At 39.3% G+C, this 60,948-nt stretch overlaps 3 protein-coding genes across 3 annotated transcripts; 2 read left to right on the forward strand and 1 right to left on the reverse strand.

The window, feature by feature from the left end:
• The first annotated feature begins 1,052 nt into the window (after window positions 1-1,052).
• On the forward strand, window positions 1,053-11,897 carry LOC135479085 (glycoprotein 3-alpha-L-fucosyltransferase A-like). Its single transcript, XM_064758806.1, has 2 exons — window positions 1,053-2,496; window positions 8,906-11,897. The coding sequence occupies exons 1-2, from the start codon at window positions 1,592-1,594 to the stop codon at window positions 9,234-9,236; spliced, it is 1,236 nt and encodes a 411-aa protein (XP_064614876.1). The 5' UTR covers window positions 1,053-1,591; the 3' UTR covers window positions 9,237-11,897.
• A 15,626-nt stretch (window positions 11,898-27,523) lies between these two features.
• Window positions 27,524-56,369, reverse strand: LOC135479343 (tyrosine-protein kinase HTK16-like). The gene is made up of 19 exons (XM_064759167.1): window positions 56,119-56,369; window positions 54,174-54,341; window positions 47,712-47,855; window positions 46,689-46,760; window positions 44,363-44,478; window positions 43,581-43,727; window positions 43,185-43,290; window positions 41,467-41,534; window positions 40,264-40,401; window positions 39,574-39,703; window positions 37,479-37,562; window positions 36,144-36,220; window positions 35,133-35,184; window positions 33,039-33,106; window positions 32,259-32,399; window positions 31,232-31,420; window positions 29,556-29,647; window positions 29,021-29,147; window positions 27,524-28,164 (listed from the first exon to the last, which is right to left on the reverse strand). Exons 1-19 carry the CDS (start codon window positions 56,291-56,293, stop codon window positions 27,970-27,972), a joined length of 2,289 nt encoding a protein of 762 aa, XP_064615237.1. The 5' UTR covers window positions 56,294-56,369; the 3' UTR covers window positions 27,524-27,969.
• Window positions 56,370-56,546: 177 nt separating this feature from the next.
• On the forward strand, window positions 56,547-60,723 carry LOC135479449 (RING-box protein 2-like). The gene is made up of 3 exons (XM_064759277.1): window positions 56,547-56,734; window positions 58,599-58,646; window positions 60,486-60,723. The coding sequence occupies exons 1-3, from the start codon at window positions 56,596-56,598 to the stop codon at window positions 60,602-60,604; spliced, it is 306 nt and encodes a 101-aa protein (XP_064615347.1). The 5' UTR covers window positions 56,547-56,595; the 3' UTR covers window positions 60,605-60,723.
• Window positions 60,724-60,948: the final 225 nt, after the last annotated feature.

Here is a 60,948-nt window from a genome sequence, read left to right on the forward strand (position 1 = left end):
TCGCAGGTTCGAATCCAGCTCTCGCTAACCCTGTGATGGTGGCTTTCGTCAGAGCGTTTAAGCGCATAGTGAGGGTTAGTGGTTTACCACGGGTTTCATCCACATATAAACCTGACCACCTTAATATCAATAATGATGACAGTGGGGATTAGCTTGATGGATATTGACACCATTCTTATTTATTTATTTATTAATTCATTTATTTATTTATATGACTGGTGTTTTACGCTGTACTCAAGAATATTTCACTTACACGACGGCGGCCAGCATTATGGTGGGAGGAAAACGGGCAAAGCCCGGGGGGAAACCCACGACTACCCGTAGGTTGCTGGAAGAGCTTCCCACTTACCACCGGAGAGGAAGCCAACATGCATTCTTATAATGAAATGGAGTAATTTGACATGTAGATCAAAGGGCAGCGCTACACCGAGTTCAGCCCCGGTTCTACCTTAATGGCAAGCCGGCTGTCTACACCGATACTAGTAACTCATATTTAAGGTCTACATCAGATATATATATGCAGTTTAATTCACTTTGCATTTATATCTTGAGATCTTGAATATATAGAAGGGGGAAATTCCCAAGTATGTAAATAAAACCTCAGCCTTGTCTGATGGTAAGGATAGAGTGATGCAGGCCAATGTCTACATTTATTTATATATTTTTTATTTTATTTGATCGGTGTTTTACGGTTGTACTCAAGAATATTTGTCATACACGACGTCGGCCAGCATCATATTGGGGTGGGGGACCGGGGCAGAGCAAGGGGGAAACCCACGACCATCAGCAGGTTAATTGTCAGACCTTCCCTCGTACTGAATGTCTAAACTTCGAACATCAGTCTGTTGGATTTTAAATCTGATCCAGGTCTCCACGCATGAGGGTCTTACCGATAGATCCAACTATATACACAAGTCGTTCTGGGTGTTCAATATATATATGCATTAGGTGTACATGCACTGCTGAAACTCAAGGTGTGTGTGAATGTAGAAGTTAGCTACCTAACTTAAGCTAACTTATGCGCGCTTCCTTAATGAGGCGTCTTCACGCGACTGCAACACACTTCTCTACACACACAAAAAGCCGTACACTGGTACAGACGGGTTGGTATTACTTTTTTATTTATCTGCCCCGACTTCTTCCATTGCCGTGCACAATGCACTGAGTATACAGCGAAGCTTTCTGGCCTCAGTCATGTGACTGACCGTGATATGTTTTGCCGGGTCGTCGGCTATCTGTATGTGTATAGGCTAATGGTAAAAAGCCGCTTGTCCCATTTTCCTTTGATAACAACCTTAATTTGCAGTATAGGGCCTACATGTATAGGGGTGTGTGTGGACATGTGATGAACACACGGACGCGCCCCGGCTGTAGCGCCCGAGTCTAGCTACCACCGCACCTGAGTGTGTAACAGCCAGGTAGAGTAGGGCGGGTATGTAATCCCAGCCGGACCCAGCGCCCAACGTTCCCACGGGGGTCTAATGATGGAACAGGTGGGAATGAAGGCGGTGTCAGGAACGTGATGACATTCGCTCTTCTGTGTACAGTATAGGGAGCGTCACACAACCGGCGTTAAAGTTGTGAGGCCATAATGAGACTTCACCTGAGGAGGGCGTTGTTATTCCTGAGTGTCCTGGCTCTGGTCAGTGTCCTGTCTCTCCACCTCTTACAGTCTGACACATCCTGGCTTTTGGGTTTACCCGGTCAGAGATTTTTGACGAAAGCCAGACATTTCCAGGCTGGTTTCCCAACCACTTTGGAGCCGAAGCCGAACGTCTGGGAAATCAACGAAAAGAGCGATCGCATCATTGAACAGATAAACTTCAAACCAAAAAACTATGAGAAAACCATGCTAAAGAACACGACAAAACCTAAACTGATCTACATCCACGGCGGAATTGGCGACTTTAATGCCAAACTAGGCAAAAAGGAATTCCAGCGACAAGAGTGTCGCGTGCAGAACTGTTATCTTACAATCTCCGAATTAGACGCTGCTAAAGCCGACGCCATTCTCTTTAGACAGACTGTGTCTCTGGCATTGTCAGACCGACTAGCTACTCCACATCAAGTCTGGATATATTTCACCTTGGAAGCTCCGTACTCTCTGCCAAGCTTCGAAGGACTAGAGAACATTTTCAACTGGACAGCCACCTATCGGCGAGATTCCACGATAGTTGCCCCCTATGAAAAATGGACGCCCTTTGACCCCCCTGTGGATAGTCCGTCTGTCGACCGGAATTTTGCCGCGGGAAAAACTAAGCAAGTGGCCTGGTTCGTCTCGAACTGTGGTGCGAATAACAACAGATTGGAATACGCCCATGAGCTTGGCAAGCACATCGATGTGGATATTTTTGGATTTTGCGGCAATAATGACTGTCCCAAGTTCAATCAGGATTGCTGGGAGAGGCTCAATGAAGACTACAAGTTCTACTTAGCATTCGAAAATGCCAACTGCCGTGACTATATCACTGAGAAGTTCTTTCAGAACGGATTAGGGTAAGATTTTAGGCAGGTTTTAGTCGGGGGAGGGGAGAACGGGGGAGGGGGGACGGGGGAGAGGTTTGGAATGAGTGAGTTGGAGGGGGAATTTTGCCGTCTCACGTAAAAGACTGTTCACAGCATGTGGGCGCTTTAGTTTTAGTTTATATAATATTACTTACTTATTTATTATTATTACTATAGTTCCTAAAGACTGCGATGAAATTAAATAGTACATGTACGGTTTCCATCAAACATATTGTCGCGCTGATTAATACATAAGATAAAAAAAATAATAATGATGATAACATGATAAGTACTTTCAATTTCGATTCTATGTTAGAACAATGTAGGCCTAAAACTAGCTCAGAATAAGCTATTATCACTGACTTCTTGTTTATTAGGGCAAGAAAGCAGGAATAAAGTCTGCAAGAAGAGAAAACTACGTAGATGGCTATCTTAACATTTCATAGCCATACTCATAATCATATTGCCGTAACAGTTAAATTAAACCTCTTTTTTCGTACTTTTTTTTTCAAATTTTTTAAGATGCGTACAGTATTTTATTACTTTATTTACTGCGTCTTACTTGAGGTTTTGTCGTCATAATGTTAACTCCCTGCTTCACAGTGGGTGTACACGATACATGTAGATGTTGTGCGTGTTAACAACCCTTGACATAAATAAGCCAAATGCACAGAAAACTACCAACGCTGACATATTTTACATCTAATACACGTTTTCCAATTACCTTGTAATGCTACATGCAATCCAGCATAAGTACACACACACAAATAAATATAGGCCTATTGTTACATTATATAAAGCTAGCACCGTTCTCAACAGGTTTTCTCTAAACCACATCAAGTTGTTTACGTGTTAAGACAAAATAAATACCTGGGCCTATACATGTGTTTAATAACTTGTAATTTATGTTTCGTCCCTGTATACACACTACAGGCAACAAGATGCCATAGACCTATTTCTGCATTTCACTGCGCGTATTTATAACGGGATTTTGTAAGGAATGTTGACACGCACTAAAACGAAGTATAAAAAATATCATGAGAACCAACATTTTAATACACTCAAAAATTAATCGGTTAATTTTAACAGAAAGTGGGTTGTCTGAACGCAGAATGTATTCTGCTATTATAACGCAATAATCTGTCGTATTCAACATAACATAATTTTACTCTAGTAGAATCTTTATGTTGAATTAAAGGAATTCGTGTGTTATATTTAACACAAATTGACAGATTAATTTTTTGAGTGTACGACACTGTAACTGGTATATGTCCACATATGTTCATATTTGTATGACATTCTTTCCTTGTTTACATTAACTGACGTCTCCTGGGCTACAGGGGTCCCGAAGTCCTAGCCTTATACTTCCGCATTTTAGTAAACGTATTTATAGAAGCATTGTGCAACAAAAGTTGTCAGGCAACTCTTTAAAACTAGAACGGAGTATATGATACAGCGTCCCATAGGCGGGCCTCCAAGGTACAAAGGGTCTTTTGTTGGCCCATGTCGGTAATTCCTCAATTCCCCAGTCATTTGTTAGAGGATAGATAACATATATAGTAAAACCCTCCCTCAATATCCAGAGAAATTGTACCAAAGTGAATCCTCAGTCATTTGTCAGAGGATAGATAACATGTATAGTAAAACCCTCCGTCAATATCCAGAGAAAATGTACCACAGTGAATCCTCAGTCATTTGTCAGAGGATAGATAACATATATAGTAAAACCCTCCCTCAATATCCAGAGAAACTGTACCATAAGAATCCTCAGTCATTTATCAGAGGACAGATAACATATACAGTAAAACCCCTCGGCATTATCCGGAAAACCTATACGACGAAGCCTTATTTATTTGTCAGAGCTGCTGAGATATATAGCGAAACAATCATTTTTCCCCCCATAAGTCCCATAAAATTATCCCGCACACCTTATCTTTTCATGTCACAGATATCACCTAGCAGTCGGTCAAAGATCATAGCACAGGACCAAAAATTTATCACACCTGGGATGTCGTAAATGAGAGCTTTCTTGTTGCTTTACAATGGGTGTGTGAGATTGAGGGAAGACGTGTAAGAGTTGCCGAATACAAAAAATACAAAAACACAGACGGCATTGTGATAATTTCGTACAGCGTCACCGGTGTGATAATTGCCGGCAGCATCACCAGTGTGATAATTGCCGGCAGCATCACCAGTGTGATAATTGCCGGCAGCGAATATTAGTACAGTAGAATATAGTTGTCTGCAGTGTGATGATTGATAGCAGCGCCAGTTGCTATCAGCCTACAGCGTGAAAATTGTCAGCACTGGGGTAACTACGTCTACAACGTGAAAATTGTCAGCGGCCTCATAACTGTGTCGACAGCGTGATATTTATCAGCAACATGCTAACTGCTTCTACAACGTGAGAGTTGTCAGCGGGTTCATAACTGTGTCGACAGCGTGATAATTATCAGCAACATGATAACTGCTTCTACAACATGAAAATTGTCAGCGGCCTCATAACTGTGTCGAAAGCGTGATAATTATCAGCAACATGATAACTGCTTCTACAACGTGAAAGTTGTCAGCGGGCTCATAACTATGTCGACAGCGTGATTTTTATCAGCAGCATGATAACTGCTTCTACAACGTGAAAGTTGTGAGTGGGCTCATAACTGTGTCGACAGCGTGATAATTATCAGCAACATGATATCTGCTTCTACAACGTGAAAGTTGTCAGCGGGCTCATAAATGTGTCGACAGCGTGATAGCTATCAGCAGCATGATAACTGCTTCTACAACATAAAAGTTGTCAGCGGGCTCATAACTGTGTCGACAGAGTGATAGCTATCAGCAGCATGATAACTGCTTCTACATTCTGAAAGTTGTCAGCGGGCTCATAACTGTGTCGACAGCGTGATAGCGATCAGCAGCGTGATAACTGCTTCTACAACGTGAAAGTTGTCAGCGGGCTCATAACTGTGTCGACAGCGTGATAGCTATTAGCAGCATGATAACTGCTTCTACAACGTGAAAGTTGTGAGTGGGCTCATAACTGTGTCGACAGCGTGATAATTATCAGCAATATGATATCTGCTTCTACAACGTGAAAGTTGTCAGCGGGCTCATAACTGTGTCGACAGAGTGATAGCTATCAGCAGCATGATAACTGCTTCTACAACGTAAAAGTTGTCAGCGGGCTCATAACTGTGTCGACAGAGTGATAGCTATTAGCAGCATGATAACTGCTTCTGCAACGTAAAAGTTGTCAGCGGGCCCATAACTGTGTCGACAGCGTGATAGCTATTAGCAGCATGATAACTACCTCTACATCGTACTGGTTGTCAGCGGGCTCATAAATGTGTCGACAGCGTGATTTTTATCAGGGGTGACAGCGGCGTCATAGTTGCAAGCAGCGATATAATATACTAACTCTATACTTCCATTCCGTGAATCGAGACATATTCATTACTCTTCTCCATGTTTGCATTTCTAACTATATTACTGAAATGCATGGCAGTTCATGAACACAAAGCTCCTGATGCAAATAGCCATACTTGCGATGAAGCCTTACGAGCTTGTACCATTTCTGCAACACGGACATGGAAATGGCCAGACATGGTCACCTGATATGATTTTAGTACCCATAAGTCAAGGGTTTATCCTAACTGTGCTTAACAACTTTATGATGTAGCATTAACGTAATGTAGCACGGTTGTTCAAAACGGGTTTAAGACTTAACACCTGATTTGACTTTAAGCCAAGTTTTCAAGTTTGTGATTAACCTTAAAACACGATGTACCGGTGTATAGAATATGAACTAAAACTGCTGCTGTTATACTTTGACTTTGGAGAACTGCATTGACTGCTGAGATTGGCTAGGGTTTTAAATGCGAAATATAACATAATACCAGTGTTAATCATAGTTAAGATGCTTCGACAGCCTGTATACAGGGTATATGACCCGGAAAAGACAAACACGACATCCACGCAGCACAGTTTTGTGAACGTGTGACAACCGATATCATCTGTCCATGAAAAAAAAAAAACACGAGTCCAGAAAGTCGCATGCCTTGGAAAGGCTTAAATCAGCCCTTACACTGAAAGGGGCGGCTGATTCTCGAACATGGCAGATTCCTAATCTCGCGCGTGGCGTGATTTAAGCTCGCGGTTATCACTGTAGCAAGCGCCAGTGTTTGCTGGCAAATAGACACTTACATTACCTGTGTTGATTCTGAACTTCGATTAAGGCTCATGCTGGCTTCTCCGGGCAAGTCGGTAACAGGTTGTCCTGACATTTTCTTCCTGTTAGTTGGCGAAGCAAACACGATACCTAACCATGTGTTGAAAACTGTATAGGCCCAGATTCAAACAAACATTGTGAATCTCAATAAATGTCCGCGCAAGCGAAGCGTTATGTAAATGTGTAAACACTATTTTACGTCATATTATCAATAGTAACGATAGTGCGGATAAATCCTGGCCCTGCATCATCAAGACAAATACACAATTGTGAATGTATGAAATAAAAACTTCAGCATGGAGAGTACAAGTGCAGTGATGTTAATTTACTAGACACCATGTACTGATTTAGAATTAGACTCACAATGCACACGTTTGATAAGCATTCATAGGAAAACAATGCAAAGTGACCCGGCCTCGGGGATTTCTAATCCACCAAAACAATATATCGGTTTGGGCTAAGAGCACAATTGTTATAGAGAAACAGGGACGTACTATTTACAGAAAAGAACCTATGAGTACACCGCTTGGGCCGACGAGTCAGTGTTCCACTCCTGCTTATAATGGTGTAAATTTTTTATAATTACTTTTAAATTTTTTTGGTTTTTAACTTTTCATTTTTGCCTGAAACTTTGTAATATATTAGATAGCTGTATCTATAATGTGTTTATATAAACGAGGTCATCCTCATACTTACAATATAAATCAATATGTTTATTTATTTATTTCATTGGTGTTTTACGTCGTACTCAAGAATATCTCGCTTATATGAAGGCGACCAGCAATATGGTGGGAGGAAATCGAGCAAAGCCTGCCCACGACCAATTAATACAGACGATTACACTGTAACAGTTTGAATCACATACTACAGATTGAAAATGCTTTTTTTTAAATTCATGGCGCCATATTACGACAATTCGTAATCTAGTGTGGGAGCTTCTTCGTCCAGCATTGTGAAGCCTACTGAAAATGAATGGTCTACGTGTACGTAAGGCTACAGCAATTGAAATATTTGTTTACGGGCAGAAAGAATCGAGGTTGGAAGCGGCCATGAAAATAAAACTTAAAAAATCATCTATTTTATGGGGAATGTGGACAGTCCCACAAGAAAAACTGGGGAAATCATAGAAACATTAAGATGCGACAAAATTAAATGCTGAATTACCAATTTTATTTTTATTACATTTTGGGGATTTTAAAGCGTCGGCTCTCACGTAAAACAGAAAATAAAGTTGTTGTCGCCATTTGGGACATGTTTGGAAATCATTTTATTTTGCATGTTCTACATGCTCTAGGACTAGAGGTGGAGTCTAAGCATCCAAAGCATTTTTGGCTTTTTAGTCTAAAATGAAAACTACCATTCAATGCTTAGATCATAACTCCAAAAGTTCAAACTATATATGATAGAGTAGTCTTAACAAGCAGACCTATAACATGCCCTATGGGTTCAGAGGTAAGCGATAAATTGTGCAGTCTGGCCTGTGAAGTGTCCACAAAGCCGTCATAAATGCAGCAGGAGAAATCTGATATACAGGGTATGTCAGAAGTCGCGCAACATCCATTGCGGTGTGTTGCCCCATCTCTTCCAAACATAAAAACCAATTCAACTCTTTCTTGCACTGTTAGTTTATTATCCATAAATAACTCTGGAAGAGGAGAAAAATTTAAATTAGTATTAAATTTGGAACGCAGAAAATAAAAATGAAAATCAGGATGGTGCGCGACTTCTGTGACACCGTGTATATGACTGCCGGCAGTTATATGTCTGTATGCAGGGAAATTGTATGTCTGAAACCTCCACTATATGGTCTGCTACTGTCGCGAAGGATGTCTGTGCAGCCAGATATACGTGGGTTGTGTTGTGTCTCAAAACAGGGTTTGGCAAATTGGTAATTAAATCAAAGGTTTAACAGGAATAATCGAACTATATATCCCTATGAGTATTTGTGAAGATGAAACATTTAAAATCACTGTATTTTTGTCACTTAATTCTGCTTAATCCATGTTGTCAGGGGCGTGTAATTTGCTACTTATATTTAAGAATTTACTTGAACCGTTAGAATAAAACTCTACCTGAGGTTAACTGACCGCATTTCACACTGTCGTTTCTGATCTGGCTTTAATTTCTGTGTATATGCTCTAGACATTTATTTTCGTTGGCTCTCTCTGTTTACAGGTATGACGTCATTCCAATTGTCATGGGAGCTCATCCTGACGATTATCGCAAAGTGGCGCCACCACACTCCTACATCAGCGTGGAAGACTTCGAAGATCCGAAAAGCTTGGCGGAATATTTGATCAAACTTGACAACGACGACAAAAAATACAACCAGTACTTCCGGTGGAAGGGAACTGGGAGATTTATCAACACCAAATTTTGGTGCCGAGTTTGTGCTTTACTCAATGACGAAGATAAGCCGACAAGAATTATCGGTAATTTCCAGGAATGGTGGAATGGCGAAGGGATATGTCGCCGAACCCCATGGACGTCTAAGCGAAAGTTTTAATTGATCACATTAGATGATCTGCTACTGAGTATCCAAAACACTTCCATAAATCTTGCTTTTGATGACATTTTTAGAGTTTAATTAGTATAAATGTAGTGGCAATTTTTGAGTTTTATCGGCTCGAACAGTTTTATTATCATTTAATGTGAAGTCAACATTTCCATGCATGACACATCACTATTACTCTGCAGATCAGTGGATGTGTAGTCAACGTTACGTTCCTTTAGTATACCCGTCTGCTGCAATACATGTACAATCATAAAGTTAGATGCCGCTCTTTTGTATCGGAGCATGTGACAACCTCTTCGTAACAAAAATGCATGGTCGTAGTCAAGTCGGCGGACACTATCAACCAAACAGATTTGATTAGATCCCATCCGTATTGCTGGTGCGAACTGCGTCTGAATTTAGCAGAGTGGGTAGTCAAAGGAACGTAGCCTACATATCCATGCTCTGCCGGGTAAATCTTTTTTATATTCGTTTAAATGAGGGATATAGCATGCATAGTTGTGTAAAGATGTGTCCTTCATATAGTGTCTGTATATGTTTGTGACATGTTGAATCACTTACACGTCTTTGGACACCGATTATAACCAGAATCCGGATGTGCCAACATGTATTCTGAAAGAATGCTACTTTCATAATATTTTGATGTGCTCTGTTACGAGATTAGGCCAATATTTGTATATATATGGCTTGAACGCTTTTCAGGACCGCAACTGACCCAGTCCTCTAAAAAGTTGATCTCCTCGCAGCCGATCGGCTCCTTACCAATGAGGTTGCCGGAACGAATCCTGCTCTCGTTGGTTGGGCTGTGGTTTTGATGAGCCAGGAGATTTGTCAGGCACATGGGAAACGGTGTGATTTCCTCCGGCTTCCTCCACCAATAAAACTGACTACCGTCGTATTAAGTGGAACAGACATGAGTACGGCGTTGAACACCAGTCAAATATATAATCGCTCTTCAACGACTCATCACGTGACCTTTTGACAAGAAAATTGCATGAAGATTACGATCCGGCTTATATTAACATAACGTATATTTCGTATCTAAGTCACCGTATCTAAGTACTTATTGGAGGGAAAACCCGATTTCCGTAAGGTGATCATGAGCAAGGCAATGTTCTTAACGGAATAATAAGTATTAACTCGCTTTGAAGCGAGCGGCGTTATCTATCCCTCTTGTCGTCAGAGTCTGTAGCTATGGTTACTAGATTTGCGCTAATGACACGCCCCTATTCTAGATCAGAGTCTCATTCAACTTTATCAACCCATCCAATCTTCTATTTCCCTCCCTCTACAGAATCTGAGGTAGCGATGAAACGAGATAATATAAAACAACAGAGTGGAGCTCTCCTGAATTTTCTGTGTTTTGAAGATCTAATTTAAAAGTTGGTGTCAGCTAGCTTTATTCTGTTGATCAGACGCCAAAAAAAAAAAAACAGGACCATATTCATCAGAATTAATTTAATTTGTTCGCTTATTTCTTTACTATTTTTGTGGGACAGAGACTGTAAGGGGCTAAACAGTTCATCAGTGTGAGACTCTGAGCTAGTTCACGAAGTCTGGTCTGACCCTATGTGTTATACGTATGGTATAGGGTTATTATGTGGTGCATGTTGACATTCTGTTTTGCACTGGTCATCAGAGCTGATTTACCAGGAAGTGCACCGTAGGGCGCTAACTACATCTATTGCCTCATCATCTGGTCTAATCATCATTGTTTTCACGGGGCCTACCATATGCCATGAGGACATTGAGGTCACCTGACTAATTAAGCCACGCCGATTATAGGTTAATTATAACGTTGCTAGTGTAACTCAATCAGACAACAGGCTGGTGTTATTACACTGGGGGTGCATGTTGTTCTGCCAACCTGATGACTCGGTGACAATTGCAGCGTCATGCTCAACTATTCCTACACATGGTAACCCATTCCCGTACATGTGTCATTATTGCTGTGCACGTCTGTTTTACCAGCACTAACGCTTTAAATGCTCTGGCTGAATTGTATGTGTGTGTAAGTATGAATGTATGTAGGTCAGTATCTAGCTTATAATAAATTGTCTAAATACGGGAGCCCTTGATCTATGAGGGGACTAAAATTTACCAAATTTACCTATAGTCCTTTACCAATGAGGCTGTTACGTCTTCGAAGCCAGCTGTATCTTGTACAGCTGAATGCGGCCTTATATTATGTATGTATGTATGCTGGGTATTTAACGTCGTACTTAACAATTTTTCAGACATATGGCGACCAGGAGTCATTAGGTGTGTCTTCTTGTGGCAGAGCGAGCCCATGCCGCCAAAGTGCTGCCGCCACTGAAGTACCACGCCGAAGACACCAGACATGACGCCCCACCCAGTTACATTATATTCACACCGGGCCAACCAGTCATGTTTCCTTGCTATAACCGGTCAGTGTTGAGCGCCAAGCGAGACAGCAGCAAGTTGCATTTTTAAAGTATGACACGACCCGAGTCTGATCTGTCTCCTGTCTTCGAGGTAGACCGCGCTAACCATTAGGTTACCCTAATTATTCTAAAATTTGGGACAGATATTAGTTGTGTTGAAAGTAAAATATTACATTTCTTTAACATACTTTTGGAAAAGTAAAAATATGAGCGTGTTGTTCATTAGATGGTCTGTGTAAGGAAAAAGAAACGCAATATTCCTGCTAGAATTATATATATATATATATATATATATATATATATATATATATGTGTGTGTGTGTGTGTGTGTGTGTGTGTGTGTGTGTGTGTATACATATTGGCTAAAATGAGCAAACCAGATGTCCTAAAATTTATAAGAAAATAGACTGCTGTTATATTATCGATGGGTATCTGGGAATTTCGGTTTCTTCCACTTACAAACCTGACCGGCCTCATATTGGGGGAACATTCTTGAGTACGACATTAGACAATTCCACATATCCATGTATCAACAATACACATTCGCAATCATTAAAACTTAAGAATATTCAAAATGTGGACGTTGCGTGGCTAGTGCTCGTCATACATGTGCTGTACAATTCATATCTCCTGATATATATATATATATATATATATATATATATATATATATATATATATATATAGCATAGTTAGTCATTGCTATATTATCGCTTGAATCAACAAACTGTGATGTACATGTACGTTGGCGTTACATTCCAATTTGAAGATAACAAAAAAATGTACATCTAAACCTGGAACCAAACATTAATAAACGTGAGTTATGAGAAATAAATTTATATACCTAAAACATTATTTTATGTGTTATGTGATTGATCGACTAACAATTCGGTAATTTTGGAACTACTCTGGTGCATCAGGCGATATGCCCAGTAACGATCGGCCAGGTGTCAGTATACTATGACTTGGAGTCTTCAGCACGGCGTTCAGTTAGGCAGCACTTTGCATACGTGTGACTAGCGTGGTAGAAGTAGATATTGCCATGTGATACCTTAAGCGACATCATAAACCTTAAGTAAGCAAATAAAAACACCTTAACCAGAATGATTCTTTTACAGTGTAAAGGTATATACGCCTATGACAAACGGAATGGGGGGGGGGGGGTGTTGCGGGGGGGGGGGGGCATTTGGCGAGGGTGCAACTAGCTCTCGGTAAAGTAACCCACGGTAATGTAGCTCTCAGTGAAATAGCCGTCTAAGTAAAGTATCTCTTTTTGTATATTGATCTACCGTACTAGAAAGACTTCACGCCATTCTATAGTCTAGCACAGTAATACACCAGAGAAAGATAAGACAACACGTCTTCATCGTTGAAGGCCCCAAGCCGCACTGCTTTATTCAGAGAAGACCGCGTGGCATGTACATCAGTATGCAAAGTGATACGTCACTGATACGTCACAAGACGTGATATATTACACTCCTCCCTTTTTAGATACGAAGTAACCTTGAGAACATTAACAAAGTTTCAATTAACTTTTAACTTCTTTAAACCTTGTAACATTTTGTTTCTTACAACAATGTTTCATTTTACTTAGATACATTTTATGACACCAACATTAAAACAATGTCACAAGTTTGCTCTAAAAAAAACAGTCAACAACCAAGACATAAAATCTGAGTACATATGTATCTAGAACTTTAGAACAGCTGCAGCACTGAATACATATTACAAATCAAGTCTTCGTGGAGGTCTACTTACTCTACCAGACCTTCGAGGAATAAACACAGGAGAATCACATGACACAGTGTCATCAGGTTTACAATCTTGATCAAAAACTTTCGGTGTACATTTAGTAGATTCAGGTAAAGCTACTGCTTCCTTTATTGGACTTGGCACATTAGTTTGTACACTCGGATCATTTACATGTGGATTTCTGACAATGCTTGGATTATTTGGTGCAACACATGTATCCTTCCCTAGTAATACGTCATTTGGATTTTGATCAGATTTAACATTTACAGAGTCATCACAAATAAGATGATCAGCATGAACATAGCGTTTGTTATTACCTGGAACTCGCACAATATAAGTGTGAGGACCTTTAATTGCAACAATGGTACCGGGGATCCATTTTACCTTTCCTCCCCTGATATTTCTTACCCGTACATGCTGATACAAATCAAATTTACGTACAGTGGGATTCAAACCATCGTGATGAAATTTGCTAGCTGTCTGTTTTCTTTCTACCTTTCTTTGTAAGTTAGGCTTTAACAAAGACAACCTAGTTCGCGGCGTTCGCTTCGGAAACAACTCAGCTGGCGTAATACCAGTCGTAGTGTGAGGAGTATTTCTGTAACATGACAGAACATGGGCTATTCTACTTTGAATACTCTCAGACTTTTCACACTTTTTGAACATTCTCTTAAAGCTCTGAACATTTTTCTCAGCTAACCCATTACTTGCAGGATGGTAAGGGGGACACAAAGTATGATCAATATCATTACATTTCAAAAAATCAGAAAACAAATCAGCAATGAACTGGGGTCCATTGTCTGAAACAATTTGTTGCGGTAAACCATACCTTGCGAACAAAGACCGAAGAACAGTAATAGTAGCACTTGCTGTGGTACTTGACATTGGAAAACATTCTAACCACTTAGAATAACTGTCGACTACAATAAAAAATTGCTGACCATCGATTTCAGCAAAATCAACATGAATTCTCTGCCATGGCTCTGTAGCCCAAGGCCACAATAACAAAGGTACAGACTTAGGCACTTTTTGTGATTCTACACAACTCGGACATGTTCTGACTAAGTCTTCTATATCTTGATCTAATCCAGGCCACCAGACGAAAGATCTAGCCAAAGCTTTCATCCTACACATGCCGGGATGACCATCATGTAATTCATTTAACAACATTTCTTGAAGTTTAGTTGGTACAACTACTCTCCTACCCCATAATATACAACCATCATCAATTGACAATTCATCTCGTTTTGACCAATAGGGTTGCAAAGTCATATCAGTACAATAATTTGGCCAACCTGAAGATGTAAAATCTAACACTTTACATAATGTAGCATCTTTACATGAAAAATCAGCTATCTGTTTAGCTGTCACAGGTAGATCGCTTAATACTGTACTACAAATATACATTTCATCAGGATCTGCAGTGTGAGAATCATCCACTGGTAATCTACTTAACATATCTGCATTTGCATTATTTTCTGAAGATCTGTATACAATATCATACGAATATCCACTAAGCAACAATGCCCAGCGCTGCATCCTAGCTGCTGCTAATGCAGGAATACCAGATTTGGAACCAAAAATTCTTGTTAGGGGTTGATGATCAGTTACAAGAGTAAATTTCCTACCAAACAAGTACAAATGAAATTTCTTTATTCCATACACAATTGCCAATGCTTCTTTCTCTATTTGTGCATAGTTCTTCTCTGCACAACTTAATGTACGTGATGCATAAGCTACAGGTCTTTCTGAACCATCATTCAACTTATGGCTTAACACAGCTCCTAATCCATAAGGACTTGCATCTACACTTAATACTAAACGCATCTTAGGATTATAGTGCATAAGCACGCTATCACCTGTTAAAACAGTCTTAGCATATTGAAAAGAAGTTTCACACTCTTTAGTCCATTTCCACATTACTGACTTGTTAAGTAACGAATACAAAGCATGTAAATTTGATGACAGATTTGGTACAAATTTACCATAGTAATTCAACATTCCAAGAAATGACTTAAGTTCTGACACATTCTGTGGTCTAGGTGCATTTCTAATTGCATCTGTCTTGCTTTGCAATGGTTTTATACCCTCAGCACACAGCTTATGACCCAAAAATGTCACACTTTCTTTGAAAAATTCACATTTTTCTCCATTTAACTTGACATTGTGTTTCCTCAATCTAGAAAATACTTTCTCTAACACAACAAAATGCTCTTTCTCAGTTTCAGTTGCTACAAATATATCATCCATGTAACATAGCACGTGATCAATATTTGACAATATTTTATCCATAGTAGCCTGAAAAATGGAAGGCGCTGTTTTGACACCAAAACATAACCGTTTAGTTGCTAACAATCCTTTGTGAGTATTTAACACAAGCAACTTAGCAGATTCATCATCTAAATAAAGCTGATTAAATGCACTAGTCAAATCTAGTATTGAAAACACTTTTGGCTGTGAACCATACTGGGATATCTTAGCAAACAGATCTTGAGTATTTGGTAATTTATATCCATCATCTTTAATCAATTCATTAACTGCTTTATAATCACCACACACTCTAATAGACTTATTAGGTTTCACAACATGGACTGTCGGTGAAGCCCATTCACAACTGTCAACTGGATACAAAATCTCTGATTCAATCAATCGGTCATATTCTTTTTCAACATCTCCAAGCAAAGAATATGGTACAGGTCTAGCCTTCTGATATACTGGTTTAACATTATCTTTCAATGCCAATGATGCTTTAAAACCTTTAATACCATTACCTTCATACGTAAACAGTACACTGTTCTGTCGTAACAGCTCATTGAAACAATCAGAAAAATCATCAGACTGCGGTACATGTTTAGGTAACTTCTTTGTTAGACCAACTTCATTTACAGTGAAAATACTTTGCCAATCCAATTTGATATGTTTTAACCAATCTCTACCCAATAAACATGGTTTCTGACCTTTTACAACAATCAAGTCAAGTTCTACAAGTGGGTTTTCCTCGTACTTTACAGGCACTCTAATTTCTCCCAAAATAGGTACAGGTTCATTTGTATAACTACGCAATGTGATGTTTACATTTCTGAGCGGGAACATTGTTAAACAACTTTTATACAATGTTTCAGATACAGTCGAGCGTGAGGCTCCTGTATCAAGCTCCATTTGTATGTTAGAATGTCCTACAGTAATATCTACTTTAATAGGTTTCATGCCTTGAGTTTGATTTACATTATAATTACCGTAGAGTCCAAATTCATCATGATCAAATTCAGAATTACTGTCTCTTGACTCTTCAGCATCATTTGAAATGTCCACGTATTTCGCTGAATTTCTTGATTTGAACTTACTTTGCGAATGTCCACGACCGCCTCTTGTACCTCTGCTGCCGGTATTTCCACCACTGTTAGAATTTGTGTTATCACTTTTCGGACACATGGCCTTGATATGTCCTCGCTGTCTACACCCATAACACTCAGCATCTCTCAGTCGACATTCTCCAGTACTATGGTTTCTCCCACCACAGCATTTGCAGCCATCGCCGGATGTACTACGGTGTGCTTGGTCACGACCGCGTCCTCTGCCTCGACGTCCGCCTCTCCTCCCGGGGAACAGTCGGTTCATCTCCGCCGTGCCGTCGTTCATGCTCTCTCGATTAGCGGCATTCGCTAATTCGTCCGCTAGGCATTTCCTTCTTGCTTCGTCAAATGTAAGATTTCGCACAGATAGTAGATGTGTCTGAGTACGTGACATCTTCTGATTCAGTCCCGAAACTAGCTTGTCTCGTAAGGCATCGCCTAGAAAATTGCCGTAATCACAAGTAGAAGCCAATTTCTTCAGACGGACAATAAAGTCTGCCACTGATTCCTTGTCACCTTGTTTCGACACTCTGTCAAACCGAAATCTTTCTGCCATTACATTTGGAGTGGGCGCATAATGTTCTTTCAAGAGGTCCTTCAGTTCCTGATACGTTTTCGTTCTAGGGGCGTCTGGACTACACAAGTTTTTGAGAAGTTTGTATGCTTCTGGACCGATGAGCGATAGGAATAAATTTGCCTTCCTCTCGTTTTCGATGGCGTTCGCTGCCATAAAAGCGTCGCATCTGTCCGTGTAATCTTCAAAAAGTTCAACACTCTCATCAAAAACTCCTAGATTCCCGAAAACTGCCATTTTCCCTTATACGTAGGTACGTTTCGTCTCGTCGCCAGTTTTGTATATTGATCTACCGTACTAGAAAGACTTCACGCCATTCTATAGTCTAGCACAGTAATACACCAGAGAAAGATAAGACAACACGTCTTCATCGTTGAAGGCCCCAAGCCGCACTGCTTTATTCAGAGAAGACCGCGTGGCATGTACATCAGTATGCAAAGTGATACGTCACTGATACGTCACAAGACGTGATATATTACATCTCTCAGTAAAATGGCTCTCAGTAATGCGAGCATAGATCTCAATAAAATGGCTCTCAGTGAAGTAGCTCTCATTAATGCGTGTATAGATCTCAGTAAACTGGCTCTCAGTAAAGTTTCTCTCAGTAATGAAGTTCTCAGCAAATTATTTATGTATTTAATTGTTTTTGTTTTTTTGTTGTTTTTTTTTTTTTTTGGTTTTTTGTTCTGACGCCGTACTCAAGAATATTTCACTTACACTTTTCACTTACATGCCTTCCCATGTACAGCTGGACACAGACCCCCATTACAACTTCCGTTTTTCGGTAGGACGATTGTAGTTCTGTGAATTTTAGGGTATGAAGTCTTTTTTTGCTCCCAGGCGTCCATTTTTGGTGCACAGGTGCATGCTTGGTATTAAAATGCTGGAAACTGTCTAAACTTTGAGGAGGTATGAGCTTTATTGATGAAAGTTTGAAATTCTGGGCGAGAGGACACAAGGTGTGCGGTAGTGATGAGGCTGCGAGTGACGTCCCCTTGGCGTTGCTAGGCACGCCTCCCAGCTGCCGGCATGGAAAGGTCCAGATTTTGACGGTCAACCTATGTCAAGATTTTTATGGCTTCTTTCTCACAGACTGGGCCAGGTATGCACCAAAGCTTATTGGCCACGGAATGTTTGGGACTGAGCTACAGTGCTAGACGTTAACATTGTCGCTTATGGAAAATTAATGGGGGTCCGAGGCCAGCTCAGCAAAGTAGGTCTCTCCCTCAACATACTAATGCCCGCTATGTATACATGACAGTATACGTATACGAACTGGGGCATATTATCACTTAACTTCTTAAGCTGTCACAATACCTATAAATAGTCGGGTGACGTTAGTTATAACGTGGCATGGTGGCACGGTATTTTAGGGACACGTGGGCTATACGTGATCTATGAGTAACTCTACAGGAAGTGTTTCGAGGTACATGCGTGCATATAACGTCTATAGTTAAGCCAATGTTACGCAGTTCTAAACAAGTTGCTACACAAAGGACGTGTCAGTTACATACGGGTACTAGTTTCCACAAACTGTTCTAGAATAAAACCTCTTATTAATCTGATTTCATAAGGCAAAAACTCAAAGAGGTCACCTGTTTCTCGCGGAGGTTTTCTTGTTCCCCACGGAAGGATTCTCGCTCCTCGCGGCTAGTTTCTTGTTTCCCAGGTAGATTTTATTTTTTCTTACGGACCATCTCTTGCTTTTTTTTTTTTTGGTTTAAAGAGAGTTTCTTACATGAAAATTCACTCCGCAAGTCTCTTCCAAATATTTTTTTCAGGGCAATCTCTTAATGAAGTTTCTCACCGATTTTTTTTTTAACGGAAAATTTTCCCCTACAGAAGTAACATTCCAGCACAAGTTGTGCATATATGCACGGTAAGTCACGGTCAATGCTTAATCAAAGCCATATAGCCGCACGAAAACAATAACATTTCACACTAGTCACGATTTTACTCTTTTAATATCGACTGTATTTCTACTGGGCCATGCCCACCAGCGTTTATTACTTAAACGATATTCTACAGGTATGTGCTGACAGAAAGAATCATACTAACGATGTACTCGATAAAGGTTCATTTATACAACGGTGTCACGCAGTCTTCCGGACGGAGGAAAAACAGAGTGCCTTGGCTGAGTATTCCGCCGTTCCTTATGAATGTCTGCCCAGTCTCCCGTCTTTATTTATTTATTTGATTGGTGTTTTACGTCGTGCTCAAGAACATTTCACTTGTACGACGGCGGCTAGCATTATGGTGGGAGCAAACCCACAACCATCCGCAGCTTCCCACTTACGGCCGTCCTCCCGTCTTATAGTCGTTGCTAAAACAACGGGAGTCTTTCAAAGAACCTGGGTGACCAGTTCAAAGCGTTTTGACTTATTTCATCATTTCTATGGTGTTTTAATGCAGCGCACTCAGGAATATTTCATTTATACAACAGCAGTCATGCAGTTAACTGGGTGGAGAAAGCCGGGTAGCTCGAAATGAACCACCGACCTTTGGCAAATTAGCTGAAAAACATCAACAATGAAGGTAGTTAGATTATACTATAGTTTATTGATGCAAAAATACAATTCAAGATACTTTGTATCTACCTTTGTAGACAATAGATATCAAACACCTGGTTTTTCAGTTTGAACAATACATGCACGTTGCTTTGACAATAGTTTTGGGAACATGTTCTTCCCAAGGTGAAAGGGCAGAGATGCCAGAATGCTGTAGGCCATAGCCTGCTATGGCGGCCTGGCACCTGTCAGACGTCCTATATATATATATATACACATAAACATGTACAGCTGCTTTATAAGGAATCCTGCAGAATAAAACTATATTATGACCTTTTTCATAAGTGTATTTAAAGTTAAGCCTGGATTAAACCTTAACACAAACCTCATTATAACAAACATGGAGTGTTTTACCCAGGCCTATGAGTGGCTATATGACTTAATCCGCCTTTAACGAACTGATCCTTGTGATTTAGGGTCGTACAGTTGATATCATGCGAAATTCCGCTTCTCGACGCGAATTTTCTTCACAATTACCGACACCTAATCAAGGTGCATCGAATATAACATGCATATATATATTCGCCTAAGAAAAACATGATTCCGCCTTAATGAATTTCAAGCCTGTTTAGTTAACGACCCTTTAATGGGATGGATTCAAATTTAAGACGTCGTTTTTGTCGCCAACAGCGACACAACAGAGGTTAATATTTTTACCAGTTTACATTCTGCTATTTTTTTTCATGTCGCTGTTGGTTAACGATGGTTGATAACGCCACCTAGTGGGAGAACAAAACATGTCGGTTTCTTGTGCCATTCGTTTTTGACACGTGTTACACATACATCATGAAAGCTGGAATGTTACAGGTTTCGTTTTTAATCATGCAAACATGAGCATATAAATATGGAAGGCACTGCTTTAGTTTAAACAAATAACCATATACTGTATAAGGCATAAAATGTCACCCAACCCACCAAATCTGTTTTCTTGTTGAATTCAAGTTTATGCAGCATGGGGAGTATAAAACTAGAACAGCGTCTGATAGATTGTAATTGGTCAACCGTTACGGGGAAATCCGGTTTGAAGTCAATTAACCTCAGTTAGGGTTTTACTGTAGCTGCTCAATGAAATGCTTAAAAAGTAACAACTTGCACCATGGCTTATGCAGTATAGGTAAAAATGCTTGATGCTAACTGTAATAAAACCGTGCGTATAGCATTTAAGAGGAAGGGTATTGCACATTGTATGTTTATTGGATTTGATTTAATTTGATTGGTGCTTTACGCCGTACTGAAGAATATTTCATTTATACGACGCATTGTGATTGGTGGAAACCGGACAGAGCCTAGGAGGAAACTCACAGAATTTTCCCCTTTACCCCTCTTCTTACTTTACAGCCCCTGGGTTCCGTCTAGGTCAGCTCTGGGATCCGTTGGCTATGGTCCCAGCTTACCTAAATTCCACATAAAAATTTTTCTGAAAGCTGAGCTGGGAAGAATGAAACAGATCTCATATCAACGTCTAAGGCCGTTTTGTGATCTCAAAGCCGGACATTCTTTTGAAACTCATTTGAATAGAGAGGTATGTTATTTTAGAATATTTACCCACAATGCATGAAGACCATGTAAAGAGAAGATGCAGTGATGTGTGAAAGCTGTACATGCTTTACAGTAAAACTACTGATAAATTTACATCGTCCGTTGTACACAAGCCTGAGATTGGTATTCAGAAAAGCTCTATGGGATCCTGTGCAGTAGTATGCTTAAGGACACATTTCCCTTTCAACTACAAACATTCATAAGCGTTATAATGCTGAGGCCACATTCCCCTAAAATTGTCAGTGTACTTTTTCGTAAGTTTTTCTCGGAAATGACATCTATGATATATTGTAAGAAGGTTCCAGGATTTATGATTAAATAAGCGCAAATTAACCTGTAGCCTCAGTGCAAGACGACACGAAGTTCTATAACAGGGGATGCTGCAGTTATAGTGAATTTATGCTTAATAACAGATTTTTAAAGCTACATACACGCCGAACTTTAAATTATAATGTATTCAACATACAATATATATTTTTTTTTTTTTACAAATCTTTTACATAATGAATTAATGTAAAGAAAATTATTACCTTAGGGTAAATGATATGATTCAAGCCGAATCTATATCATGTCATGCTGAATGGCCATATAACTGTATAAAACTAGAAATACACATCATTGTCGTATGTACATGAACATATATAAAACCATGATTTCATGAATAATAAGTACACAACAATGGCTTTGACATTGGTGACATTGGTGAATTAATTAAATCTCATGTAGGCCTACATGTGAAGGTCACCTAATAGGACAACCGCTACAAAAGCCACAAGATAAGCTAATTTTGCATAAAAAAATAAGTCTGTGGGTGAACTGATTATGTGAAAGAAATAGCCAAATCTTTTCCAATACAAGACAAGAGAAATCTTAGAAATTTCCATTACAGCCAAATGCATGTTAATACTCAGGTAAGCCTTGTACACTTCACACTTTATTGACAGGTCACATAAAGAAAATGCCAGGGTTCACTATGTACTTCAAATAGATTCACAGATAACTGGGCAAACCTCATCTATAGTTTTTTGTAACAGCAGAAATGAATCCTCATTTGAAAGTTCACAAAACTGCAAGCATATATATATATATATATATATATATATATATATATATATGTGAAGAAATAGAGAAAGATTCCCTGGTGAGGAGAATTTACATAGGAAAAAAAAATAATAAAACACAGAAAAATGTCCCAGATGCAGAGCATAATGAACTGTATACCTGTAGACAGTTCCATATTTTCACTAGACATGCTGGTACTGTGCACAGTTTAATTTGAATTCTAAATAAACTGTACACAGTTCTATTTACAGTCTGAGAGTCAACACTACGTATACACTGTTATTTTTGTTCATCAGAACTGCTCATGCTAGTACTTAGTCACAGAACCTGTAAAAGCTTTTTTTTTTCTTTCAGTGTACATAATCTGCTCAGCAGCAGTCCACATAAACTGCAAGCAGTTCCAAATATATTCAATATAAATTGTACACAGTTCCATTCCCAGTCAACTCATATAACATAGATTATTTTATTTAAAGGCGGATACCTTTAATAAATGTAAACTGCATGTTGTTCAGCCATAGTTAAGTTCCATTATCAACTAAGCATCAGGTTTTATGCACAGAACATTCAGTGTTTACATTCCATATACCTCAAAAATTATGGAAATTTTGACCTGTTTAAAAGAAAATATGGTTAACATGTTCAAAAAACATTGCTCTGACTATACACCTGTGAAACACAGCTTTCTTTCATTGTATTCATATTTTCTCAATGTCTTATTTACATGTATATACAATGTACAAGCCTATGGGTTACGTACATATGAGAGTGCGGAAAACACTAGCTCGATGGCTTGTCTGACAGCAAAAGGAATAACACACCTGTACAAACACCTGTTAATACATCACGTCTTAAAACCAGTTCAAGGTGCTGATCACCTTTAAATAACATAGGGATTATCTAAAAGGCCATTTCATGCTAAAAACCAAATAAGGGTTTCATGTTGATATTGTTTTCTTTTTTGGCGCAAACACACATTGAGATTCCATGGTGGACATTTTGGATGATATTAAATAAACTGAAGCACAGTGACAACACTGTGAAAACGGCAAAAAAACACAAAAAAACAATTAAAAAACACATCTATTCAAAACCATATTTGGAATCTTCATGAAATGGCCTTTCAGCAAATGTTCAGGTGATGCACACTCTGTTGTTCTTTTCAGTTACGCTCATGACATCATGCAGCTTTTAACAGATCATTTATCATCGTTACATGGCTAATATAGATATACATGTACAATATATAACTCTTCAGGACCATGACAATTATGACGAGTCACTGTAGTCTACCCACTGAAGACGTCCCCATGGGTAGAGAGAGAATTCCCACAGTGTCCTCTTCTGTTAATCCAGGAATCATTGTACTTTGTTAGAAAAGACTAGCCTTATATAAACTCCAAATCATCTGAAAGGCCATTTATTTATTTATTTTTTATGACAAAACTGAAAAAAAATTTTCTGGGCTTTTCTGACAGTGTTGAACAGACAAAAGATGAAACAGATGAAAAGAGACGTCATGGAATCTTTTCAAGTCTCTGAATGGATCAAAAAATCAGATCATACCTGGGATCTGCATGAAATGGACTTTCAGATAAGGTGCTGTATATATTTTAGGGTGGTCAGTTCTTCAAACATAATATCATAAATTCTACATGTCATTAGCTTCTCCAAACAATGACAGCACATTTGCAAATGACAGCACACTTGCACATGACATCACACTTGCAAACATCACCACCACAGTTTCGCCATTTCTCTCATTTCATAACACATTTTCAATAAAATGTACTCTTTGAAATTCTCCATTCTGAAAACTTAAAAGATTGTATCAGACAGTAAATCCTTAAACAGCATTTCTTTCAACCAACAACGTAGTTACTAAAAAAGTACACATTCTGAGTGCGAAGTGTACAGCATATACACATATATATTGATCCCTTCTATACAAGTGTACCGGTATTTCAGTGAACAGCACCAGAATTTGTGAATGTGCTGCACATACATGTTCCCATGTGGAAGGCTAAACTCCATACTACAACAACAACATGACTATACAATCATGGTACCATACACAAGCATAATAATATGTCAAACATACGAGAAGCCAAGCGCACTAATTTGCTTCAATTCCCCACATCTTCATAAATGAACATTTTTGATACAAAAATAAGAATAATAGTAAAAAAGACAAGCACTTTATACTCTAGTAGCTAGATGCGAAATGTACATGTAGCAGCTTTCCCATTACCCTCAAACAAATTCCATTGCAATCATTGCAAAAAAAAAAGAGACAATGAATTTGCACACTAAATAATAATAATAATAATACATATAATAATAATAAGTCATTAATCAGAGCAATGCACATTATCAGAATCATACTCAGACTCATTAATCAGAGCAATGCACATTATCAGACCCATACTCAGACTCATTAATCAGAGCAATGCACATTATCAGAATCATACTCAGACTCATTAATCAGAGCAATGTACATTATCAGAATCATACTCAGAGTCATTAATCAGAGCAATGTACTTTTGCAATGTACTTTATCACATTCATACTTACACTGGCACACCTCTCTCAAACTAGAGCTATTGTATTTCAACTAAACTATTACTTTTAAAGTGCCACATTTTTCTTGATTCTGACTGATCCATCCACCTTATAGTGCCACATTTTTGGGGAAGCTTGATTAATTTCTAATGACAAAAACTTAACTGTTTTCCAGCAGTATGACTTTAAGGCCTTTATGTGCTTCTGAAAATACCTTCTTTACATACCAAACTTTAGGTGAAATATAGTTCTTCTGTGCACAAAATGGGTTATTCGAGGTGGCAAAATGGGTATATTTATTAATTTATTTATGTATTTGACGGGTGTTTCACGCCATACTCAAGAATATTTCGCTTATTTGTCGGCAGCCAGCATTATGGTGGGTGAAAACAGGGCACAGCCCGGGGCCAGCGAAATGGGTTTACAAGCTAGTAATATAACCCAGTATACAAGTTAGCAATATATGAGCTAGCAAAATGGGTACATCAGCTCACAAAATGGATATATGAGCTGGCAACATGGATTGTATGAGCTGGCAAATTGGGTTATACGAACTGGCAAAATGGGTATACAAGCTGACACAATGGGTATACAAGCTGACACAATGGGTATACATGTTTTAAGTGGCAAAATGGGTGATACATAAGAAGCCTTTTTGTACTTGTATACAATTAGGATACGTCGTAAATTGCGTTTTATGAAATAAAATCGAAATCTTTCAATAATCCTTTCATGAATAATACAGTAATTCAAAAATGTGTTTTATGAGCTGGCAAAATAGATTATATAAGCTGGCAAAATGGGTTTTAAGAGCTGGCAAAATGGGTTCTATCAGCTGGGTTCTATCAGCTGGCAAAATGGGTTATATAAGTTGACAAAGTGGGCACACAAGTTAGCAATAATGGGTATAGATATACCTGTACAAGCTGACAAAATGGGTACATGATCAAAGCTGGGTCAAGCAGACTTCAGAACTGGTAGACTGATATTTATTATTTGACAAAGGTGAAGCATATCTAACTGAACATATACTGTATTAAAAGCTTATAGGGCAAAATAAGACTTTGTGAAAATGTGTAAGAAAAACATCATCAATTCTCTACCAAAATGAACTAGCACCATACTACAAATGATATCGGTACTTGTATATCGATAAAGATGAAGTCCCAATTTGGGATACCTGGTAACTGCTTTTCCAAGGAAAAAGACAGTAAGTTTTATTCACATACATCACTTTAGCCTCATGTAAACTTGTGTTAGCAACATGGGGGGGGGGGGGGGCACGGGGAGGAAGCAGGGAGATTATAAGCACTTGCTACATCTTTTCTCATACACCTCAATTTTATAACCTTGTTTGACTGACTTACAAAGGGAGATAACTTCGAGTGCCTGTTACACAAGAATATAGTTAATCAGACTTTTACAGACACTCACGACAGGTAAGAAGGGGAGAAAAGTTGTGACAATGCTCATTTTGTTGAAACACCGATGTCACGCCACGCAGATTGCAGATGATTCAACTCAACTATGCTATCCCTGCTCCAACATCTTCATAAGAATGATCAAAGGTTGCCTATAAAATACACAGCAGCAATACGTTGACGCCATTTTCTTGATGTCAAATGTTCCTCTTATATCTCATCAAGAGGTCTTTGCATTGATGCGACTGGTTACAGTAAAAAAAACAATATATACAACATTGCAAATGTTGCACTAAGATGCATTTTTTTTTTTCGAAGACCTGCTTCGCATTAGCCTCACCTCACTAGATTTAAAGGAGAGTAATCTTCCCATTAGAGTTTAATCATAGCCAAAAAATTTTAATCAAACTGAATAGTTTCGTTATTGTTCAAGCCTATGCAGAATCATCTGCAAATTCTTTACCCCTGAAACAACATTTCTGTTAAGCCCTAAATATAAACTGGTCATGTCGTGGAGGGAGCCCACATCACTGACAACCCCGCTATTTCTGCTAATTTTAGGACAGATATTTGTAGTGCTGTTCATTAGATGGATCGCCACAATGTGGCTGAAATATTGCTGGTGTGGCTGAAATATTGTTGATGTGACGTTAGGCCATATTGATTCATTCATTAAATGGATTTATGATGTGAAAAAAAAGGACACTAAATACTCCCGCAACAATTACATGTATACTGGCTAAAAAGAACAGACCAGATGTCCCAAAAATTAGAAGAAGTGAGGCAGAGATAAAATGTATCATTAAATTGCCTGCTCAATGTGATATCCACCAAATACTTTTGTTGATGCTTACTTGTGTGGATACATTCACCAGAGTCAAATTTTTAGTATAAGAAAATCACCCAAAAAGATATGCTAAAAGCAAGCAAATGTTACCTAGGAAAATCAGTTTAGTCAAAAACAATTTCCTTCAAAACAAAAAATATCAAGATATTGCCATTCTGTTATTTGCTTCTTTTTTTATCACATTTTTTGTCACATTTATCAGTGACTTTTTCTGTGTTTCTTATATATATTTCTCCATGTATCCAGTATTTCTTCTATGTTTCTAATACATGTAGTTCTTCACATCTGTTATTTTTTCATACATCTATTACTTCTTCACATCTGTTATGTTTTCACACATCAATTACTTCTTCACATCTGTTATGTTTTCATACATCAATTACTTCTTCACATCTGTTATGTTTTCATACATCAATTACTTCTTCACATCTGTTATGTTTTCATACATCAATTACTTCTTCACATATCTGCTATTTCTTCATTTGTCTATTATTTCTTCATATATCTGTTATTTCTGCATATATCTTTATATCTTGTGTTTCTGTGGCACATACTTCTTTATTTATTTCTTCATACGCATGTATTTCGTATTTCTCCACATCCTCCTACCAGCTCCCCAATCATCCAAACCTCACATAAGCTTTATTTCATCCTACCAGTCCGACTTTTGCTAACAGTCTGGTACTCGTCATCCACCTGGAATTTGCGATGAAGTTTAGCAAAGGTTGGTCTGTCTGCAGGTCGTGCTGACCAACAGCTCAGCATGAGGTCATAGGTCACAGCTTCACAGTTGTCCGGCTTGGGAAGGCGTTTCCCTCGCTCTATGTCCTTGATGACCTTTGTGGGTAAAAAAAAAAAAATACAGACACACGTGCAGGAGTAGGCACAGCAACTTTACTGGTAAACAAAATCAGTCAATTAACCAATCAGCTTTTGGGTCTATTAATTTGAATTACTGTATTATTCATTAAAGGATTATTGAAAGATTTCGATTTTATTTCATAAAACGCAATTTACGACATATCCTAATTGTATACAAGTACAAAAAGGCTTCAGGGCTTTCTTCTTGGGGTCTGAACAACAGTCTGGTTAATCTGGAAATTATGTAGCCTGCGGTCAGGATCATGTTCACTGATGATTGCCAACCACTGACATAATTATGCAAATATGCATAAATAGAACAGTTATTAAGACATATAAAGTATGCTTCAAACAATGAATTTATTTTCTTCATTTTTTGACATAATTTATTACCCTTACCATAATTTTTGTCTTTTTTGTTTCATGAATCTTTTATGTTCTTCATATGATACATGTTAAATGACGTACTCAAGACTGTATAACAGTTGATTTTGCAGGAATGCTAAGTATTTGACAAATGATCTTACACATAAATCCTTTGAGCTGGATTTCACTGTTTGTTTATATAAAACACTCAAAGCATTAAGGTGGATAAATGTCACCATGTCACAATTTCAACACAGTGCACTGTTTTGATTTTTTGATCTGATTGTTGATTTACGCCTGGGAGAAACCCAAAATAATCCACAGGATGCTGGTAGATCTTCCCATGTACGGCCAGAGAGTGCTAACCCCCTACCTTTTTGAGATGCAGACAAAGTCTACCTTACATGTGAGTGTATGACAGCTTCATGATGCTGTACACATACACACGTATTACATACAGACGTACCTCTGCTCCTCTCTTGTCCCCGTAGGGTGGCTCTCCAAAAGTGAACATTTCCCACAGTGTCACCCCATAGCTCCAGACATCACTAGCATGGGAAAACTGGCCGTAGTTAACACACTCTGGGGCATACCTGTCATATAATTCAGAAAACAAGGCATATATTTATTTATTTGATTTTTTACTCATACAAAGGTGCACAGCTACTGAAACAGTAAAAGCGGGAAAATCTCAATAACTCCTCATTCAGGTCTGACACTGAACCAACACCTCATGTGCCAAAGTAATCAATGTAAGAGACTGTTTGCCAGTCAGCCATGACCCATCTTCGCCGTTTGTGTCACACTGGATTAGATCAAATCTACATTACATCAATGCATGAAGGCACTGTCACTTCCCACACACAGACCACTAGACGGTCTGCATTCAAAAAGGCATATGGTAGGAATATCTACATGTACAACTATGAATGCATTTGCAATGGGGCATTAAGCATAAACAATTGAATTTGTTGACGTGTCAGACTGCGATTCTGACTTACCATTTGATTGGCCACCTTCCTCCTCGACTCGCTCTGTAGTAGTCGTTATCCGCTCCTATGGCGCGAGACAAACCAAAGTCGCTGATTTTTATCTGTGAATGAATATTCATGTTGTGCAAAATGTGGTCATCATCCATTCCTATTGCTTCAGACAAAGTTGCTCATATTCATGTGAAAATAAGAACACAGTCATGTGCTTTATTTCTTAACTATCTGGGCAGAGCCACCAACTGTAGTGTATTCATTTATATCATTTCTGAATGACATACTAAAACTTTTGCACCAATACTATAGTTGTTACTTTTATGGGTACATGAAGATAAAGTGCTCAGTGTAAACCCCATCCAACTGTAAATTTGTTTCATTACTTCATGCCATACTATGCATCAACTTGTAGCAGGATGTTCCTGGTCGCCAGGTCTCTCTGTGTATGAGTGTGCACACCACCGACATTTGGACTGTAGCAGGATGTTCCTGGCCGCCAGGTTTTTCTGTCTATGAGTGTCCACACACCTGTTGCCTGGTCTCTCTGTGTATGAGTGTGCACATACCTGACATTTGGACTGTAGCAGGATGTTCCTGGTCTCCAGGTCTCCCTGTGTATCAGTGTCCACACACCTGTTGCCAGGTCTCTCTGTGTATGAATGCGCACACACCTGAAATTTGGACTGTAGCAGGATGTTCCTGGTCTCCAGGTCTCCCTGTGTATGAGTGTGCGCATACCTGGCATTTGGACTTTAGCAGGATGTTCCTGCTCGCCAGGTCTCTCTGTGTATGAGTGTGCACACCACCGACATTTGGACTGTAGCAGGATGTTCCTGGCCGCCAGGTTTTTCTGTCTATGAGTGTCCACACACCTGTTGCCTGGTCTCTCTGTGTATGAGTGTGCACATACCTGGCATTTGGACTGTAGCAGGATGTTCCTGGCCGCCAGGTCTTTCTGTCTATAAGTGTCCACACACCTGTTGCCAGGTCTCTCTGTGTATGAATGCGCACATACCTGAAATTTGGACTGTAGCAGGATGTTCCTGGTCTCCAGGTCTCCCTGTGTATGAGTGTGCACATACCTGGCATTTGGACTTTAGCAGGATGTTCCTGGTCGCCAGGTCTCACTGTGTATGAGTGTGCACATACCTGACATTTGGACTGTAGCATGATGTTTCTGGTCACCAGGTCCCACTGTGTATGAGTGTGTACATACCTGATATTTTGAATGTAGCAGGATGTTCCTTGTCTCTCTGTGCACAAACTGTGCTATTGGGGCTGGTACTTGATGTTTAGGCTGTAGCAGGATGTTGCTGGTTGCCAGGTCTCACTGTGTACGAGTGTACCACATGCCTGACATTTAGACTGCAGCAGGATGTTCCTGGTCGCCACGTCTCACTGTGTATGAGTGTGTACATATATACCTGAAGTCTGGACTGTAGCAGGATGTTCCTGGTCGCCAGGTCTCACTGTGTATGAGAGTACCACATACTTGACATTTGGACTGTAGCAGGACATTCCTAGTCGCCAGGTCTCACTGTGTTTGAGTGTGCACGTACCTGACATTTGGAATGTATCATAATGTTTCTGGTCGATGTCTCTCTGTGTATGAGTGTGCACATACCTGATGTTTGGACTGCAGCAGGATGTTCCTGCTCGCCAGGTCTCACTGTGTATGAGTGTGTACATACCTGACGTTTGGACTGAAGCAGGATGTTCCTGGCCGCCAGGTCTCTGTGGATCAGGTGCTTCTCCTCCAGGTACATCATCCCGCATGCAATCTGAGTGGCCCAGAGATACAGGTCGACCTTGACTTCTACCTGGTCAGGGTGATCGTACAGAAAGTCCAACATGGAGCCTTGAGGAACAAACTCCTGGATCTGGGGTGAAGAAACATGCACTGTGTTTATTACAATATGCATGGCATGGGGAATTATAAATAGATAAATGGAGGATATTACTTATTGAAGGTTAAACACCATAATTAATGTTCTGAGTTATATTTATTTATTTGATTGGTGTTTTATGCCGTACTCAAGAATATTTCCCTTTATACGATGGCGGCCAGCATTATGATGGGTGGAAACCAGGCAGAGCCCGGGGGAAACCCACAACCATCCGCAGGTTGCTGGCAGACTTCTGAGTTAGAGGTGGAAATAAGCGCCCACAAGACTCTTAGCTTCACACAAGGCACGTGTCAACATATCAATGTTTACGGGACATCGTGCAATACTGTAATTCTTCAACATTTTCGCAAAGTGTTTGTTTAAGCATATTTTGTAGGTATTATTTTATGTTGACTGATAAAATAATACTTTTTATGAAGCCCTGAAATCGGCCAATCCAATGTTGCATGACACTCCTCTATTCTTTACCATGAGTCTCCCCTATTCCTTACCATGACATTCTCCTATTCCTTACTTGATGTCCCCCCTATTCCTGACCATGACATTCCCCTATTCCTTACCATAAGTCTCCTGTGGTCATTACCATGACATTCCTCTATTCCTTATTGTGTCTCCCCTATTCGTTACCATGACATTCCCCTATTTCTTACCATGAGTCTCCCCTCTTCCTTACCATGAGTCTCCCCTCTTCCTTACCATGAGTCTCCCCTATTAATTATCATGACATTCCTCTATTAATTACCATGACTCATCCCTTTTCCCAATACCATGCAACCCTTATTCCTTACCATAGGACTCTGCTGTTCCTTACCATCATAAGTGGAGATTTTGACACCCCTATTAACTTCACAATGCAGACGTGGTCCAGTCCCTGCATTGTAGTCGCTTCTTTCATGAAATCCTCCATCACGTTTACCTGGTCGTCATGGAAACACTTGATAGCAACATCTCTCTGGATAGGAGAAATATCAGTAGGACTTAATAAATATGCTAAAGAGCAAACTGTTGGGAAACAGTAAGAACAATACCTTAATTAACATTTCTGGGGATTTCTTTTTTTCTCATTTTATTACAAAATTAGATGACAGAACCAATAATGTGAGGCTTGATGATCGCGATACATATATGTACACATGCTAATCCTATTTCAAAGTCTTACAATAAACAGTTAAATACAATGTTTGCATGAAAAGCTAGAAATCACAAAAAGGAGAATAACTCTGTACATTTTAAAGCAATGTGACCTGTTTTCAATGTTGGAAGAGACAAAAAGCGAACAAATTCTTTAACTTTAACTGAAGTACGTGCCAACACGTTTTAAAACAAACAGATGAATGAATGGACAACATTAAACCGTGATAAAGGCATGTATTTATTTATTTATTTGATTGAATAAATTCACATATTGAATATTTTCCTTATATGACAGCTGCCAGACTCATGGTGGGCGGAAACTGGGCAGAGTACCAGGAAAAACCCACAACCACCCACAGGCATCTGGTAGATATTCCCATGTACTAAGGGCATAAAAAAAATTATCCCTTCACTTGATGACAAAAAAGTGATAAATAAACATTAAGTTAACACATACCTTTTCTTTGCCATTATCGTACACACCCTTATAAACTGCACCATACTCTCCTTCTCCGAGAAGGCTGCCTGTTTAAATCAATACACGATAATTACGATAGAGTCTCAAACTAAAACAGACTGGCTGACATATCAACCTGAGTGGCCTGAAGATGGCCTACCCTAATTTCTCCACCTTTTCACATATAAAAGAGCAATTTTCAGTGCAATTTATGCACATTTTAAATTTGATTTTGGTGACTGAACAACATTGGCTGGGTGGGCAAACTGCAGGGATTCACATAAAGTATTATTTTAACAGTCTACACAGAATGATGCCTTCATTCTTAAAACACCATTCAGACACACGAAAAGTTTCAGGATTACAGTGCCATGTATTACTCCTAGTTAAAGTGTGAACATAAATCTTAACACGACATTCTGATATAGGTGAGGTTGAGCATAAGAATCTTGAATCTGAAATATCTCACATCCAATAAAGCGATTAGCTACTCTTGGGTACATGTAAGACACTTTGATGAATTTATACCATTACACGTTATCCACATGTTAAGAAAGGGGTTTATGGGGATTTAAACCCTGGGAGTGAATATGGTTTAAAATTCCAGTTTTCCCTTGCAACTAATGTCATGTCAACATTTTAACCCTCTGGTCAGTCACTGGCAATCGAGAATCACGGATGACGTAGGGACAACGCCTGTGCACAAGCATAATTTTGTTTCTTGTAAATATGTTGTTCTAACTAAGTGAACTTGTTACCAGCATCTTCAAATCTGAACCAATATAGGCACCCCACACTGGTAAAGGACCTTACAAAATTTTTTCAGGATGTAACAGTGTGATATATAGGCACTATTTACCATGTGAGGATTTGAACCAGCAATCCCTGCCTTTAGAGTCATGTTTCTGCCACTACATTAAAGGGAAATTCCCTTTAGTCTGGAGATAGAAAGTGCTTTATACATCAATAATATGAATACATTTTTCACAGTAAATCTATTTTACACTCCATTCACCCCCACCATATCTAAAACCTTGATATGTGTAGTTCACTTTTAAGAAAACACAACTTCAAACGGATTGAGGTGCCTGAGTGTCTGAGGTGACTGGAGGGCCTGGGTGCCTGGGGTGCCTGGAGGGCCTGGGTGCCAGGAGGGTCTGGAGGACCGCGGTGCCTGGGGTGCCTGGAGGGCCTGGGTGCCAGGAGGGTCTGGAGGACCGCGGTGCCTGGGGTGCCTGGAGGGCCTGGGTGCCTGGGGTGCCTGGCGGGCCTGGGTGCCTGGAGGGTCTGGGCGACTGGAGGGCCTGGGTGCCTGGGTGCCTGGGGTGCCTGGAGGGATTGGGTGTGTGAGGTGCCTGGAGGGCCGCGGTGCCTGGAGGGCCGTGGTGCCAGGAGAGCCTGGAGGGCCTGGGTGCCTGGAGGGCCTGGGTGCCTGGGGTGCCTGGAGGGCCTGGGTGCCTGGGGTGCCTGGAGGGCCTGGGTGCCTGGGGTGCCTGGCGGGCCTGGGTGCCTGGAGGGTCTGGGCAACTGGAGGGCCTGGGTGCCTGGGGTGACTGGAGGGCCTGGGTGCCTGGGTGCCTGGGATGCCTGAAGGGATTGGGTGTGTGAGGTGCCTGGAGGGCCGCGGTGCCTGGAGGGCCGGGGTGCCTGGAGGGCTGTGGTGCCAGGAGAGCCTGGAGGGCCTGGGTGCCTGGAGGGCCTGGGTGCCTGGGGTGCCTGGAGGGCCTGGGTGCCTGGGGTGACTGGAGGGCCTAGGGTGCCTGGAGGGCCTGGGTTGCTGGGGTGCCTGGAGGGCCACAGTGCCTTGAGGGTCTGGGTGACTGGAGGGCCTTGGTGGTTAGTGCACCAGCGCAGCCAGCAGTACAATGACCCAGGAGCCTCTCACTAATGTGGTTGCTCATGCTGGCTTCTGGCCATACCTGCGGATGGTTGTGGGTTCACCTGGGCTCTATCTGCCAGGTTTCATTCCACCATAATGCTAGCCGCAGTAATATAGGTGAAATATTTTTGAATATGGTGTAAAACACCAATCAAATAAATAAATAAATTGGATTGGCTGAAGGCATCCGTGTTATCTCCCTTTTGTGTTATTACCTGTTGTAATTCGCTTTGCAGGTATGCTAATTAAGGTCTTCTTTGGTGGTGGCTGAAAAAGAAATTAAATCAACATTATCAAACACCAGCTCACATGCTGAATCTACAGTCTAGCAATTAAGAGTACAGTATGTCCACAGAGGAAAGATTTATCACTACATGTAAACAGAGTGTGAAAATAAAAGCCTTTAGTCATCTTTACAATATTGTCTTTGACAGATGCATTTTATTCATAATAAATGTTCGGGGAAAACTGATCAACAGTAATAAAAATGGCACCACTAAATTAGCAGGAACTGAAGGTTGACCGAAACTGTACTGCACTCACACTACAAACGACTTTGTGCCCATGCAGCAACGTCTTCAAGGTTAATATTTGTACACAAACAACTTGAGGGAGAGACAAATATTCATAATAAGTGTATCTGACCTAAAATTCGCCATAAAACAGTACATTTCTAATGACAGTGAGTGAGTGCTTAGGAGTTGAACGTACTTAACAATTTTTCAGTCATATGTCGACGAAGGATTTCTTAGAGTGCATGTAATGTGTAATGTGCCTCCTTGTTGCAAGACGGATTTCCACCGCTATTTATCTAGTGCAGCTTCACTGAAATGACTTACCAAAGGCAAGTAAGCTGCCCCACCCGAGCGATTTTACTTATATGGTTCAACCAGACATTGCACTGTCCCCTTCATGTTGAATGCCATGGTCTTTTAGGTGTGAGCCGATCCAGGATTGACCCTGCATCCACCTCCCCCAATGCAGACGCTCTACCAATTGAGCTGTCGGGGCCAGACTCATTTTTAAAGACAAATTAATGTCATTATATATTACTTTTGGTGCTGAAACTTACATTTTTCTTACAGGATATCATCTTGTCTTCAAAACAAACCCCAAAATACCCTTTGAAAGATCTCTTTGACACAATCTCATAAACAGGTAAAATGTGAGGGCCAAATAGCATCACCATTAAAATAAGCAGGAGGATAGCTAGGCGGATGACTCACATAACTAGGTAATGGAGGTGGTGTTCCCTTATTTGTCATTCCCCATGTCCCCACATTGTCAGGCCGGGGCGGTAAATCTGCCAACAAAAACAAAGCACAATCAGTCTAACAGTAGAACAATTTATTTCACAAGTTTTAACATCATACTCCTGAATAGTTCACTAACTTGGTTGACTGACTCACTGACTCACTAGCTCACTGACTTGGCAGATACATGTAGACTGACCAATATAAAGCCAGCAAAGGCCCACAGCCACTACCACAAAACTTTGTACCTCATATTCCTCGTACCTTTGCTCGTAAAAGACGTTGTCTAGGTTATAGTGCCATAAGGCGACGTCATTTATGCGAAAAGTCAAGGAAATTTGACATACAAAGTTTAGTGAAAGTGGGCCTTGATTACAATTTTACATGAATACAGGTATTGTGGCTGGAATATCTGGTGGGATACCCTTTCTTGTGTAATGACAACTGACGTCAAAGTTGAAAGACCATTGTCTTCTTGCCATGAATGGTACTACCTGTACAGGCAGGTATGACCAACAGAGCCAATGGGCCTCAAGTACTAAACACAGACAGGAAAGTACTAAACACAGACAGGAAAGTACAGACAGGAAAGTACTAAACACAGACAGGGAAGTACTAAACACAGACAGGAAAGAATCCCATCACAACATGACAGTTTCAAATTTTAGATTAACCAGCCTGCAAAGTTTATTTATGTTATTTCTTTTTTATATCCAAATATCGAGTTTACCACGAGCATATTCTTCTTCATCACAGCATAGATGTAAATTAGGGACATCTACCTTATCTACTTGTCACGGAGTGCATGATGAGTGAACAATTTACCCTTGAGCAAACAGTACTGTCCAAATCCATGTTTTAATCCATGATACAACAACATGTTAAAATCGATGAGAGAAAAATTTTTCTAAACCATGTTCTTGGTAGCAGTGAATGAAATAGAGTGTCATCTACTTGTGTCACATCTAGACTAAATGTGAGACTTGGAATAGTGAGTCATCTAGACTACATATGTGACTTGTAATAATGAGTCATCTAGACTGCATATGTGACTTGTAATAATGAGTCATCTAGACTACGTATAAGACTTGCAATAATGAGTCATCTAGACTATGTATGTGACTTGTAATAATGAGTCATCTAGACTGCATATGTGACTTGTAATAATGAGTCATCTAGACTACGTATAAGACTTGTAATAATGAGTCATCTAGACTGCATATGTGACTTGTAATAATGAGTCATCTAGACTGCGTATGTGACTTGTAATAATGAGTCATCCACATATATGTACATGTATCTACCCACCTGGAGATGTCAGCTGTTTGTAATTACTGTACTCATTTTCTTCTTCCAGTGGCGGAACAACAGACACTTCCACAATGCGGTTATCTGGTGAGAGACAAAGGGGCCATCCAAGGTTAGATTAATATGGCTATAAGTCCCTGCAGGTAAGCTACCTGTCAGCTTAAATACTGCACCTCAGAAGAGAAAGGGGCAGTCACTTGTTAGAAGTACGGTACCAAAGAGGTTAGAAGTTCCCGCCGGTAAACTAACAGTGTAATTCTTCTAGAATTTCGGACACCCTAGAAATTCAAAACACTCTTGAATATCCCCACCCCAACGTTCAGGTGTTTAAACTTCTGAGAAAACATATTAAGTAGACTATATCTCCCTTACCCAACCTATAACCTGTATAGCTGTGCCTGCTATTCATCACGCCTGATCACCCACAGGGCCAGCCTGGTCAATGATATTGATCAATGATCAATGTCCGCTGAAGTATCAGTGCAACAAAATAAAAAAAAAATAAAACAACTGGACAAAGGAGCTGACTTTCAGCAGATCTGCGCATTTTCAGGAAACTTTGCTTTTGACTTTGTCACTAAATCGTAACGCCATCATACATATAGTCATGTAAATGACTTACAGTGAGGTTCACTACACATTTAATCTATTTACTGCAGGAAGAATTGAAAACAATTACCCCCAAAACAAAACAATCAGGTTCTGCTGTGATTGACATGTCCCACAAACAATGTTGGAACTTCAAAGCCATAAGTAGAACTGTGCGAAGTTGCGATTTGCATATCAATAAAACTCTGCTGTTTATATTCCAATGCACTCAGTCAGTTAAAGCCTCACCAAAATTTCCACACAATGAATACTATTGTTAGATCGTTATGGCCTACGTTTGTAAGGTGTGAAGACGCATGTATGTTCTGATGCAAACAAACTGGATGAAAATGGATTTCCTAATGACAGCAAATCTGTAATGCCGAGCCTAGTGTAAATTTCGGTAAGACAGAGCAGTACAGCGTTCATGTTTGATAATGTTTTATTCAATCTACAGAAAAGTAAAAATCAACTTTTGATGATCGCCTAAAGACGCCCCCTCCCCTCATCCTTGACACCCAGTCACTCTCTTTGAAAGCCAAAATGAATGATGCCTATCATCAGGCGATCAACAGATTTTTAGACAAGAGGAAAATGTTTTTAACCCCCTGCGATTTCAACATAACATTTTTGAATGCTATTGGCAGAGTATTCACACATTTACTGGTCTCAGTGGTCTGTTGAAAAGTGTTTATTAACCACTTATTGGGTGTTTTTATTGTAAAGGGCTGCAAGTTACCTGATCTGTTAAGTCTACAGGAAGTATTTAATTGTCAATAATACACTGACCCCCATCCCCCGCCCCACCCCACCCCCAACCCCACCCCCACACCCATCCCTGCCCCCAGCAGCAGTGCATATCTACCCGAGTCAAGTGTCAAGTTCCCACATGTGGAGGCAAGGCTTTAACGTTGAGTTAGCCCTGAAAAGGATTACCCATTCCCCCATTTCACACTCCCAGCACTCTTAAGGACGCCCCCCTATGGTAAAGCCTGAAATCCTGTCCGAAATCACAGAAGAATTATGGTAGCTGTCCTGTAGATAGCTTACTGTATAATTGCCCGACGCGCCTGAGGAGTGACAGGGAGGCAGTTCCACTTTGCTCACGAATACTCCCATCCCCAGTTTCCACCCACCATAATCCTGTCCGCTGTCATATAAGTGAAATATTCTTGAGTACGACGTAAAACACCAATCAAATAAATAAATAAATAAATATACCCCCATCACTACATGTAAACTTACACTGTGTATTAATCATCTCTTCAGTGTGCCTTATTGAACTACTTTCTTGCTTTGGTCGTGACAAAAGTGATCTTACACTTAATTACAGATTGAACAGGCTCCATTTGAATCACACTCTCAGCAAATCGTAAATAGATCCATCGTGAAATCTCGAGACAATGGGCGACTGTATCGGAAACAAATTTTGGTTATTCTCTCTCTAACCTCTCTGTACCCTCAGTTCAGTTTGTGCTCAAAAGATACAAGTGGACCATGGACTAACTTGGTGAGATTGCCTTAGCAAGACGACAAGGCAATCCGTCCGCTCGCTTGGAATAATGGTAGACTATGTGATCCAGGGACGGTAAGAATGGGCCATCGTCAATGTAATACACATGCTTATTCTGGTACATCTGTAAACACAGAAAACAGTTCATTCACACCAGTTCCTATGTGTTAATGGTTACAATAGATGGGGTTTACCTACACTCAGGTCTGATAATTTTCTTACAACGTCACTTAACTTAATCATATTTTTTTTACAGTTTCTAAGTAAAACTTCAAGAATTTTTCTATTGCTCTAACTTCACCGCACCTAAATATTTCCAAGCCATAACTTTGATGTCCATACACATGACATGTTTGCCTAGTTTCTACCCACATCTGTTTACACTCCAGCTTTATTTGCTAACTCATGCCGTATGTCAATGTCATTTTCAACAATACACCGACATGACGCCTCTAACTGGTTGGCGTGCCAGTGCAGCGTGATGACTCAATAATACAGTTGCTGCAAGTTTAAGGCCAGCATGTCTCTGGCCATACATGGGAGGTCTCCCTCCAATCTGCCGATGGTCATGCCGCCACCATAATACTGACTGTTGATCTATCAGTGAAATATTTTTGAGCATAGCGTAAAGCACCAATGCAATAAATAAATCAAATAATTATACTGACACAATGGAATACTTACACTCTTCCGTATTTCATAGTTATAGGGACTTCTGTTGAAGCAAAGACTCAAGACATAAAAATCTGTGCGCCGTGAATTTGGGCGTATTAAAAACAGTCCATCCTGAACACCGTGTAATGTGAAAAGACGAGCAGCTCCCTGGCCAATTAAAAAACAACAACCTGGAGAAAATGTCATTCCCTGGGAATATGGCAATTCTTATTTACATCATGTGTAACAAACCAAAACAGGACTCACTGAATGATTCTCTGTTCGGTGAATAGTTCCTGAACTTAGAAACAAGAGGAAATTGTGTATATAACAGGTCATTAAACACAGGAACAAGCCAAGCTGTAGATGCCATTAAAAGACAGGAAAACAATATAGGTACAAAGCAAGAAAAATTCATTTATATCACACTTCAATTCTTCAACCTTTTTGCATGTTTGTAAGATGTTTATTCAAGCATATTCTGAAGGCATTATTCTATGAAGACTGATAAAATTACACTTTTTGTGAAGCCCTGAAACTGGCCAATCCAACCAATGTACAACTGTAGTTTTGTCTCAAAGATCAACTTCAACAGGTGCATAAATTGCACTGCAAGCTGCTCTTTTATGTGAGAAAAGGTTGTGGAATGAGGGTATCATTCATATCATTATAGCAGTTGTACATCTACATTTTGTGGGGTGCGGGGTTGACTTTGCCGGCTGAGCCACATAGCTTTGAAATCCACTTTCTTCATGTTCTGGTGTTGTGGAAGAGTTGCTTCCCCTTACTGGTTTACCTAATTTCGAGCCTGCATAAGCAGCCTGACAGGAGCATCTTCAGGAATCATGTCCCATCTTGTCTGGTACAAACTAAATGGTGCCTGACAAGACGTTCAAGTAACTCAGCGAACCACTGGTTGGATAGAATGGGTTTTGAAATTTGTCAGTCATGCCTCCAAAAGTTATTCGCAGGCCTGTTATTTAGAAAGTTGGTACAATTAATCCAAACAAATGGAAAACCGAAAATGTGCTAAATACAAACATTCTCAAGGTCACCGTCACAACATAAATCAAGAAGTGCAAATGAAAAATCTAAAGTTGACACCAACACTGGATATGCCACACTTTCCCACTGTTTTACTTTCTAATGGCGAACTAACAACATCAATTCCTCAAGATAAACTCTGAGCTGATGAAAACTACTAACATCTATGAGAACGTATAATCTACTGACCTGTCTGTCAAGGTTACCATGGTACCACTGTTCCTTTTTCAGCTGTGGTTTAGGTACGACATATCTACCTGTAAAATAAAATGGACACTCCACACTTAGTTAAAGTACACAAGCCAAATGACATATTTGTAATGGGACTGACTGACATGTAAAGTTACAAAATACAATACAGCAGTTCTGCAGATTAGCAGTTCACATTTACATTATGACCAGATGTGGGGGTCCTCCGTGGCACTAGCGCATCGTAATGACCCAGTAGTCTCCCACCAGTGAGTCGCTGTGAGTTCAAGTCCAGTTCATGCTGGCTTCCTCTCCGGCCGTACGTGGGAAGGTCTGCCAGCAACCTGCGGATAGTCGTGGGTTTCCCCCGGGCTCTGCCCAGTTTCCTCCCACCATAATGCTGGCCACCGTCGTATAAGTGAAATATTCTTGAGTACGGCGTAAAACACCAATCAAATAAATAAACCAGACGTGATTGGTTGATTTTCTTTGTTCAACACCATACAAAAGTGTATTATAATACATGTACTTTTATGGCAATGAGGGTTTTTGCAAGGAGAAGCCTTCAGGACACCAATACAGGTATTTAATTATTTATTTGAAAGTTGCTTAACACCATAATTTTTCACTTATACAATGGCAGTCAGTTTTATGGGTGGAAGAAACCACCAAACTTTGGCAAGTTATTGACAAACTTGCCCACATCTGAAATATACATACATGTATGCACACCATATTCATTTGGCAGAAGAAAAGTGATCTACAGTGAATGTTGGATTGCACAAATGGCCACACAAACGTCTATGGTCGCTTATTGTCCCCAAGAACCCGCTACTGGGCCAGGGAAACGAGAAGTGAGTAATCAACGAAATTTTTGTCCAAAGACAGGTTTGAACCAGCACCTCAATGTGTCCTATCGATTGATTGACAAGCGTCTCTACCCTCTAGGGTAACCATTACAATTTTCAATGTCAATGTAAAACAAAATAATACTCTGTTGTTTGTGTAAGTCACAGTTTGAACTGTACAATGAATTCAAAGTTAAGTTGAAGTTTACTTCATTTCATAAATTTCTGCTATCTTGAAAACTTGTAAATTTTGATGGATATTGACCAGATACACTTTACCGATTTTAAAGGAACATTTGTGATTGACCAAATTAGATACATGTACATGAATCTGTGTTTCCATTTTGTTACACTTTTACATGTAAGACTGCTAATATCCTTTGATACACTTATGCATGTAGGACCGGTAATATCCTTTGATACACTTCTACATGTAGGACCGCTAATATCCTTTGATACACTTGTACATGTAGGACTGCTAATATCCACTGATACACTTGCACATGTAGGACTGCTAATAATTTTTGTTATCGCACTAAAGTGTACTGCAAAACTGCATCATGAGAAATGCTAATATAAATCCTGTTGTTAATATATCCATGACATTGTCATGATTGTAAAACCTCTAAAATCATATGACCTCCATGACACGATAACCTTCACAATGACCTTTTCCCGGTACTACGTGGGAAGATCTGCCAGAAACCTGCAGATGGTCACAGGTTCCACCCACCACCTCTGCCTGGTTTCCTCCCACCATAATGCCTGCCACAATCGTATGTGAAATGTTCTTCTGTTATGGTATGAAACACCAATAAAATACATATTTACCCAATGACCCTCATAATGACCTCTGCAAAACACACTTACTGAGGAGACTGGCACACTCCAGCTTGCCATACTTCTGAGCAATGTCGCACGGGGTGTCACCATCATGAGTGCGAGACATCAGGGGGGCGTCAAACGCTAGCAACATCTGAAAAAACACATACATTTATCCAAAGTGAGATCTGCACAAAAAGGCAATATATTGTATGCCAACACTTCAGTTTTTCTGATCAAATAATCACTAAAAGTTCAGATAAAAAAGTGTTAAATCTCAGGTGCATTACAGTTATTATGCATATATATATATATATATATGAAATATTATGTATACAAATTATTACCTTAACACCAATAATTTGTTTCAAATCTCAGTCTTGCTATAGTTATTTTAATCTGCTAATAACCAGAAGTCTGAACAAGCCATATTTTTCTCCTTACCTTGACACATTCACAGTGACCCCTCATGGCAGCCTCATGGAGAGGCACCCAGCCTGTCTTAGGGCAGGGTTCCTGTGGGTCAGCTCCGCCCTGGGTGATGAGCACAGCTACAGAGTTCGGTCGGCCACTTCCTCCACAGCATGCTCTCTGTAGAACAGGTGCACACAGGTGAGATGGCCAAACTACAGCTATGGTTTAGCATATTACAAGTGACACATATCGCTTGATTCTGAATCATTCATACATTGTTTTTTTTTTTTGAAGTCTGATGCAGAACAAATCAGAAAAACTTACAATCTGATTTCAAAATAATAACTTTAAGCATGCACTGGCCTTTATATGCTTCTAGAAATCAAATTTTACATGCAAGACTGTAGGTAAAATACAGAATAATGACTACATTAATGGCCAAATTCATCAGTGTTACCATACTATGATTACCTATATGATGTATTTTGATTTATTTATTTATTTACTTCACTGATGTTTTACGCCGTATTGAAGAATATTTCACTTATATGACAGCAGCCAGCATTATGGTGGAAGAAAACGGAGCAGTGCCTGAGAGAAACCACGTCCATCTGCAGGTTGCTGGAAGACCTTCCCGCTATAAATATTTACGATTACCAGGATATAATACATAGAAAAAGTGCAGGAATTAAGACTGTGTGCCTCTACTGGCACATAGCGTGTGAAGGCTGTGCGATCCGCAGGATGCTGTCAGACCTGCCCATGTGCCATTGGTGAGCAAGCCAGAATGTGTTATTTCTTCAAGAACTCACCGCCAGCGCAGTGTACGCCCCACTGTCTCTACTGTTGGCGTTTGCTCCAGCAGCCAGGAGAAGCGATACAATCTCACTCAGGCCATAGAAACTGGCATCATGGAGAGCAGTGGAACCTGTAATCAGGGGAGACAACTAAATAGCATGCCAGACTTCATTTCAATATATACAAATATATCCACGTGCTGTATTTTACCTAATATTTCATTCATGATTAAGCTATATATTTTGCCTGAAAGTTCTGCTGATTTAGAAAGGTGTTTTTAGGTTTATTTGGAAAGTAGAATGTTATTGTTTTGAAAAAAGAAATCTAATTTTCACCACGCACATTTTACAGCAAATTTCCAGACCACACGTATAAATACATTTCCTTTACCAGCATAAAAAATACATATTTGGGGCTTCATTTCCTTGAAAGTCATATAAACAGTACTTGTCTGTGTGAACCTCAGCCTCCATAATTATGAAACTTTATTCAAATGTATAATTAGCATTCAAGGTTTCTTTTTTACATACATACTGAGGCTATTTGTCCAAAAAGACTGATCCAAACAGGAATTTTTTCCAGGCAAATAAGGGTCATAAAATATTATCTTTAGATTCTGAAACACTGACCTTTCCAATATCATCCTACCTTCCAAAAAACTGAAAAAATATCTTTCTAAGATGAACAGAGCTTTTGAAATTTGATTAAATAAGTAACTTTGTCATTTGCAAAATGTTAGGTCAGATGCAAAATATTCAGAATTTGTGAAAAGATTTCTTCTACACACATAACTTTTTTCAGTTGCTCAAGCTGAGTACCCTTGTACCGGTCATAAATATTGTTTAAAATAAAAGCAGATTCTCTAAGCTAGCTTACAACAGAACATGGCTAAGTAAATTACAAACTTTTTTTAAAATTTGTGGCAAACACATGATCAAATTAAATCTGGCTCTAGTAAGACTGCTTTATGGTCTAGTTGTCTATATGGCTCTGGTGAGACAGGTTTATGGTCTAGTTGTCTATTTGGCTCTAGTGAGACTGGTTTATGGTCTAGTTGTCTATATGGCTCTGGTGAGACTGCTTTATGGTCTAGTTGTTTATATGGCTCTGGTGAGACAGGTTTATGGTCTAGTTGTCTATTTGGCTCTAGTGAGACTGGTTTATGGTCTAGTTGTCTATATGGCTCTGGTGAGACTGGTTTATGGTCTGTCTATTTGGCTCTAGTTAGACTGGTTTATGGTCTAGTTGTCTATATGGCTCTGGTGAGACTGGTTTATGGTCTAGTTGTCTATATGGCTCTGGTGAGACTGCTTTATGGTCTAGTTGTCTATATGGCTCTGGTGAGACTGCTTTATGGTCTAGTTGTCTATATGGCTCTGGTGAGACTGCTTTATGGTCTAGTTGTCTATATGGCTCTGGTGAGACTGGTTGATGGTCTAGTTGTCTATATGGCTCTGGTGAGACTGGTTGATGGTCTAGTTGTCTATTTGGCTCTGGTGAGACTGGTTTATGGTCTAGTTGTCTATCTGGCTCCGGTGAGGCTGGTTTATGGTCTAGTTGTCTACATGGTTCTGGTGAGACAGGTTTATGGTCTAGCTGTCTATTTGGCTCTGGTGAGACAGGTTTATGGTCTAGTTGTCTATTTGGCTCTAGTGAGACTGGTTTATGGTATAGCTCTCTATCTGGCTCTAGTGAGACTGGTTTATGGTGTAGATGTCTATATGCCTCTGGTGAGACAGGTTTATGGTCTAGTTGTCTATTTGGCTCTAGTGAGACTGAATTATGGTATAGCTCTCTATCTAGCTCTAGTGAGACTGGTTTATGGTCTAGATGTCTATATGGCTCTGGTGAGACTGGTTTATGGTCTAGTTCTCTATTTGGCTCTAGTGAGACTGGTTTATGGTCTAGATGTCTATATGGCTCTGGTGAGACAGGTTTATGGTCTAGTTGTCTATTTGGCTCTAGTGAGACTGGTTTATGGTATAGCTCTCTATCTAGCTCTAGTGAGACTGGTTTATGGTATAGCTCTCTATCTAGCTCTAGTGAGACTGGTTTATGGTATAGCTCTCTATCTGGCTCTAGTGAGACTGGTTTATGGTATAGCTCTCTATCTGGCTCTAGTGAGACTGGTTTATGGTATAGCTCTCTATCTAGCTCTAGTGAGACTGGTTTATGGTATAGCTCTCTATTTGGCTCTAGTGAGACTGGTTTATGGTCTAGTTGTCTATTTGGCTCTAGTGAGACTGGTTTATGGTATAGCTCTCTATCTGGCTCTAGTGAGACTGGTTTATGGTATAGCTCTCTATCTAGCTCTAGTGAGACAGGTGAGACTAGTCATACCATCAGCATTCTTCTTGTTAACATCAGGGTGATTGACTGAATTCAGAATCTCCTGTGTGATCTGAACATTACCTGAAAATAATAGAAAAGGACACCGTTGAAAGGAGGAGAAAAAAATACATAATTATTTATTTGATTGCTTTTAATGTGATACTCAAGAGTTTTCATTCAGTTTTATGACATAGGTGGTGGAAATTGGAGTGTCCTAGGGAAGCCAGACTCATCTTTGGCAAGGTGAGGACACACTAACAGACAAAAACAGAATAAAAACAAACACAGATGCAGATAAAATGATAAGATCAGCTGAAACAGAATGGGTGAAATTGGAGAAAAAAACATCTGGGGCCAGTTTCATGAAGCATGCTTCGAGTTGCCCTTAGCTGAGTGCACTGTATATCTCTACAACATGCATTCCCATGGTAGATTAACTTAGCTAAGTGAGCTTCATGAAACCGACCCCAGATTCAGTGTAAGATCAAGATTACTTGATGAAAAATTCTGACTTGTTTTCCAACATATAAATGTCTCACAGCCATGCACCACAGCATTTCTTTTGGCACGTAACACTGCTTTGTGTTTTTCTGAAATATGTAAAACGTTTGCTTTGTTATTATTTACTTATAATTCACCTACAACCATCACCTTCTTAGATACTTGTACTTCCTCGGGATAGATCAAGCCCTTTGTGACTTTATTCCTGCAATGCTTTACTTTCTGTAAACATATTTTACGAATTCTACTTATGGTGAATAAATACAAAAAAAAAAAAACAACTGTAAAGTTTATAAAAATTAACGGCAATAAGTGTTTTCCTTTTTGGGGATTTTTTTTGTGCAAAATTTTGTTATGTACAAAATTGAGGAAACATTCTTTGCAAAAAGAATTCATTAATTATTTTTAATATATGAATACCGGGAAAAGGCAAGTGAAAGGTGTGCGGAAAGATAATTTGGTGATGTCAGCAGCAGAGAGCATGCTGGTTTGTTTAATAATGTGATGAACAAGGCAGTAAATGTATATTACCCTCGCCCACGGCTCTGTGAAGAATATTGGTATGACCAAACTTCCTGGCCTGGTGCGGGGGTGGCTGATCGATACAGAACTGTGTCAACTTGTGAGGTAATCCGTGGTCATTCTCCTTGTAACGCTGAATCAGCTCATCCAGACCTGCTCAAACAACCAAAAATAACAAACCATATGTTCAAGTGGCCCAAATCTGATATGACACTTGAGTATGCACAAAGTATGTCAGGATTGTGAAATGTGCGGCCAAAAATTGCAGTTGTTGAATCCTTCAGAGGAAAACAAAAGGAAAGCCAAAAAAATTTTCATGCACGCTATATCAATTGACATTTTCTATAACAATTTACATTTAATTTCCGACACATAAATTATTGAAAATAACAAATAATATCTCAAGACCAGCGAAAATACTGGCTCCAGATAAACTCAAACCCATGACTTAACGGTGTCAAGCTAGTTTTCTCTGGTCTCAAGACAGTTATTTCAGTGTCCGAAATTCAATGTACACTGACGTATTCTCTGATGATGAGGGAATTTTCCACATGTATATCCAGAGGCAGTCTTCAAAAACCCATGCGGTTTGAAGCCATCAAAACAGGACAAAAAGTATGATTCAGCTTGGAAACGCTGATTGTACTGTATAGTACAACAACTACAACTTGATACATGAATTTCCCAAGCCTTTGAGACAATAATCACAACAAAGGTGCATGTCTGTCCTACCTGTTTAAAAGGAGACCAAAATTGTGATTTAAGTTGTAATTGCTTATACAGTACCTGCACATACCTGTGTTGGTTTTGCACTATGTTTGTAGGTAGATTTTATGACTTTAGTGAGAAAAACCTAACAAAGCAAGGGCAAGTTTATTATTGGTAAAACAAAGAGAAAATAAAAAAAAACCATATTGCCCTATCTGGCTGTACGTAGGAAGGTCTGTCAGCAACCTGTGGATGGTAGTGGGCTTCCCTGGGCTCTACCCGGTTTCCTCCCACCATAATGCTGGCAGCTGTCGTATACATGTAAGTTAAATATTCTTAAATACAGTGTAAGACACCGATCAAGAAAAAATATTGTTTTAGTAAGATGAAATGTTGAACATACTCTTAATGATCTTTACGACTGGTCAGTGTAATGTGTAAGTGTTCAATCAATCAGTCAGTCAGTGTAATTAGATGGTGGGCAACAATTATTTCAGTCAACTCAGCTTTACACTAAAACTGGGCCAGTACAGGGAAGTCCCAACTAAGCACTAGTCTCACCAGAATGATTTAGACTTATCAAGTGCCTGGATAACTCTATATAAACTCTTAGTGTATAAACCCTCTGGTATACATCAGGCAGGGAATACTTAGATGCCAGTATGTAATTCAGTTTTAGTTTTGAAATTAGTTTTGAAAGAAGAGACGATAAAGTCCAAAGAAAGTCTTTAGGTATTTTTTTTTTTTCAAAAGAAGACATAAAAAAAAAGAACGACTGCTCATTCCCATCAAACATGTTTTAACATAAAAACTACAGTGATGGAAAAGTTCAGGTATCAAATACAATAGTCCCCAAAAGTCAAGATCAATCAAATTTAACACTACCTTAACGTGAACATAAAGTCTGTCACTATATATACATACAAAATGACATACGACACAGTTATCACAGAAAAATATGTGAAAAATTTGATAAAATTTTGAAAGCCAAGAAGATGAAGTTCTGCAATGGGATATGGCACTGACGGACAATTCACTCTGAGTAGCCATATTGTGGAAGCCCTTATGAACTTGGCCAATCACTAGCCCTGCAAGGGTCACATGATAATTGTCTGTCACGTCAAAAAACCTTTTTGCTCTCGATTGTCAGTGTGGTTTCTTATAGAGGATAGACGATATGGATGCAATAAATTGGATTTTGCGGTTGGGTTAAGTGTTAAACTGATGCATTTTGAACTATACTTTTATGAGCAGGGAACTGAGCACAACTGCCCGTGCCACAATGCTCACATGTTGGGCAGGATACTGTAGTAGCTTGTCAGGGTGAGCTGGTAAGAAAACTGCCTTGGGAGAATCATTGCTTGAAGAAAAATATTGTGACTTTACATTAGTTTCCTTAGCAAAGTCAGATTTAGTACGAAAATATCTTCCAGTAATCTCAATGAAAGGGTCTTATGTCAATCAGAAGGACCTGCTATGTTCGGTAAATTCCCTGAAGTCGGTACAACCAGCTATGCCAAATGCTTTCACACTAATGCAGGACAAGGACAAGTCAGACCGCTAAAACATGATGCTTGTGTCTACGAAAATCGAACTGACCACGCGCTAAACTAAAAAAAGCATTGGCCCTTTGAACATGGAACAGAGCTGATATACTTTGGGTATCACGTGTTTTTGTTTTTGTGTTTTTGTTTGTATTTTCTCACTGTCTCAATGTTTAATACTGATTGTACGGGAGAGCTCCTAGGTTTTGTGATGTCACCCTAGAACACGGCAAAATGGAGTCACCAAATAAGTGGCTAGGCACTGACTACTGTTTAGAATTTATTTTCTTGACAAGCAGTGTAGAATTTTCATAATATTTTTAGAACATTTCTGGAATACTGATCTATTAAGTAATTCAGCTTTAGTGGCAAACTTTAACCTTGCTCCCAGGAAACTGGGCAAAGTTAAAACTATTTCTTTTCACCCCATAGTTCTTTCAAAATATTGATCACAGAGGCAGTTTAAGCGGTTAGGGTAGTTTTTAAATCCTTTTCGAAATAATCATGATCCTGCTTTTGTGGGTTAAATACACATGCACAGTGGCAAACAAAACAGATCATGAGCTGCCGAATACAGATACTGTCAGGTACCACGGCTTTCTAACTGCACTTCACACATGTCCATGCAAACACACAATACTGGCTAGACTATGGCCAATCCTGGATCAGATTCCTAGAAAAGCAAATAGTGTGTCGAGCACTTTTAACCAGGACTGATTATACATGGGCAAAGGATCTTGACACATTCCAAATTCTGAATATCATGAATAATTACAGGGAAGTAATAATTACATAACGTGAACATTTCTGTGAAAATGGTCGCATACATGTTGTATATCAAAACAAATGGGACGTAATATAATCAGAACTTCATGTACCACTGGGTTATAAATGTAGACCGGCATGTACATTGTTTTAAAGGTAGACATTTCATCTTCAAATATCAAGCATATTTTTTGCCATTTTTTCCAAAATCATTACTTTACTACACCACTTTATTCATCAATGATAATTGACACTGTCAATATCCAAAACTTTCCCTGGAACACAGTCATGGTAAACAATCATGTTGGTGACATAATCAGATTATAATGGCATACCTTTCAAGCCCTACACTTGTGTCATTATTTATTTAATTAGTTTAATGGTGTTTTACGGCCTACTCAAGAATATTTTGCTTACAGAACAGCAGCCAGCAGTATGGGGGAGGAAAACGGGCAGAGCAGTGGGGAAACCCACGACCATCCGCAGGTTGCTCCACTTATGTAACACTTGTATAGACGAGAGCACTGAAACAACTAGTTCTCATATGATTCCCATCCAAGTAAAATGAGACACCGTAAAAAGAAACGATTCTTACTTTTAACAAAGATTCTATCTCACTTTCTAACAAAAGTCTTAATCATACATCCTATCAACATATTTTACTCACTTTAAAGCCTGATTCTTACTTTCTGGCCAAATTTTATATTGACTTTCTGGCAAAGATTCTAACCGTCACTTTCCAGGAAGATTAGCGATCACTTACAACCAAAAATTCTACTTGTCTTCTCAGATTTTTACTAGCTTTCTGGTGTGATTTTAGAATGATTTTCAGCCACTTTCTAACAAGATCTGCAGTAACTTAAAAGCAAGATTTCTATTCATCTTCTATATAACAAGGCTCTATCAACTTTCAACTCAGACATTACTTACACTGCACTTTCTGGCAAGACTTTCACTAAAATACTCTAATATTAGATCCTTTCTGGGCAATATTCTTATTCATTTACAACTATTAGATTCCTTTTCTATTCCTACCAAACTTCTCACTTTCCACCATTATATATTTATTTATTTATTTATTTGATTGGTGATTAACACCGTACTCAAGAATACTTCACTTGTATGATGCCAGCCAGCATTATGGTGGGAGGACACCAGGAAGAGCCCCGAGGAAACCCACAACCATCCACAAGTTGCAAGACGTTCTCATGTGCGCCCAGAGAAGTAGCCAGCGTGCACTGGACTTGAACTCACAGTGACCACACTGGCGAGGGGATCCTTGGTCAAAGGCACTGCCCTGGCACGCTAACCACCTCAGTGAAACAGGCTCCATAGATTCACCCAGAACTTCAAATCAGGCTGTCTCAATCCCAACTTTCTCCTATTTTCCATATCTCTTTCATGTTAATTTTGTCAAAATAGGGCATCTAAAAGACTCTGAGACACCTGTCTAGCTAAGCCTATGGCCCTCTTCAACCTTATACAAGTCTACAGCAAAAGGTTGTCATGGATTTTTAAGGAAGTTTTTTACTCACATGATAGCACAGATTCTGTCTAGCTTTCTAACCACATTCTACTAGCTTTCTACCTGAATTTACACGTATTTTCACGAGATTTTTTCAGTGTAATTTTCGCCCTATTTCCTAGCAAGATATTTACTCATTTTCTAGACAGGCTTTCACTCTCTAGAAAGATTTTTTACTCACTTTCTGGAGTTAAGAATTTTTCACCTGCATGAGGTGGGTCAGATTTATGGTTAGAAAAAATGGAAGAGAGCTTGTAATCTTTATTTAGTTTGTGGAACATTTGATGTACTCAAACTTTCTCAGCATTCTTTCTAAAATCTGGTTCTGGTCCATATGGTGAACAACTGCTTGTTGAGTTGGCCTTTACATGTACATGTGTTCACATTCAAAGCTCGATTCAATGTCAACAACACCCACCACTTGTGTAGTGTCAGCAATAAATCACCTCTGTTTGTCATGTGAGAACCAGGCTTAAGGTGTAAGGGGTTTAAAGACAAGGCTCAGCCAGCTGTCAGGTGTCATTCACCTGATTCTTAAAGTGCTATGCCACTGATATACGTTATGAACACAGTCAGAAACAACTCATGTGGGGAAAACACATGATGAAGAGGGAGCAAATGGAACAGGTTCAAGTGATTCACTTCCCGGGCCACTTACAGGTCTCTCTAATACTGATGAAAAATGTTGCAAATATGTCCCTAAATCAAAAGCAACACAGTTGAACTTTTCAATAGTATTACATGTAGCTCACAAACTGAATCTTTACAAGCAATGCTTCATAGGAAACACGTCACACACCCAGATCAGAATAAAGCAATCTGCCTTTTAGTAGAACACAAACACAGTCCAACACATCCTAATAAAACGTATGCAGGAATGTGGTGTTCATCATTATCAGTACTAATAAAGTAGCTTTCAATACTTACTTCAAGCCTGCAGAGTGTACCACAAGGTATTCAAATATATATATATATATATATATATATATATATGAAGATAGTTAGAGACTATGCATACAATGTACAATAATCCCATTCACCTTAAGGCTATTTATCACGGGGTTTTTTTCTTTGTTTTTAATAATATGCATGAATAATTATCGGCAGGTGAAATACAGGTCTATAAATCGGTGTACACGCATATATTATCTCTCGAGCTAAGTTATCTCTACTAAAGGAAATTAAAATGAGAGTTAAGTAAGGTTTGGAAAAAAAAAAGAATGAATGATTTACAAACAAGCTCTGCGCAGTGGAATAAGTAAATATATGGTATGCTACGGTCTAAATGAACCTGGACTACTGAACAGTGTCTTGTTCAGAATAAATACATGTACAGTACATAATTTTACTGAAAAATACATTGTAGCAATTATAGCCAACAAATTACTTGATTACATCACAATCAGCCATCTGCTGCATCAATGAATAGGAGAATTTCGAGTTTGAACTCTTTTGCTGTTGCAAATCGCATTGGTGAGAGACTCCTGGGCAGTTAGAACAAGGAAACGGGACTGGTTTTCACGGTGTCAGTATAATGTGACTTGGTGGAGTGTCATGCCTAGTGTCTTCGACATGATACTTCACCTGCGGCAGTGCTTGGTGGCATGGACTCATCCTGCCACAAGAAGAAACAATATATGTTTTACGCCGTACTCAAGAATATTTCACTTATATGACGGCGGCCAGCATTATAGTGGGAGGAAACCAGGCACAGCCAGGGGGAAACCCACGACCATCCGCAGGTTGTTGGCAGACCTTCCTACTTACGACTGGAGAGGAAGCCAGCATGAGCTGGACTTGAACTCACAGTGACCGCATTGGTGAGAGGCTCCTGGGTCATTACGCTGCGCCAGCGTGCTAACCGACTGAGCCATGGAGGACCCCTCCCTCTCAACCTTCAGCGTGCATACGCACAACTACAGCACTCACCATGTATCACTGGTCCTTGATCTATCCTGTAGTGACCTTCACATTGGTTCTGAATGACAAAGTGATAAGGTTCCCTGTTGTACATCAGAGAAAGGACGAAGTCCTTCGGTGACGCAGTGCTCTCCCTTACCAGAAACAGCCCATCTATGTTACCATGGTCAGCTATGCCTGAAAAGAAAAATAAGACTGAATTTATGAACTTAATTTCCTGAATTTTCATCCATTTTTGACAAATGCTTTAGCTATAACATATGTACAATCATCTGCTCTATGGCTGATAACACATTTACTTGAGAAGACATTAAATATTACTCTCTGATTAGTCAATCAATATCATTGTTATCAAGTTGGATTTATTTATTTATTTATTTGATTGGTGTTTTATGCTATACTCAAGAATATTTCACTTATACGACGGCGACCAGCATTATGGTGGGAGGAAACTGGGCCGAGCCAGGGGGAAATCCACGACCATCCGCAGGTTCCTGACAGGCCTTCGCACGTACGGTGGGAGAGGAAGCCAGATTGAGCTGGACTTGAACTCACAGCGACCGCATTGGTGAGAGACTCCTCGGTCATTATGCCGCACTAGTGCGCTTACCAAATGAGCGACTGATGCCCCCTTATGGATGGTATTTTATTGATGGATATTTAATGTATAGTCTCACAGTTTTGAATTTTAGCCCAAGTTATGGGAATCAAACTGATGACCATATTACAAAGCTGTTTTTAACACTGTAATCATAAATCTTATGTAACTATAGGTAAATCCACAGAATTCTATTGAGACAAAAACCTGTCCTGCAAAACAGTGGAATGTAAGTTTAAGTATAAATGCAGTGATATCACTATCACTGTCACACCAGATATGAGGCACCACCCATTCATTTAATACCAATCTGGCCTAATGCAGTCAGGTGGACATAATACAGCCGCATAAAGACCAAGGTGGTTAATGTTCCAGCATAGCAAGAGCCTCTCACCAATATGGTCACGGTGGGTACGTGGGAATGTCAACAACCTGTGGATGGTTGTGGTTTCTGCCTAGGCTCTGCTCGGTTTCCTCCAGAGTAATGCTGGCCGCCGTCGTAGAAGTGAAATATTCTTGGTTATGACAAAAAAACACCAATTAAATACCTAAATAAATACAGCCACAAAACAATGCCTTACTAAAATGCCATGTCAATTAAGACAATGGATATGACTACATTACAGTACATACATGTGGGCATTGGTCTGTCAGTGCTTTAAACCCTCATTCTATTCTCTTTATACCACACATACCACTTTCCATTATTTTTTTTCATTTGACTTAGCTACAGTATTTAAGTGCTATGAAAATATACTGATTCCAGTCAGTTACAGTTTCATATCATAAAAATACAACATTTCAGATAAGAGACAGATAGGAATGTTCAATGTCACTTTGTCTTTCAAAGCTACAACATGTGAGGTGAGTGTTCAAACCTTCACAAGGGTTTTGTTGATTCTCCTGTTCACTGCTGTGGGGAAAATAAGCAGTTTAGGTATTACCTTCTTTGATCAATCAACAAGTATCGTCGACAGCTTATTGTCACAATGGCATTTAAACACAGTGACAGGAGGGAACAGTGATTTCCTTTGCCATTCAAGGCAGTCACTTCATGCTTCAGTTATTAATTCAGCGAGATAAATAATCTCCTACCAAATAAATGTCAAAATATAAAGCATGTAGGTAGTACATTTAAGCTGGGATTAAGACAGACGTGTCTTAATTCCATGTTGTTGAATATACAGCTGTAAAAGAGGTCCTAAACATTTCACTTTTTGTGGGTTTTTTTAAATTATATTTTATTTTATCTCTTTTTGGAGTAATGCTTAATTCCAGCATTAGTGTCCTTATGTGACAGGTACTTTTTTGTTCACCTTTATGGCCAAATAGGATCTGTTTTCAGCGGGTACTAACCTTGACGTAAAATAGTCTCTGCCGTTTCTCGTGAGATTTTGCCATGGTACCAAGACACTTGGGCTTCCGCAATCTCCTCTTTCTCACGGTCCTGCCGTAAAAGTTCTCTAAGTGATGAACGTGACAGTTGTTCGCACAGCCTGGGCACTGTTTCGTCTTGATCATCCATTGTCATTAAAATATATCTTTCAAAAAACCTAAATTAAACGCATTGTTATCATCGTTAGTTACCCTACGATATCTTGCAACTTCACTTCCTGGACCAGCCAAGGTGCAGCATCAACTCTGACCTCGCACATAAGGTCAAGGTCATCGTATCCTCGCGCTCAATTTTGTCTTATTATTTTGTTATTTTTTGTCGGAAAGTTCCAGTTGCTTTTGGAAATTTTTATATTGTAATTTAATTGCTTCTAGGGAATGAAGTACGAATAATATTTTAACAAATCAAAATTCGTGAAGTTTTCAACTAGGAACAAGATGGCGGATGAAAACGAAGACCGTGAAAACGCGACAAAACCAGACAAAATGTTTACCCTGAAGAAATGGAATTTGGTTGCAATGTGGAGTTGGGATGTTGAGTGTGACACGTGTGCTATCTGCAGAGTACAAGTAATGGGTCAGTAGAGGTTTTATTGTCTTAAAATCTTAGGATGAAAACCACTGTTACTTTACCGCAACAACAACAACATAACATTAATCAGGAGAAAACTGGAACCAATTTAGGGGCCTGTTTTTTCAGACTAATGACGTCATTGGGGAAAGTAAATGAGGCAGTTGTAAAGACTATCGTGTCTGCAGGGTGCCTTTCAGAATGACCCGACATAGTTCGGGGCTTAAAATAACCAGGCACCACTTGTGACTAGTTCAAAAGGCATTTTTGCGGAAGAAAATTACGCTGTGTTCACCGTGGTGACTTTGCACTTTTGCAGGGGGGTGGTTGTTACACATCTGTTATGAGTTATATAGTTATGGAGTGGTTGGTGATTGGGTAAATGGCAAACTACGAACCAAATTATCCAAATGCGCAAGATCAGACACCAGAGTTTTCTTAGTTTCGTGCCACAGTTAAATTATATGGAAATTATAAAGACTTGGAATGAGAAATCCTGAAAGCAGAAGAAAGATGTGAAATGATCATGAGGTTAATATTGGCCTTGGTTTACATCACAATATCTTTTTTTTTTTGGATAAAATGGAGAAGGGAGTCAAACACAAATTTTTGTTTAAATTATTATACCAAACCTGATGGACTCCCTGACCTGTGGAAACAAAACTACTTGTTTAACAACAAGGTCAAGAAGTTCTGGTAGTTTCAATCAACTGTTATCTTTTTTATTTATTCATTAACAGGGATTGTGAGCTAATCTCAGTTCAGGAGTTTTATATTTTTCTCTGAACGTACTCCACCCAGTGGAACCAGATTTCAATGCCTGATAAATTTAGTTTTCATTTAGGCCCACTTCAGATGCTATGTATGACTTCACAGTCTGCAGGAAATTGTCAGAACACAAAAATTTAGTTGACTAATTTCATGATTGTATCTGCTAATTTTTACGAGAGGTTTTAGTAGATATGATTGGCACAACTCAGATGTCATTAAATTTATAATATTAAATTCTGTTAATTCATGTGTACTACATAAGTATATTTTTTATGCTACAATGAAAAATGGCTTCTGAAACAAAGCATTTGGTCACTTGAAATTTTTAGTCCATGGACCACTAAATTTGTCCCAAAATTGACGCCAATGGTGCTGTTTCAATTTTGGTGCATGTTTATTTATACATCTGCAGTTTTTGCTCAGATGATTATGTTTACTGAAGTGTTGAATTTAAATTACATCAGTTTGTAATGATCCTTTTAAATGTACGAAAAGGAGTATAAGGATGATTGATGACAAAGATATGAGGAATTTTGCTTACATAGCTTTTTTGTTTGGTGTAATGCTAACTACCCAGTGAAAAACAGCCCTACCCAAAAGTGTTACCCAAAATCTATATTTATTTTATTGAGTTGAACAGATGGCAATTCAGAAGTAATAATCTGAACAATTTTCACATTTAATGCCCATAAAATGTGTATTTCAGGGTGAAAAAAATCACAGCCAACCTACCAACCCAAAATTTACAAATTCAGCTTATTACCATGAACAAACAGCTTTGCGATTTTGACCCTATCCTTGGCATACCCTTTGCATACCCTTTGCATATTTTTTCACTGGGACATGTTTATGGTCATGATGTAAACATTTATACATTGAAAATAAATAATTTGACAGTACAAGCGATCCACACAGGCTTACTGCAAGGAGAGGTCATGCTTAGATGAGTTGTCATGACGTAAGTGTTGTGGTGTCTGTAAACACTTACCTAGCAGGGAACGATCCTGTGTTTCACACTGTGTACGTGTGCATTTTGCATGATATATACTTAACACATCCCAACTCCATTGCTTTATCAATTTCCTTGTATTAATTTCAGATGCCTGTTTGAGATGTCAGTCAGAAAATAAGCAGGATGACTGTGTCGGTAGGTACTTCTATATTAACTGTATAATAGAGTGTGTGTGGGTGGGTGGGTGTGGTTCATGGTTAAAAAAAAAAACAGATAAAATTCATAAACTGTATGTGAGGAAAAATTTTGGCCGTGAATAAGTTATTTGTTTACCCTGGTTTTGAGAGTGGTCTTAACAGAGTGTTTTGATTTTTTAAAAAAAAAATTATTTCTCATTTCTTTTTTGGAAGGTAAAACAATATCCTGGAGGAAAATTTTTTTTTTTTTTTTTTTGACAAATTTAAGGCAAATACTGTAGTTTTGATTATTTCATCTGTGACTTTATGTCAGGAGGGTTTGTCAGGTAACCTGGTTCATGAGAGAAAGTAATTGCTAACTTTTATGACTTTAGACTGGGCATGTATGACAGTGCATGTAAAGTGTATTTGCAAGTTGCTTTGGTCCCCTTCATGAAATAATCGTTTAATCTATTTTTCTAACCAAATAAATATGGTAGAGTGATGATGTAAAATTATGGTGGTTTCCTCCAGAATAAACTGTTTGGGCACATTTCAGGGAAAAGATACATGTATTGGGTACATTGTAACTATTAAGAACAGTTCCTACCAGGCTAGCAGTTCTCTAGAGTGGCAAGCCAGTGGCACACAGCTAGTCTCCCAGTGGTTTACATGTGATGCACTTGTAGTTCACCATGCTCGCAGACATCAGCATTTTATGTAAATGTGCTTACTTACATTCAGTCAATGAAGATTTAATAGTAAGTGACTCTATCGCATGTGAATGCCAGAAGCCTGCTGAAGGTGTGCTTATGGAGAGCTTTGAGTCCATGGCCCGATTCAGATATTATCTGTAGCCACCTATGGTCTGTTAGTGGGCTAAGGGTTATTTAGCTGACTAAAGCAGGCTACGAAAGAAAGAAAAGACGACTAAATGATAAAGTTACAGAAAGTCGAAGCCAAACAACAATAGATGAGTTTTGGTGATTTGTGAGATTTAAAAAATCTTCATTTGCGGATGGAAGCAAATTTAGTCCTGTTTTTCTCCAATCAATAAATGGACTTTCAAAAATGGTACGGGTAAGTTTGTTTCCTAGCCACCTTCGGACGTTGACTAAGGGTTTGGGCTATCTATCAAAATTTAGGACAAAAAGCTACAGTGAATAGCCAGTTATTTTCTTTGTGAAACGCCTTAGAGAAAACAGCTGTTCAGCTACCTGAGCTAGGTGTCTAAACTTTAGACTTCTGGTGGAACAGGCCTCCCTTGTGCTGTCCCTTTTTCTGCACAATGATTGCTTTGGTCTGTGTCAGATTGGACATTTATATTACTTTCAATACATTATAAGGGATTCATTAGAAGGTTGTTACCAACTATTGTGAAGTACTTAATTTTGGCGTGGAAGCATCCCACATCTGAAGAAAATGTATCAGGTAGCCACCTACTTTGATCAGTGCTCCTATTTTAATTATTTTGCTTTTTTATCGAGTAGCTGGCTATTTTTCTACTGTAGCCGTCTGATGAAAAAGATAATAAAATCCCTGCATCACCAGTTTGCCAGCGAATCATGGATTACTTTCTCAGAAAGTTTGTGGATCAGTTTTTCTTAAGTTTTGTTTGTGAACGACTTTGCCTGAAAGTTATGGTATTGTAATCTAGGCATCGTCTTTTACAAACGAAGTTATGGGAAATGTGACTTATGAAATTTTGTGACAGTGGCCGAATTAATGACAAAGGCAGGAATGAACATTACACTAATCAGCTTTGGTCTGAATTACTTTAGGTGGGAAAGTCCCTTAAGAGTCATTGATTCTGCACTTGTACCAGTTATGTAAAACTTACATTCTGACTTTGTTTCAGTGGTGTGGGGGAGGTGTAACCATTCCTTTCACAACTGCTGTATGTCTCTATGGGTGAAGCAAAACAACAGGTGCCCACTATGTCAACAAGAGTGGCTGGTGCAAAAGATAGGCAAGTGAGGAGAGCTGGAGAAGGGAACACTGGGTGAATGGATTAAGGAACTCCAGAAGATTTCGAGCGTAAATGTCAGGCCGTGAGCAGATGTTGAAATGTTCAGGGTCCGATTGCACCGGCAGGTGTGGGAAGTAACAAGCTTTATGCTTCATGTAGCTGCCAAATTGTGATAGGAAGAATGTCTTCTGGAAGCCTTATTTGTGATAAGAGCACCAGTCCAGATCCAACTGAGGCTTAAAACAATCAGTCATTCCACCCATCCATCACTGATTGTATTAAAATAGCGTGGGTTATTCATGTACAAAATAAGCGTCCATGAGCTAATCATACAAAGTGTTTATTGTTCAGT

This window comes from Liolophura sinensis, chromosome 12 (assembly GCF_032854445.1).
Source record: "Liolophura sinensis isolate JHLJ2023 chromosome 12, CUHK_Ljap_v2, whole genome shotgun sequence".
Lineage (NCBI taxonomy): Eukaryota > Metazoa > Mollusca > Polyplacophora > Chitonida > Chitonidae > Liolophura > Liolophura sinensis.

What these genes read in the sequence shown, in the direction of transcription:
- LOC135479085 (XM_064758806.1), top strand. Translation starts at nt 1,592, where the DNA reads ATGAGACTTCACCTGAGGAGGGCGTTGTTATTCCTGAGTGTCCTGGCT. An exon ending in TTCTTTCAGAACGGATTAGG is followed by an intron (nt 2,497 to 8,905) that starts GTAAGATTTTAG and finishes CTCTGTTTACAG; the next exon opens with GTATGACGTCATTCCAATTG.
- LOC135479343 (XM_064759167.1), bottom strand. Translation starts at nt 56,293, where the DNA reads ATGACAATGGATGATCAAGACGAAACAGTGCCCAGGCTGTGCGAACAA. An exon ending in ACTATGAAATACGGAAGAGT is followed by an intron (nt 39,704 to 40,263) that starts GTAAGTATTCCA and finishes CTGTGTTTACAG; the next exon opens with ATGTACCAGAATAAGCATGT. An exon ending in CACCTCCATTACCTAGTTAT is followed by an intron (nt 35,185 to 36,143) that starts GTGAGTCATCCG and finishes TTTCTTTTTCAG; the next exon opens with CCACCACCAAAGAAGACCTT.
- LOC135479449 (XM_064759277.1), top strand. Translation starts at nt 56,596, where the DNA reads ATGGCGGATGAAAACGAAGACCGTGAAAACGCGACAAAACCAGACAAA. An exon ending in CTGCAGAGTACAAGTAATGG is followed by an intron (nt 56,735 to 58,598) that starts GTCAGTAGAGGT and finishes TATTAATTTCAG; the next exon opens with ATGCCTGTTTGAGATGTCAG. An exon ending in TAAGCAGGATGACTGTGTCG is followed by an intron (nt 58,647 to 60,485) that starts GTAGGTACTTCT and finishes ACTTTGTTTCAG; the next exon opens with TGGTGTGGGGGAGGTGTAAC.